General features: G+C 43.9%; 3 protein-coding genes across 5 annotated transcripts in view; 2 read left to right on the forward strand and 1 right to left on the reverse strand.

The window, feature by feature from the left end:
* PDIA4 (protein disulfide isomerase family A member 4) overlaps nucleotides 1-10,292 on the reverse strand; it is a gene marked incomplete at its 5' end in the record, with an annotated part of 14,341 nt that extends 4,049 nt beyond the window's left edge. The window contains 6 exons of the mRNA XM_048321145.1: nucleotides 298-456; nucleotides 1,108-1,313; nucleotides 1,839-1,977; nucleotides 2,638-2,843; nucleotides 4,609-4,777; nucleotides 10,049-10,292. Of these exons, the coding sequence (XP_048177102.1) occupies nucleotides 298-456; nucleotides 1,108-1,313; nucleotides 1,839-1,977; nucleotides 2,638-2,843; nucleotides 4,609-4,777; nucleotides 10,049-10,292 (1,123 nt within the window). The remainder of the gene's footprint in view (nucleotides 1-297; nucleotides 457-1,107; nucleotides 1,314-1,838; nucleotides 1,978-2,637; nucleotides 2,844-4,608; nucleotides 4,778-10,048) is intronic.
* Nucleotides 10,293-25,634: 15,342 nt separating this feature from the next.
* LOC125323178 (serine/threonine-protein kinase PAK 3-like) lies at nucleotides 25,635-39,152 on the forward strand. Its single transcript, XM_048297912.1, has 14 exons — nucleotides 25,635-25,923; nucleotides 26,535-26,572; nucleotides 27,005-27,124; nucleotides 27,720-27,870; nucleotides 28,180-28,243; nucleotides 28,934-28,982; nucleotides 29,967-30,079; nucleotides 30,663-30,780; nucleotides 31,401-31,500; nucleotides 31,927-32,123; nucleotides 33,361-33,498; nucleotides 35,047-36,556; nucleotides 37,227-37,319; nucleotides 37,559-39,152. Exons 1-12 carry the CDS (start codon nucleotides 25,650-25,652, stop codon nucleotides 35,185-35,187), a joined length of 1,503 nt encoding a protein of 500 aa, XP_048153869.1. The 5' UTR covers nucleotides 25,635-25,649; the 3' UTR covers nucleotides 35,188-36,556; nucleotides 37,227-37,319; nucleotides 37,559-39,152.
* A 1,080-nt stretch (nucleotides 39,153-40,232) lies between these two features.
* LOC125323185 (cartilage associated protein) lies at nucleotides 40,233-60,728 on the forward strand. Of its 3 annotated transcripts, XM_048297933.1 has the most exons (8): nucleotides 40,236-40,524; nucleotides 40,717-40,794; nucleotides 44,283-44,432; nucleotides 45,052-45,223; nucleotides 47,648-47,776; nucleotides 48,685-48,830; nucleotides 50,863-50,946; nucleotides 60,024-60,728. In XM_048297933.1, the coding sequence occupies exons 1-8, from the start codon at nucleotides 40,354-40,356 to the stop codon at nucleotides 60,081-60,083; spliced, it is 990 nt and encodes a 329-aa protein (XP_048153890.1). In that variant the 5' UTR covers nucleotides 40,236-40,353; the 3' UTR covers nucleotides 60,084-60,728. The 3 variants fall into 3 exon arrangements, with proteins under 3 accessions (XP_048153881.1, XP_048153890.1, XP_048153896.1); XM_048297924.1 differs by having other exon boundaries at nucleotides 40,233-40,794; XM_048297939.1 differs by lacking the exon at nucleotides 40,717-40,794 and having other exon boundaries at nucleotides 40,237-40,524.
* Nucleotides 60,729-60,948: the final 220 nt, after the last annotated feature.

Here is a 60,948-nt window from a genome sequence, read left to right on the forward strand (position 1 = left end):
GGGAATTTACTTTAATTTTGTTTTGTTGTTTTTCTCTTTACTTTTAATTCTGTTAGTAATAAAGCTCTTTCATTGTACTGCAACTGTTTAAGGTTTGTGCCTGCTTTGCTTTTCTCCTAATTCTTATCTCACAGAAGGAAAATAAGTAAATAATGAATATTTTGAATCAAAACCACTGCATTTAATTGGTGTTTCCGCCCGGTTTCAAACTCAACCCCCTACACTCTCCATGCCCAAAGTCCTAGGCAGAATCCCAACAGAACATATATTTAATTAATATTTTAAAACTTTCTTTACCTGCTTCCTGATAGAGCTGATAGGTTTTGTCATTCTCTCCACTAAAGACACCAATGATGATGACATCATCCCCATCCCTCAGGAATTCTTGTACCTGCTTGGTAGCCTGAATCTGTTTGGATGGAGGACCAGCCTGTTCAATCATGTAGTCGACAATACCTGTGAGACAAACCCGCCCCCAAAAAGTTGCTTAGAACATTTATTGAACTGAAAGGTTCAGGCATTCCATCTCAACATTGCTTAATACCACATTTCCCACGGACACCTCTCCCCTTGTGCAGCCCTCCTACAATAACTTAAAGAATAAATCAGCAAGACCTCAGTCCAAGTTTTTAAAGCTGCAGTTCTGAATATTCCCATTCAGGTTGGTTTCAGAAGAGGTGACCAAGCACACAATCCATGGATATTAGTTGATCTCGCAAGCAACCCTCCTTTCTGAAATTCCAGACCCTTCACTGTCTCCTGAACCTGCTATGAGCCAAAGTGCTACTTGAATAGTCTTAAATCCTTCCTCTTATTAAAACTTAATAATGAGTATTTTTCTAGCCCTCATGGTGCATTCCAGTACAACCAAATCTGACCATTTACTCATACTGCCACTGCTTCACCATGTGTATTTATTTTATATTGAAAGGAGCTGATAGTACCATCATAAGATGTTATAAAGATTAGAGACAAATTTAAACTGCTGGCCTCCGTAGGTATGAGAGCACAATTTTTCAAGTTTCCCAACTGCCATGACATTAACAGGTCTGCAAAATATTTGTGGTCAAGCCCCCAGAAAATACAAAAAGGCATAAGTTGCAGTACCATATTTTTCCCGTGGACCACTGTAGTCATAAGGTTTGCCCTTGCGGAAGATTTTGAGAGTTGGGTAGCCAGTAACATCAAACTTCTTTGCAAGCTCAGTTTCAGCTGTGGCGTCGACTTTAGCCAGGGGGATGGGAGGCGTGCGCTTGCTGAGCTCCTGGGCAGCCTTCTCATATTCTGGAGCAAGCCTCTTGCAGTGCCCACACCTAGGGAGGGAGAGCAGAGCGCATTTTTGACAAGCCATTCAGCCTGCCAGGTACCTTGTACCTCTGAAGTGGAAGAGTTTAATCTTCCAGAATGCAGAAAGTAGAAATGGGATCACTGAACCTACAGAGGACACTTCAGCCTAGGAAAATGTCTCTCTCCAACCTGAAGCTGGCCTCTGTGCCTGGCCTCACACTACTATAGGGACCTTCATTTTTAGAGGCCATTTTTAAACTAAGGACCAGTTCTCTTTGGTTTTCAGTATCTCAGTGTGTTGCCAAATTAATAAATATTGTGAACCTCCAGTGAGGATTTGGATACCACCCCTTGCTGAGACATAGACCTGGTCTAGTCTGCAAGTGATTTGCAACATGATCCTAGATGCAGATTGTAACAGAGGTACACCAGAGCTACACACACCTGCACAAGGCAAAAGTGTGTAAAGAGGCAAAACAACAGAATACAGGTTCACCAAGTGTGTTCACGTCATCTGTGCTAGACAAATACACGACTGCCTTCTTGCTTACCATGGAGCATAGAACTCTACCAGGATTATGTCAGCACCATTCACAACTTCGTCAAAATTATCCTGGGTCAATACCAGAGTAGCTTCAGGTGGAGGGGTCCAGTTGGGGTCAGAAACCTCCTTGACTTTGGCCACAATTGCTGAAATACAGTTCGATAACCCAATTAGCAAGTATGCATTTTATCATACCAGTAGCATGTCAAATGCAAGAGATGGTATCAAGAGTTTGAAATCAGAGTGGCAGGCATGATCTTGGACCAATGCTTACATATCAAGCTTACATGAGAACAGTTTCTTAATCAAGCTCCTTTATGCTTTATTTCCTTGTTGGAACTGCCAAGAAGGTCTTCTCTTCACCCTGTAGAGCATCTTATGCACAGCACAGATCTGTACTTTGCAGCACTGAATTCCATCTCAAAACAGACAGAAAAGGTAGTTTTTCCCCCTCTGACTGGAGTTGGGCATATTAATTAAGCAAAATACAAGTGGGTTTCTATACAGTCAATATATAGACCAAATATTTATTGGCTGATCCTTCAGCACACATGAGACTGCCTCCTCTTCTAGTCAAGTGATATTTCTAGAAACCTTCTGTCAGTAACAGCACTACCCACTACCTGCAAAATTGTCCTCTAGCATGCAGCCTGTTGAGAAAATGGAAGATTTCAGCATTCATAGTGTTACTCTGCTTAAGATAAACTAACTTGAGATCAGAGTCCTTCAAAATAGCCACATATTAAGAAACAAGATCATATGTTACTTTGCTTTCTTACAGAGAACTGCAAAGGACTGGTGCTTACCATCTTCCGTCCGAGACCCATCATAGTCAACAGCTTGGCCTTTTTTCAGGATTTTGATGGTTGGGTAGCCACTGACATCAAAACGACTTGACAGAGAAGTGGCTGCAGTAGCATCTATTTTGGCTACAGGAATAGGAGGGTCATTTTCCTTCAGAGTTTTGGCTATCTTTTCATACTCAGGAGCAAACTGCTTGCAGTGCCCACACCTGTCGGAGGAAGACACAAGCAGGTACGTAAATGCACGACAGACACACAGAGGTATTCTGCTGCTCTGCATTTCCAGGATGCCTTCTGCCTGATGTTCACATCATCAACACAGCAATGTTTGCCTTGCTACATGTTCAGATCATAGAGAGATAGAGAGCAACTGCAGCTAATGTACTGTTTGTTCATATCAAAACATATTCAACATGGAATGTATTGCCATATGCTTTATAAAACCATTATAAAAAAATTCAACAACTGCTTTTACAACAAAATTTTAAACCTTGTATTATGCTCTTCCTTCCTTCCTTCCTCAGCAAATACGGTCTCAATTCAACTTCAGCTTCTCCCTAATCAAGGTTCATCCTCTCTCCCTAGCACCCTAAATTGAACTAAAGAGAAAATGAACCAGTAGTTAAGTTGGCCTATATGAAATCTCCCACCCACCATGGTAACACAGCAACTGCTCCCTCTCTGGCCACACCAGAACTCTCTGGGAAGAACAGAGGCTCCTACTGCAAAAGCAGGCATGACAGAGGATACCAGCATAAGAAATGCTAAATATAGCCTGACATGCTAAAGATGAAACAAGAAAAATGTGTGAAAACAGAAATAAGCATGTGGCAGATAGCCTGTGCTCCTTAGCCTCTCAGCTGGCAGGAGGGGGAGTAGAAAAATAGGAGAGGTGTTTAGTCTATGATGACACACATCCTTCTGCTCAGATAAATTAAACTTCTTGTTTAGTTTTCATGCAGGCAAACTACAGCTGCAGAATTAGTGCCTACAGCCAAGCAGGGACGGGATTCTCTGTGACAAGAACGGCACAAGTTAAAACGCAACTCCAGCTCAAGCAAGATCATATTCCCCCTCTATTCAAAGACTGGAGAAGGACCAATGACTAAGTCATTTTTTTATCACTAAGCCACAAAGGAAAAGAGGTTCTGGCTGCAACACTAACTCAGCAACTACTGAAAATGTCTTCTACTCTTGTTTTCCTCCAGCAGAGAATGTGTTTTCTCTTGCATTCTTACAACAAAAACCACCCTTAATATTTTTGTCATAAGAATGCAAGAGAAGACACATTCTGGCCTAAATCCTTTGTCTTGGTTATATGCAGGTAAGTCCATTGTAGCTCTCTGGAGCAAACTAGTGGTGCTGTGTACCTAGGGGTGCCAGCAGAACTGCCATCATTAGTTAGATGTATGAGGCACTGCTTAAATTGATAATACAAACAAGCTATGTCCCTAATCACACCACACCCTTCTGGCAAGGACAGAAATGAGAATTTGGAAAGGAAAACCTTCTAGCAGTTCCCCTGCTAGGGAAACCTTCATTACTCCATCTAGATGAGCAAGTGCTCACATTCTCAGTGGTCCAACACTGGCACAGGATGATAGCAGGCTGCAAGACCACAGTGCATGACTTTTCTGGGCCTCACTGGGATCATTTCTGTTCCCTGTCAGGCATAAAACAGGGATAGAATCAGTCTTGTGCTTCCCTTGGCATGGGATCCTTGAGCATGACCCACATCTGTGGAACAGGAGCAGGCTGTTGGTTACTGCATGGTACAGGGGCAGGGAAAAAAGGTTCCTCCACACCACCAGAACCATCTCTTTCCCTGGACTATAGCAGAGTGCAGGGCATCTCCTGCAGGCAAGTTACTGCTATGTCATCTTTAAAATGGCAACCCAAGTTCATGTTTTAGGAGCATTGATGGCAGAGAAGCCCTCTGATACTGCACCCAAGGAGGTGCTGCTGTGAACCCACCATGGTGCATAGAACTCCAGCAGCACAGTGTCCTTGTCTGCAGTAAAGGTGTCAAAGTTTGCATCATTCAAGACTAATACACCATTTTCTTCTTTAACTACAGAATCGTTGTCATCTTCATCATCTTCTTCATCGTCATCATCATCATCAACTTCTTTTGTAACAGATTCTGGAAAAGTAAGAATATGATACAGATTAGATTGTGTCAAATTTAACATTAAAGGGACAGTACCAGATTAAAGACGGCTCAGATATCTCCTGTGGCTAAGAAAAGTACCCACACAATGTAGTTTCTGCTCCACATACAGTGACAGCTATCTCCGTTTGCAAAGAGCTTGGACTCAGATATTTGACCATTTCAATTTTGTCCACACTCCACCAGCTAACACTGTTAATATTTCAGTAAAGTATCAACAGGTATTTCACATTTCAGGGTGAACTAACAAAACAGACACAAGAAAATTAAAACTCACAGAGCTATGCAACAGTTGCCACTAAGGTTTGCTGGACATCTTGTTGAAATGCGGGCAGTGAGACATGTTTTGCCAGGCAAAAAGGGCACACAGATGACACCTGACTTCAAACAGAACCCCTTCATCATTAAGCAGAACAGCTGTCCTTTAAGTGTAGCCAACTTGAGGTTGGGAAAATCAGTGTCTTATACCAAAAAAGCAGGTGTTATCTGTCCCCAATGCTTCCCTTGTACCCCTACTCACAAGACCTGTAACACCACAATAACTATTTGCTGCTTGTCTGAAGGTCTAACAGACACACTTGCGACAAACACAAATGTTCCAATTTCGCTACTATCAAGGTGGTTTAGAGGCAGCGCTTCAAAATCGTGCTTCTTTGCTGACTGCTCCATCCACCTCTGCCACTCATTTTCACTTACAGTGATGTTTCAGGTCTGCTGTTCATCGAGGAGTCTTTCCGCTCACAGGAGCGTCGATCACGCTGCTCTGGATCAGCACCAGGCTGCAGCGAATGTAAAATCAAGTAACTGACTGCAGGAGTCCCATGAAAACCCACTCCTATGCACCTGGCAGATGCCAGGTACTCTTTAAAAAAAAAAAAAAAGAGTGAAAACTTCTTTCAAAGAACTTTTGGGGAAGCCTTTGATTTAAGGCCACTGGTCCAGAACAGGCCTTTCAAGGAGAAAGCAGACTTGTTAAATTACCGAAGCAAAATTAGCACGTGAAAGCTGAAGCCAGGACATTTCTACTGGTTCATTCTTCGTTGGCTTGGAATTTGAGATGGTTTCTTCAATACCTGACCTTTCATATGTTCCTTTAAACTTTTTTTTTAAAAAAACCCTGCTATCTTTCAAGGAAACCAGACCTTTCTGAAGGATTTTAAAGGAATTCCAGTAACAGAACAAGTAATGAAAATATCTCATCCCAAATGAAAACCGTAAAACAATGAAGGTAAGTCCCTTTCGACCAGTGGGATTCCCAGGAGTAGGATGGAAAAAAAAATTTAAAAGGAAAAAATAATTAAGGTTTCTTGTTCAAAATTATTTTCTATTTAACTGGCTTTTGACTGAGCTGAGAGGAGTTACTGCAACAGTGTTCTGAAAATACTCTGATTTCATCAGGAACTTGAAAGTTAAGAATGATAAATATGTGCTATACAGGTATGAAAAAGAGAACAAAACAAATCCCACTTTTCTCAGACCAACAGCAGAGCACTCTCACAATGGATAAAATTATGCCATTAAATTGCAATAACTATTTTTTTTAGAAAAAAGTATACAAAAACAAGCCTATATGCTCTCAGGAAAACAGTATGCGCTCTTGAAGAAAATATGTTTATTTTAATGAGAGGTCAACTCGTGGTACCACGAAGCTTCTGACGAGGGGAGAGATCACAGGAGATCATTTATCACACAACAGTAGTCAGCTGGATCAGGTTTCTTTAACAAGTACTAGTGTTTCACTTGATCTTTGAAGCAGCTAAAAGCACTATTTGCAAGCAGACAATGCCTCCTGTGTTGCAGCACTTGCTCACCCTTGAGTGAATCTATGCCATCCCATACCTGCAGGACTGCCCTGGTGGAACAGCTGGGTTTCTGGGGGCTTCAGAAGGCAAAACTTCTGCCTCACATGGGTGCCCGGCAGTTCTGAGGGCTGTGTTTCACCGCAGGGTACTCCTGGTTGGCCTGTGCCTGAATTCCCGGGCATTGCATTCCTGGCAAATTGCTTCAGATACGATTTTTCCTGACACAAAGGAATGTGAGCAAAACTAGCTGGCCAGTTCTGCTCATGCACCTCAAACTATCCACCAGCTTCTGACTCTTGTCCCAGCTCACTCTGCTCGCTACCCACCCCCGAGAGAGACAAAGACCACAGCAGCTACTGTGGCACCTGTTTTTTAGAAAAGCAAGAGCAAGGTATCACCTGCAAAAACATCCTGCAGGGGTGGAAAATGTAACTACTAGATCCACCATCCCTCACTGAAATAATTTTGTATCTTTCCCTGCGAGTGGCTGTGCAGCCTGCCAACGTCAAACTTCCCTGACAGTGACACATTGTCAGGGGCATTATACACACCCACTTCCTCCTCCCTGGAGATGGAGGCAGGACAATAGCACTGTAACAGCGGGACTCCACCTTTTCCCGAGGGGCTTAAGGAGGGTGTGCATTAAAAAAAAAGTTAACCACACCTAGATATCGGTCCTCAAGAGTGCAGACTTACCTTCTGTAGCCTCCAGCTTCACCAACACCTAGGGCTATCATAGCTACCTCTGACACCCCTTTACTGCTGAGAATGAAAGACCTGTTTCAAGGACCCAACCAAGCACGGGAGGAACAAGCAGGACGCTTTTTTCATTAAGACCAAGAAACTTTCCTCTGCATTAAAGATTTACAATTTAAAGAGAACAGAATGAGTCTGACCGTGACACCTGAAGTGGCAGGAGTATCTAATAAATACTTGCGTAGGTCAGATCATGAAAATAAAACAGCTGCCCCCAAACTGAAGTGTCTTTGTTTCTTAAAGTGACTGGCAAAGCCGGTGGACAAACCAACAGCTGTGACAGCTGTGGCTAAAACCTGCCCTCTGGTAAAATATGGGTCATCCCCTTTTAATGAAAAGAATTATTTTCACAAATTTCAAGAGATTACTACACAAGTCAAAAAACATGATCAAAAAGGTACTTATTTTAAGACTTGAAGTACATGATGCTGGCTGGCAGGTCTTCTTCAGGATGACAGCTACTCTGAAATTAGTTCTTAGAGAAACTCCAATGAATACTCAGTATTTATCAGAAATATGGCCTAGTAACATTTTCTTAAACAAAGCAGATCCTGTACAAAATAGCTGCATCCAGACATCAGTGACTTGGGGATTCTGCCTGAAAGTTTCGTTTTGAGGACCACACTGTTCCCTAATTGGATGAGCTCAGTTTTCAGAAACCCAGAACTCAGGACTCATCATCTGTTGCTAGGGCATTCAAAAGACTTTCAACAATATCAGCCCCACTCAGTCTTTTCTGTGGTGGATCCTCTACATGATCTCTCCTTTCCTGTCATCAGGATGCTAAGGGTATAGCAGTCACGATCCAGGCTAACCTCACTTTGAGCATATTCACATCCCTGCCCTAGTAAAACCTCACTTCCCAAATCATGCAGTGCAACAAGCTGGGTTTGATCAGAACTTTTCATCTCCCCAACAATCAATGTGCATAAGATTACTTCCTTGTTGCAAAGTAAATTTACTCCACTTCACACAGGTCTGCATTCCAAGGGCAAAAATGGAAATCCCCAACCATGTGCACTTTTAAGGCAAAGGCTTTGTAAAGCCTAGTTCCTGATCTATATATAAATTCAAGATACACAATAGAACCTGGAAAACGATTCAAGCTGCGCAAAGGATTAGTGTTCAGCTTCCACACAGCAGGAGATACTTCCATCACTGTGTACCTTTGATCCCGAGAATTCCTACGATGAGAAGAACAGCAAGCACGGGAAATACTGATGAGAGCCTGCCCACAAGACGCTGAGCCACTGCTGCCAGCCACAGGTAACACTGTAACATCACAGGTGTTACTTCATCCTTTGAAGGTAGCAGAGGAAATCAGCACTAGGCTTTGCCACATGTTACACAAAAACCATAATCGTGTTCTAGCTAAAAGCAGAGAAAGAGGCATAGTAATTGTATTCCAGTTTGCAACAGAAAAAAAGGTAAGAGCTCCTAAAGGAGGAAAAGGAAGATTCTTTATCTCCATCTCCTTACTGCAGATGCCATATCCTTTAAAATAAATCTCTTCATCCTTATCCTACAGATCATACAGTTAGTTACACAAATAGGATAACTGATTTAAATGCACTTCTGCAAGTTTTAGTGCCTGTTCAGCGAGCAAGAAGTTGCAGGACATGAGTTCAGAAAGAACTTCTTCAGAAGGAAGAAGTTCTTCCATAATCCAGTCTCTCTAAAAGCCCTCTAATACTTAGAATACAGCAGTGTTCATGTAGGAAATATGAAAGATGCATAATTTACCAAAATCCACATGAAAGAAACTTAAAACCAAAAAAAGAAACACCTTCAAATGTCTGCCTCCTACATACAGGCACTAAACTCAATAAGCTTGAGCAGCTTTGTTTCAGCTAATTTTGGAAAGGAGGAGACACGCATCAGTGAAATTCAAAGACAGTGGGAAGAAACACCAAGAACATGGTAACATTGGACCTTCCTTCTGTGAAAAAAAAGTAAAAAATCAGTTTGAAACACGAAGAATGCACAGATTCCCTGAACAAAGGAGTAAGTAAAAGAATGCTCAGTCACAGAATCATAGAATGCTAAGGGCTGGACGGGAGCTTAGAGATCTTATAGTCCCAACACCCCAGCCATGGGCAGGGACACCTCCCACTAGACCACTGCTTAAGGTCTTGAACACTGCCAGGATTGGGGTATGCACAACCTCTGTGGACAACCTGTTTCAGTGTCTCGCCACCCTCACAGTAAAGAATTTCTTCCTCATATCGAACCTAAATTTCTCCTCTTTCAATCTGTACCCATTACTCCTCGTCTTATCACCACCGTCCCTGATGAAGAGACCCCCTCCGGATAACGAATCGCAATCTGTCCGACATGAGTCGGAATAACGAAGTCGCAAATTTCCTGGCGATCTAAAAGCCGGGGATTGCCAACACGGCTAATTGTTAGCTTGCTGTTAACTTCGCGCTTGGGAGAGGCGAGGCAGAGGCGCCCCACGGCGCAGGACAGACGAGCAGCGCCGGGACAAGCGGCTCGCGCAGACCTCAGCGCCTTCACGGGGCAGGCTCATCGCCCTGCGCAGAGGCCTGCGAGGAGCATCCCAGCCCCAGCAGGGCCCCGCCAGCCCGGGCTCCCCGCAGCGCACAGAGCCGGGGCCGCGCCGCCGCCTCCCGCGGGGTGACCCAGCATACGCCGCCGGCCCGGCCCGGCCCCTGCCCGCGCTCACCTCCGTCGCCATCCTCCTCCTCCTCCTCGTGTGCCGCCGCGCCCCGCGCCAGGAGGGCGATCTGAGCCAGCCCCAGCAGCAGCACCAGCACCCACAGCCCGCGCATCCTCACCGCGCGGCTTCTCCCAGCCCGGCCCGGCCCGTCCGCTCCCTGCGCTGCGCTCTGGCCGCCGCCCCGCCCCCCGAGGCACGCCGCGCCCGCTGATTGGCTGCCACCCCAACACGTGCTTGGCGCGGCCGCCAATCAACAATCGTCACGAGGGCCTCCGGCGCGGGGTGCGTGGGTTTCGCGGAACCCGCGGCGCCCCCGGGGACCCCCGGCGGCAGCGGCCGCGGCGCCGCGGCGTGACACGGGCGCTACCAGCCGGAGCGGCGGGGAAAAGCGGCAGCACCGCCGCGCACAGAACGGCCCGGCTGCTCTGAGGTGCCGCCCCGTCATTGGCCGCCGCGCCGCCGCCAACCGCGGGCTGCCACGCGTGGAGCGCGCGGCCGCTCCAGGGCCGGGGGCGGGGGCGGGAGGCGGGAGGGACGCGGCGGCCCCGCCCCGAGCGCGTGAAGCCACATCGCCCTTTGGGATTGGCGGGCCGGCGTTGGTGGGCGGGGCCGGCGGCTCGCGGCAGCCTGTGAGGGCGCGCCGCGTGCGGCGGGGCGGGGCTTTCCCGCGTGGGGGCGGGGGGGCGGGGGCGCCGTGAGAGCAGTGCTGGGGCTTCTTAGATTCTTACATTGTGAGAGTGGGATTTAGGTAAATTGCCGCGGACGGGAAGGGTGGCATGGAGCCGGTGCGCCTGGGGGCTCCCACAGGGGCCAGGGAGGGTGCGGCGCAGCGAGCCCCTCGGTAGCGCCGTGATTGCACGGGAAGGTGTCACGGCGCAATTTCTGTCGATGGTTATCCAGATGCTTTATCTTGTGAACGTCTAAGATGCAGCTGGATGGTGCCAAAACCTCGGCTTTTGGTGCTAGAATTGCCAGTCTGGCGCCACACTTGGGCAAATTGCAGCTGCTCGTAGGCTCATGGAACAATTATTTTAGTTTTTACAAAACTTTTGACTCTAGAATAGGTAAGTTGTAAGTATAAAGCACTGCCGAGTTCAGTGTGCGGCAGTTACACTGCAAAAGAGTAGCAGTAGTTTATGATAAATGTCTTCAAGGTTTTGAAAGGCAAGCTTAAAATATAAACGCCACAATTTTAGAGGTTTAAGACATTGCATTGTTCTGAAAGGCTATTGTTCCATCAGTTGCCGTTTGACATTTGCAAGTGGTCTGTAGGTTGAACAAAAACCACATTAAAGGCCTGCTATGTTCTGCGTTCTTAAGTTATAGCCTGGAAGTCAGTGCCTTTCCTCAACTCAGCTGCCGGACAAGTTATCTTGAAAATACAGCAGCTGATACAGGAGCAGTTTTTTAACTTACTTGGCATACCACTAGAATGGAGTGAGACCTGATCTGAACAAAGTTAAAGCTGTCTGGATCCTGCCAAAATTGTGATCCTGATCCTGCCTGGTTTTGGTATAGATATAAATATTAGTTTGGTTAACACTGATATTCAGTAATTTGATGATAGCACATAATCAGATTGGGCACTCCATGTTCTCAGTGGGAAAAATTAAGAGTATGGAAGGCTTTTATTTAGAGTCTTGTTCACTTTTTAACACAACCCTTGATTTGAATATCATCTTGGTGTGCGAAATATTTACTGTCTTTGTCCTCCAAGTTTATAAGAGAGATAGTGGCTATTGTAATCCATATTTTTCAGATTTATTGGAGATTTTCTAACTGACAGTGGTCTGTCAAGGTAGAGGAGTACTGTCAGGCCTCATACTTCGTGGCATTGTCCAGGCCATTGCAAAAATGGTTAAAATAGCTTGCAGAAAAAGTGAGCATGTAAAATGGGGAAGTGGTATCAGTATTGCTTTTGTCTGTTGGAGTGTGAAATACTGGATTAAATGCTTTTTCTTTCCTGATGAGTTTTATGGTTATTGTGGTTTCTGTCTAAATAGGTTAACCAATTGAAAAAGGAGATCAGAAAATTTGCTAGGCAATCAAAGGTGCCAAGTACCAACATCCTGCCAGACAGTGGAAAGAAAGTGCAAATAGTACAAATATAGGGAAGGTGGGTTTATTATTACTTATTTGGACTGCAGAGAAAAGCCTGGAAGGAAGAACCCCTGTGATCCCTGCTCAGCCAAGGACAGCCTGACAGAGATTTGCTGAATTGTCAGTTCATTGTGTGGGGAGTTACAACATCGGTAGCCCAGATGGATCTTAGGCACGTCTCACTAGACAAACAGGGCCTTGGCAAAAGACCATGGTCTGGTCTGTCCTCAAACCTGCAGGGCTGTGCCTGTCTTCCTAGATTAGGGTTGCACAGGATGGCACAGCGAGTATGGAGTCGCAAATGGCGCACCAAGCAGACGCGTGATTCATCACAGACCAGCTGGGGTGCAAGCTCCATGCAATTGTGAAATACACTGCGCACTTGGAAGAGCGTGCCAGCTGTGCAGCTCTTCCAAAGGATTCCTTCCTGCATTCTGAAGGCCTGCTTACCTGTGGGACTGACCATATGAAGCTGAAAATCCTCTAGGCTAAGCACTACTGGTAAGAGCACTGCTGCCTTTTGCCAAGTGCTCATTCCTTATGTAAATTAATAACAGGAACACTCTGCTCTTTGCCAGCAGAGTCTCTAGGCAGAAGATAGGTGGAACACAGCCTAGTATAGGGTCATCTATGGGTTAGATGCATGGAAAAGTGAATGGCACAGATCTCTTGCAGCTTGTCTGATTGTTAGAAATTGGCCATACAAATCCCTCATCCCAAGACACACTGGAGGGCCTGGAAAGCATGAGGCCTCGCAGATACCTGATAGCATCTGTTGTGCTGCAGAAAAATACAGGTATTAGTGCACTCTGGTTATTTGAAAGTGGGTTGCATTTTGTGCACACTGTGTTTTCATAACCTCATAAGGTGTTAACATCATTATTGGCAGACCTGCATCCTCAGGAACAAGCAAACTATTGTAGTTCTTAAATATCCTTTTTCTCAGGAACATTCAGTAAGTGTATTTCCTGTTGGTTTAAGTTGCCAATGGCTACCTTAAAGCCTTCACAGGTTGTACCTGTGTTCTCCAACATCATCAAGTAGTGGACTGTAGAAATCTCTCTTTGTAGCACACTGTACTTTTCTGCTTCAAAAGGTGGCCTAGACACTAGTAATACTGTACATCATTCTGTACATTCTGTGGGGTACAGCTGTTGGTCTTAGAAGATGCATATTCAGCACTAAATATCAAAAAAGAAAAAGCCAATGTTTGTTCACAAAAAGCCTGAAAATTTTAAGGCATGTCAGACTAAGCTACATGGGTCTAACTTCTGCTATTAAAACATATTACAATCTCAAAAGTAAATTTGGACCTACTTGGCCTTTCACAGTTTGTGAGTCGACACAGGCAGGCAGCTGGGACAATGACGAACTCGCAGCACGAACTCAAAGTGTAAATTGAGGTAAAAATGTAAGGTTTGAAATGGCACAGTGTCACAGGTGTTTTAAATGATTTTTCTGGTAGTTTTCTTATGAACTTCAGTTATCTTGTTTGCATAATAGCTAAATTTTACATGATGTGTGTTGCCTTGCACATAATCTTCATGTAAATCACTTCAGTGAACCTCAAAACAATGCGTAAAATATCCATCCTGATTTGCATTTCACCCAAATCTAAAAACAATTTAGAGCAAGAGAGACACTTGTAGAACTCATTGTTTTTTGCTCAGTGGGTGATTCCTGTATTATGATGCTTATTTTAAAATACCATTCAATAATGTTCAGTCATCATTGTATGAAGACCATAGAAAGTTCCATATGAAAATGTTCCACTTCAATGCTACTAAATTCTTGCAAGTTAATGAAATCTGGTAAGTCACAGTAATATAAATACTATTGATTCCTGTATTACTCTCTTGTTTTGCTGCAATGATTTTGAGTGTCTATCTGGATGGCTTTTTTTTTTTTGCCTTTTCTTTTTTTTTCAGGGGCCTGCTTCTTAGTTCTTGGTTCTCTGGTGCCCCTTGTTCTGTCGCTATCAGCCTTGGTAAAAATTCTCTCTCCATCTTTCTTACAAGACTCCTTCATATGTTAAAAGGCTGCAATAAGTGTCCCTGGAGACTTCTCCAGGCTGAAAAATTCCAACTGTCTCAGCCTTTCTTCAGAGGAGAGATGTTTTAGTCCTCTCATCATTCCTGTTGCCCTACTCTGGAGTTGCTGCAACAGGTCCATGTCTTTCTTGTGCTTCAAGAAAGGAGCAGGATTCCAGAGCTGGACACAATATTTTAGGAGAAGCCTCATCAGAGCAAAGTAAAGGGATCCCTCTGGATAGCATTTCGTCCTTCTGGCATATCAAGTGTATTCGGACTCTCCCTGCTGGGAGGATTTGGGCAGCATTTGTGATAGTAAGTTAACCAGTGCCCAGGCAAAGGAATATGATTACTTACTCTCAATAAACTGAGATGCTGGCTGGCACAATGCTGGCCTGTGCTAAGCAGAGCACTTTCAAGGACTTTGGAACATTCTTCTGGAGCTGGCACGTTCTTGGAAGCTGTTTGCGTGCAGCCAGCCTGCTTGGAGAATGAGAGAATTTATTAGCATAGGTAAGCATGTCCACATTGGTTGGCCTGAGTGCCTAGGAGTATCCCAGACATGCCTCATTTACTGGTATAGGTGTGGCAGTTCAGTGATTTGTAAGTTGGTGCCAAGAATAGCAGAGAACATGTAGGAAAGTATGTACTCACTGAGGTAAGTGGCCTAAATTCTGACCCTTACAGTATTTTCCTTAGAGTTCTACATTGTAAGAACCCATGGGTAATGAGATTGCTTCAGGTGTCTGTGAAGTTACATCTGAAATTTGGATGACCACCAATCCAATACAGCTCTGTAAGTGGAGTTCATATCTAAACTGTAGTTTAGATCTATTTTTTTTTTCCTTCAGATGAAATATATACTTATAGAACACTTTAATGAAGTTTATTGGTAAATGAACATGGAATAAGCTTCAGAACTTTCAGCAAAGTCACATTCTAGTGCTTTCTGTGTGCAAACCAAGTCTTACTGGTGTCAGCCCTATGGAGTGCAGATAGCTTGCATGTAACAGAACCTTGATAGTGACTACTAAAGTACCTTACATTTTCAAAAATCATTTTTCACTTTTTTGTTCAGATGACAGAATGTCCTGCCTCCTGTAAAGGACAATTAAGCAGGGTGAAGTTCAGTGCATTGCTGGCTCAAATTGCTGGCTTTTAGAGGCAAGTATTGAAGGATGCATCTTAAGCAAGCAGAAGAGGAGGAACTGTGTTTTTCTCAGTGAAGGTGCTGGTGAGAGACGTGTGGAGGAGCAGTTGTGCTAATGGTGCTGTGCAGTCACTGGAAACACTGGTTTCATTTTGGGGTTGTTTTGAGGGGTTAGTGGAAACAGATGGAAATACAGATTTCCCAGCATTGTCTGTTTACACTTCAGTGCCTGAGTGGATTTGTCTCTGGTCTTAATTTATGTTTACTCTGATCCTTTGGCCTGTGAAGAGATCTACTGATCCTACAGGAAAAAAAGAAGGGGATATAACATGGAATGAGCATCCCCTTGAAATGAGGGTCCCATCTCCATCAGAGCAGGTGTGGTGTCATATGCACAGTTGGTCACAAGGTGTCAGTGTCAAAGAGCAAGTTGGAGTGAAAGGCCTGGGAAGTTGATCTCCCAGTTCCCTATTCTGCGAATTCGGCGGGAAACAGTTGCTGCGTTGGCCCCTGGCATTGGAAACTGTTGTAGGATTGTTGGAGCTTGATGCCATCGTGCAGGTCAGAAGTCTTTTCAGCCCTTTGCAGGGTGGCTTTCGTTTGGTTTGTGCAAAAGACCCAGCAGAAAGCTGAGAACTTCCTAAGGCAAGGTGAGAGCAGGAAGCAGATAGGATTAGGAGCAGGAACAGATTCTGGCCTGAGGGGGAGACTGTTGCCCTTTGGACATCTATCCTGTGTGGTACAGTACTCCACTAGGCAAAGGTAAATATCTCACATACAGCTTTCAGCTGACATGCAAAAGCACAGGCCTTCCAGGTTGTCACATGTAAAGAGCCCATTTTTTTTAATCCAGGAGGATGATTCAAGGGGTTTAAGACTGGCCTGGCTTGCTATGATCTGTTCCAGATTACATCTGTGAAAAACTTCCTAACAAAAACTGCTGTGTATAGCTGGCACAAGATGGCACAGCTTTTCCATCTCAGGCTGTGCTGCATGGGAATTAAGGGCAGGGGAGCCTGTGGGGCCACGGGAAACCCACATTTATAATTCTTTCATTAAAATGTCATTATTTTGGCCCATCCTCCCTGGGATTTCCAGGAACTTCACGAAGCAGCTGTTTTCCAGAACAAAAAACATGTCAGGATAACTCATGGTTGCTACTGAAACATTGTTTTCCAAAACTGTAGTTAGGACATGGTCTCCTTGAGATTCTGTTAGATGCTCAGTAGTTCCTTTATGAAAAACCTTTCAAAAGGGTTACAAAGGAAGATTAGAAGTCCTAATTCTCTCTCTTCCAACTCTGACTAAAGCTGAGTAACAGAACATGCACTACTATAGATCAAAATTTCCTTCTATTTATAGCAAATCAGAACTAGACTCCTTGAACTGTGAGATATATTTATTTTCTAATTATCGTTGTGTTATTTTCCAAGATGCTCTTGCTTTCTTATGCTGTAAAGGCTCAACCTAGTGCATTTTTCTCCTAAGCACAGACTTGCATTTGCAGTTTGTTGTAGATTATATGTTTAAAAGCCATGTCATTCCTGTGTTGCTTCTAGCTTTTTTTTAGGAGTAAAAACACCAAGAGATGCCTCTTCTTGGTCTTCTGCTTTCAAACAAAATCAAGGCATAAGTTATCCTGAAATCTTAAACTCTTAAAAAATTACATTGGCTAGCTGACATCCACTTTTCTCATATATGTACAGTTTGCCAAACTAGTATCACATTATTGCCATGAGAATTCCCTCCCTGCTATCCAGAGCTGCTGTTCCAGCCCATATGGGCATACCCAAGCTCACTGCTTTGGGTACCAGCAGTGACAAAGCTGTTGAGAAACTGCCAGTGTGAAAGCCTTGGAAAGGTTTCTGCAATTTGTTCTGATTCAGATTCACCACCATGCAGCTTAAAGCTACTGGAATACAGGCAAGTCTGAGTTTTTCCCTGCAAACCTGCAGAACTGTACGCTACGTTTGTGACTGTAGCTCCAGTGGCTTCCATTTCCCTTTTCAGAGCCTCTTGCAGAGCAGTGCGGTGAGAGCGACCCTCTGTAATTCTACAGACTTCAGCCACACTTCGCCTGTATGTGAACACAGGCGGCGAAGCCATTTTTGTGCTTATTTCCATAAGAAAGCATATTGCTCTCTCACCTCATTCCGTGGGTGGCAGCTGCTTCTGATTTGTGGTCAATATTCTCAGGTGGATTGTGGGTGAGCAAGGAAAGCATCTAAAATCAGTCACGTGCAGGCTTGGAAGTGTTAGGCGTTTACACTTAGAAAAGCAAAAAAGAGTTCTGCAGCACATCCTCTCCTTTCTTTTGGTCTTCTAACTCTCTGACTATGGTTAAAACCAGTTCTTTGTTCAAAATCCTGCCTGCTTCCTGTTAGGGAGCCCCAGCCTCACCTCACCTGGCATCTCTGGGAGAAGCCCATTGTTTTGTTGGATGAGCCAGGAATGGAGCAGAGTCAATCATCTGTGCTAGTATTGTCATTACACTACCTGCTGTTACATTGGCCTCATGATTGTAAGGTGGCTGTTAGCTGGTGATTCATCAAAACGGAGTATTTGTCATGTGCCTGCTTAAAGTCTGAGGTGGTCCAGATTGGGAACAAATTTTATGTTATTCTTTGGCTGTTTGAGCAGGGTCTGTGTAGGAGGGGTCAGTAGATGCCTGGAGGGACTGTGTGGAAATCCCATATTTTGAGCCTGCTGCTGATGCCATAAGGAAATAAAAACCACACATAGATAGAATCATACAGATAAAAATGCAAATACAGTGCCTGTGTCTAATTTGTCTTCGTGTTGGGCCATCAAATTCCATTGTATTTCTTAAAATTTTGTGCCTGTATTTCAATCCTACAATGCTCTACATCACTAATACTTTTACTCCTTCAATTTTACATATCCTCTTTTTTCAAATGAATATTTATGTAGAACTTTCCCACACAAGGAAACTGATGAAAATGGGGAGACAAGGTTGTTCTACAAGGAAGGCTAATACTTTTCATTTCCAGTCCTTTCTTCTCGTGCTTATGGAAGGTCCTTCCTGTTTAAGTGACATCCCTGGAGAGTGAGGCATTTTCAATCTAACTTGCTACTTTGTGCTGAAACTGACTTTCCTGCGCGGAAAATCAAGAAGACAGGTAGAGCCACGGAGACAACATCAAAGAATTGGAACAATTGCAGAGGGAAATTCCCATTCACAGCTTGTTAAGTCAGCTTTGCAGTACTTCTGGATGTCTTTGTAAGGGAGCAAGAGGAGAGCAAAGCAGTGAGCACTGAGGAACAGAACTGCTTGGGAAAGGAGAGGATTTTTTCCAGACACAAAGGAGAAGTGGGACATGGGGCTGCAGTTTGCTAACAGGCTTCGCCAGCTGGGTCCTGGCCCGGCCGGGGCGCGCCCTGGGGCGGGCGGGCGCCGGGACCCCACCGGGACCCCCTCGCTGTCCTCCGCTGTCCGCGGTGCTGAAGCTCCGCGGGAAGGTGGAGGACGGGGAGCATCCGGAAAACCGAAAAGATTTTAGTGTTTTGCGTGCAGGGGAATGATGAAGAATTCCCTGCGTTGGCTTATAGTGAGGTGGTGGCCGCGGTAGGTCTGTGCAGGGTGGTGGTAAAACTTTGGTAGTCGGAAAGTCTCGTTGGCAGTGCTTGTAGCTGGGATATCGGTTCAACAAAGAGAAGCCTGGACGAGGAACCAGGGCAGAAGTCCAGCTTCGACGATGCAAAGAGCTTGGACTGAAGTGTATCCAAGGCTCCACCTGTGTCCTGGAAGCGAGTTCAAGTAATGGCGGTGTTGGGAGTCTCGCATATTACAACCTTTTATTTCCTGCAGCAATGAAACGGTCACATTCGCTGTCCACCCACCTTCCCACACGCCCACACACACCACCCCAGAAAATAAACAGAAAAAGAAGTATATTTTTCTTGTTTGAGAATAGTGCTTTTTTAAAGTAAAAAGCAAGCTTTTTATGCCCGGTTTCAAACCTGTCACGTGGAGTCATTGCAGCAGAAGGTTTACTTGGAATCAGTAAGGAAATTAATGAGGCTGTTAGCTGGGTTTTGTAGGATCAACAGGAATGAGCTCTGTGTGTGCTTTGCAAGGTGGAAAACGTGAGAGTATGAATGCTTTGTGTTTAGAAACCTCAGCTCTTCAGGTCACTTTTAATGTGTATCCTTAACCATGTGTAGTCACTGGAAAGCAGGAGCATACACAGTTTATGGCCATGTTTAAGACAGTGATCCTCCCTGCCAGCTAAGCCATAGAGTGGACGGCTGGGAGTAGCCTGCTGCTGGGCTGAGCATTAATGTGCTCACCAGCCCAATGCAGGTATGAGGTACTGCCCACTGTCTCTGGGAGTGGGTCAATCCTTGATATTACCAGGTGTCCATCTTCTGACCCTCTGCATTTCTGTGAGGAATTTACATCTTTTGTTGTTGTTGTTACTCTGGAATATTTACATGACTGTTTCTGACTCCACAGGTTCTTTCTTTGGGTTTTGTTGGGGCTTTTTCATTTGCTTATCTTGCTCATTTTAGTTTGCTCCATTGACAGGAAATTTTTCTGAATAAAGCCAAGCCAAGGGCCCAGCCAAACCTCAGGTCACATTCAGCTGAACCTCAAAAGAGATGGCTATGATCTCCAGTTTCCCTCTTTGAGGGTTTGATCTCTTTTAATCATTGGTGACATTGTTTGGTTGATAATTAGGTTGATAATCAAGCTGAGTCTTCACTTACCTCTCTGTCTAGTGGGCTGCAGCAGGGTTTGGAGGCTTAATGGCAGCTCTCAAATCAAAATCTGGTATCACAGTATATCCAAACACCAGCCTATTTAATACCCTGACTAACTGGACCTCTAGTATCACCACAGCCCAGCTTCTTCTTGATAATTTTTAGCCTCTTTAGCATTTTGTTATCATCTGGTTTGGGGTGGAGATGGAGATACAATACAGAGCTGGATATAGGACACAGAGTTCAATGAACCTTTGGTCTAACCCGGTAGGGCTGTATTTTTGTTTTTAATATTCAAGTCAGGTTGTCAGCTGATTTAGAGCACCTGAGACAGTTCTGAAAAGATAAGAATTCAAGATCCTAATTTTGTTCAGTGACAGGTTTTACAAAAGCACACAGGTGCCTGAAGTCTAAATTCATTTCTGCTCCTGTAAAATTTAATTGTGTTAGGAACTGAGGCAACAACAAGGTCTGTTACAGGTGCCTATTCTTTCACAATTTCCTCTAGCCTGTATGTTGGAGAGTAGCAGACTGGATGGGTATTTCGTGTAATTTGATGCAGTCTTTGATAAAAACAGACTTTCTGAAAACATGTAAAGTCTTCTACACATGGAAAAGTAAAGGGACAATATTAAAATAACTGCTCGTCTAGGTGTTGACAGAGTGAATGTTACCATGGATACCCCAGTCTGTTTACAGTAATAGTAACAAAAATAAATATTTTCAATTCACACCCTGCTTTTCAACTCAAAGGATCCCCAGGTGGTTTACAAATGTGTCATAGGTTAGCAAGCATAGTCCCGGAAGGGACGTCCTTGCTAAGGGGTGCTTACAGTTTCCTCTGGGAACTGATAGAACCTATCAGCTGGCCAGTTTGAATATGGACAATTCTCTAAGCCACTTAAAGTTGTGATCACCTCTGTGATCCACACTTAAGAATAGGCAAACTCCCCCTCCAAGCTCTCTCTCGTTTCCGGCGCTGGGACAGGTGGCTGCGGGCCCCGTGTGGGGGCCAGCGGGCCCGGCCAGGCCCTGCTTGGGCCAGGCCGGGCCAGGCCACGGCCATCCTGGAGCCGATGGACCTGTTCCAGCCGTGGAACCCCCCCCACTGCCTTGCCGTGGGCAGCCGGAGCGGCTCGGCTCTCCCCCCTCTCCACTGCGATAAGAAAAATTCAACATTCCAGCTGCAAAGCTGCAAGGCCGAGGTGAGATTAACCCTTTTACTGCTGTGAAGAGCTGAAAACCTGAGGGAAGAGAGAGAGGAGATGCTTAAAGCTGAAATTCTGTTGTGAAGCTATGATATATCAGAGTATCCTGTTGTAATTTCATGAAGATATGGGGGGTGGAGTGTTCAACTTGTGAGCAAAGCACCTGCGCTGAGATAGGCAGATGCTGACGCAGCTGTAATTTCATGAGAAGTTTGGACAGGGAGAGATAAACCAGATGAGGACTTTTGCTCCAAACGGGAAAGGAGAAAACCTCAGTCCGTAGAGATGAACCAGATGAGGACTTTGGCTCCAAATGGGAAAGGAGAAAACCTCAGTCCCTAGAGATGCTCCCAGAGATAGTCCTAATGATGAAGATGATGAAGACCCTTTGCTCCCAGGGAAGGAGAAGGGCCTCTGTTTTTGTTTCTGAACGGCTCAACCTTAAAATTGTACCCCAAAAACCTTCAAGAGTGGACCCTCGAAAGCAGTTGCGGGAAAAGCTGCAAGTCGGGGGAAAGGACTCACACGCAGGCAGAGAGACTCCTCTTCCTAAATGGACTGAACAATATTTGGAAGTGGGTGGCTGTCTCGTTGTGATAATGTTTTCATAGCATGAGCAAGAAGAGACTTCTCTTTCTAAATGGACTGAACAAGGTTATTATGGAAGTGGTAAACAGACTGAACATCTTAAGGGTTGTCTTTTTACATTGTCAGTGGGAGAAGGGAGGAAGGTGGGGGGAGGAGGAGAGTTCTGAAGGTGGTATAATTTTTTTTTCTTCTTTTAGGTCTGTTAATAAACTTCTTTATATTCTTTCAAGTTTGGTGCCTGTTTTGCATTTCTCCTAATTCTTATCTCACAGCAGATAAACAGTAATGAGTATTTTGGACCAAACCACTACACTAAATTGGTGTTTCCGCCCGGTTACAAACCGAACCCGCGACAAAATGACATGCAGGGATTACTCTACATGGCACTGAACTGCAGTCACAGGAACTGTCCAATAACCTTTATTGGTGCTGCCTGGCAGTGTTATGATCCGGTTTAAACCCAGAAAAGCAAAGCAAGCTAAGTCTCTGTGCATAAACCAGAAAGAATTTAGAAGTTTCAAAATATTCCCAGAAACGAGATTAAAACCAAATGAGGCTAGATGTTGATGCCAAAAAATGGATGTATTTTATTTAATAGTAAAAGAGGCAAAGAGAAAGGAAGAGAAAATAAAGAAAGAAAGAAATGAAAAAAAGAAGTGTGTATGGGGGATGGGGGGACAGGGAGAGGTGACAGGGGTTAGGTGGAAGCATATCACCCATCCGAGGGTCCCAACAAGGTCTCGTTGCTCCCCTCCATCTGGTCTGCTGGTGGTGAGGGTCTCCTGTCGCCATCGTGGCCACGCCGCCACTCGCCACCACACCACACACCAGAGAGTGCAGAATCCCGTGGATTAATGTACGCTGTGGGCCAGGTGGGAATGGCCACGTGCCTCCTCTTGCAGGGGCTGGCTTGACACACTGTCCCTTGCAACACTGAGGCTCTGTTGCCTCATCTCTGGTGCAGGGTCTGGGGACCCCTTTGGGGGGCCCCTGTGATGGGCCATGTCACCCCTTCTGCTGTGGATGAGCTTCCCCCCCTGGGTGAGGGTCCCTCAGCTGGGCTCCTCTGCACAGGGGAGGATGGGCGGTCACTGCGCCTCTCACCAGAGGCGTTTCCAGCACGCACCCAAAGCCTCTCCTCCCTCCCCCCTTTGGTGCAGGGGGTCTGTGCCAGCCTGGCAGCTGATTGCCCTGGGGCTGTGGTCTCCACCTTGGAGGTGTTAAGCCTGTGCTTTGTGAATGTCCCCAGCCCTGAGCTGTTACTTTATCTTATCTTCATCAGCGAGCAGTGTCAGGCCTCAGTCAGGGCCTCATTCAGGGTGCCATAGTCTTCTCTGCAGCTTTTGTAATACAGTTTTAAAAGTCCTTCAAGAAAATGTTTGTCATAAATTGTAATATTTCAGTCTCTGACAGGCAGTCCTGAGTGAACCTGTATGGATTGTTTGGGAAAGCAGAATGTAAATGGCAGAACTGAAATATAGTCAAGACCAAAGTGTTGGAAGTGTTGTAGCTAATAGATGTTATTATTTCACGTGTCAGTCTTGAAAGGCTGAGAATCCTGGAAGACCAGGTCCTCTTTCCTGTGAAAAACAAACAAATAAAAAAGACAACAAAACTCTCCCCCCAGCAAAACAAAACAAATCAAAACAAAACAATGAAGAAAACATTTAAAAACAAAATGTCTGAAGTTTAACAAAGACAAGTGCTAGATTCCACTTCTGGTACAGGACAACCCTGGATGTATGGACAAATTGGGGAATGAGACGCTGGAGAGAAGCACTGTGGAAAAGGACCTGGGGGTCTTGGTTGATGGCAAGTTAAACGTGAATTAGCAGTGCCCTGGCATCCAGGAGGGCCAGCCGTGTCCTGGAGTGCATCAGGCACAGCATCACCAGCCAGGCAAGGGAGGGGATTGTCCCACTGTGCTCTGCACTGGGGCAGCCTCACCTCGAGTGCTGGGGGCAGTTTGGGGCATCACAACATAAAACAGATATGAAGTTATTAGAGAGCGTTTACCATTACATAAAATAGGGGATGAGAGGTATCACTAAGCATAGGCTGTCTGAGATCCTCCAAGTCCTTTACAAATGATTCTTAAGGGAGTTTGGAAGTGGTTCTTCACTACATAAAATAATGATTCTAATAAGAGCTACTATGCTGACTTTCTTTGAGCACAAGGCAATCCAGGGAGAGCCCAGCGCAGGAATCCTTAGTGCACTAATTCCTGATCCTTGTTTTTACAAAACTGAGCTCACTTCCCATTCAAACAGACATTTTCCACTCTCATTTCACAGCTGTAGAGTAAGACATATGACTTGAAATCACAGCAGCCTTCAAAATAGTACAGTTATTCCAAAGAGCACAGTAATTCCCAATAGTACAATTAATCAAGATCTGTAGATTCAAAAATGCTGCTAGCAAGGATTTTCTTGCTATTTTCTAAGTCCATGAGAGACTTTTCTCTCTCACAGAAGAGGTAGCAGGGAATGTAAACAACTAAGCCACCTACAACCTTGAAAAGTCTTGTTTATGGTATAGTAGAAAAATATTTTGATAATGGACGTTTAGGATTTTAGCCAATCACCCCAAGGGGTGGCTGATCCTTTGTCCAATTAGACTATGAAGAAAAAAGTCTATAAAAGAGTTTGTAAAATAATTAAATAAATCAATCTTGCTGCACAATTCCTGCCTGCTGGATCTTCTCTCCTCCTCCTCCCTATGGCTGCGGGACACGGTGATATACCCTAGGGCCCAGGCCTTCGGTAATAAAGATCATCAGCTGTGAAATATCCACTCAAAGGGCTTCAACAGCACCAGCATTCTGGGCCCTGCTCTTTTACTCTACTGAATTTTCAGGATAAAGGGCAAGTGACTCCATAGCTTTTATCCCTGTATTCCATAGGAAGATTTGAAAGAATCCTCACTATTTGAACTCCAAGGCTTTTTAAGTAGTAATCATCAAAGGGGGGATTCTCTTTCCCTTTACCTGCTGTTCCTGCTTTCTGCAGGGCCATTGCTTGCCATGGAAACAGCTGTGGCTCTCCAGCCATTCTGGGCACGAAGCAGCTGACCAAAATGTTTGCAACTCATCTTGCAAGGTAACGTGGAATCTTGGTAAAGATCTGTGAGGCTGCAGATTTTGACTATCCTAAACCCACTTTCTTTGGGCTTGACATCTACAGGGCATTCCAGGGGCAGTGGGCCAGGCTGCTACAGAGCTCCAACAGAACAAAACTGGAGCAGAATCCAGCTATCGTGGATGTTCTCAAATGTTAAGGTTCCAAAGAACCAGCTAGCAATCAGAAACGTGGGGGGTTTTTGTCAGGAGGTACATCTTGCTGCAAAAAAAGGAGGTCGGGCTCTGTACTCAGAGCAAAGTTCAACATTGAAGTGGGCAAGAAGTAACCTGAAACCATTCCACCTTGTGGAATACTCCTGAAATTAATTCCGTTTCTCCTTTTGTCCCCTAAATGTCACTGAAAAGGTGACTTTCCTTTGTTGCTTGTTTTTAGAACTAGCAGAGATGGGAGAAACATTCGCGTTCTTAGTTGGAAGCATTAGTGACCAAATGTTTACTTTTGTTTCTTCACGTCCTTTTTCTTCTCAGTGTTCAGATTGGCGTACAGGGCATACTCGTTTGGTGTGTTGTACTTTTGGATCCTTTCAGAAATAGGTTATGGACTGTGAGGACATTTTTTTCATTAGCTTTCTAAAAGATTCTGTTGCCACGCATAGATTTGCAAGCATGGAATGGCTGCTACTGTGATGTCAGCAGGAAGTTGCCAGGCCATGCTGCTGTCAACGGAATGTGGTTGCATGGAAAGCCTGACTGTCCAGAGCACCTCTCTGACATTCTTGATGGAAAAGGGGTACCCCTGATCCAAGGGTTCTCAGCTGACAGGCTGCCCCTTTGCACTGGGGGTGCCATTTTTTGCTTTTTCAGTGCACAGTCTGCAAAATTGCTGCACAGTGAGGCTAAAATGTTCAAGCAAATCTCTGCTGCAGTTCGCCATTTTTTTCCATTGGCCTATTCTTTCTATACTTGCCCAGACAAAGTCTGGTTGGTGACTCACCTAGCCAGTAAGCAGAGGGTTTTTTCTAGGTGCATCCAATTTGGCTTTTGTATCAATGAGTTTTTATGCTATCCCTTAGTAACTGAGCTGATTTTGAAACAAAATGCTGTTGAGATACCAGGACTTTGGTAAAGCTCATGTCAACATCTCCAGCCAAAAAGGGGATGTCTGTAGCTCTCCATGGGGCGTGAGCAGCTTTTGCAATTGAATCTGCAGGGGTTCTTTTCCTGCATGAGTTGGCCTGTGGCAGTAGGGTCTGTAATTTCCTCAGTTTGATGGCTCAACAAAGATGAGTTCCAAATGCAGATTGGCAGAACTTCTGAGAAGTCTGTCTAAAGACCCTGCAGTTATCTCCAGAACTGAGGGAAAGCAACTTATTTTCTAAATTCTGTGATTAAAAGATTTGATGGTCTGACTTTACAATGACTGTAGAAAAAGAATAGCCTAATATACTGTGCTGTTTTCTTGCTTGCTATGTAAAAGAATTGTCGCTACTGGAGGGATAGCGACGATACTGGAAGAAAAATGCTCTTTATTTGGGTTGGCTCATTCTGTGGGGTTCCACACAACAGGGAGTTTTCTGACAATATCTGTTTTATTTTTCCCTGCCCATTACAGGTGAAGTCACACATGGATACAGAAAAGCCCATGCTTCGGTAAGTCACAAAGTAACCTCTGATGTTCCAAGCATTTCAGGATTTTGGAGCAAGCCATGAACTTTGCCTGCTGCAATAGGTGCCAGCCTTGTAGCCTGAAAGAAAGTCCATGTCAGTGTCTTTGCATCAGCAAAAGAGGGGTCCCTGGCTGTTTTGTAATTTTCTCTTGAAGAGCTTTTAAGCAGATGAAAGTCTGGTTTTGCAGACAGAAGGTTGCTTGCTGTTTGTTTTTAGCCATGGCGGAATATACAGTTCACAACAATATGCAGTGCTGTCTAATTAGCCCATTCTAATTTAGTTTTAGCAACTTAGAATCTCATTTCGATCCAAGTTTATGATTTCTCCTTAGTGCAGCTAGAGAGATTGATGCATATAAATAAGATTGTAAATCATTTGTAACTCCCTGTCACTCACACTTCTCTCTGTCCACAGAGAACAACACCAGAATCAGAAGCTGCTTGGGCTCCCTCTGTTTCTAAAGAACATGAGGAGGAGGAGGAAGACAACCAAGCTCCACCTGTTTTTGGACCAGAACCTGAACTTCCAGAATCAGTAAGGGCCAGCTTTTGTCAGCATTGTCTTTGATGTAATTCAGAGCTTCCTGTTTCTGATCAGGCAGCACTGGTCATTCATGGCTGAAAATTTGGAAGGCTGGTGTCTTACCGAGACAAAGTGCTTCCCGTACCGCCAGCCACTGTCACCTGGAAAATCAGCTCTTAATTTTCAAGTTTAGTCATAATTTTCCTGTCCTTCTGACAAGGGCCATGACTTTATCTTAGCATTGGATAAGAGGTAGTGTTGTGTCTTTAAATGCTACCTGTGTAAGAGCGAGCTACTTTGTATCAGTGCGGGCTGCCTGTCATCAGCCCAGCCAATCATCCAAAGGTGCAGGTCCCAGCCTTGCAGGATACCTATGGAAACTGTCCTGTGGAGGTAGATAAATGAACAGCTTAGACTATGCCCATAATTTTTACATGACCAAAGCTTGGTGAGAAGAATCCGGCATAGCCCTGCCATATGTCAAGAGAAGGCTGGCCTCTGTACGGCTGGAACATGGTTCCTAATGGCCACTTCCTAAAGCTTGAAATACTGATGAGAAATATCTCTGCTAGCCATGTTTCTGACACAAACTGATTTCTTATCACAGATCTACACATCCTCTGGAATAGTAGCTGACACCTCACCGGTATCTTCTGTGAGAGACATTCCCACACCTGAGAACTCCAGCACCAGCAGTTTGTCTAGCAGTACCTACCAGGAGCAAAAGAGGATAGAGGAGGAGAGTCTAGAGAAACTGAGTAGGTCTTCTGCAGTTTTCGTCTGATAGAGCAGTGTTAATATTCATAGACAATGAACACTTGCCTTGGTATCTGTTCTTTCCCTCTATCTGTCTCCTCTGAATGTTTCTCCCTTTTCCTGGTTTCCTGTCAAGGTAACTCTTCAGAGGACTGTAGAAAACCAGTCATTGTGCAGGCCATCTATGCTACGGAGCTGCGTTGTTACCAAAGTGACTTCAGCTCACAGCCCCAAAAAGTGGGGCTGCATTTCTGATCTGCTGGATGGTGTTATCTCCATTTTGAAGTGATCTTTCATTTTGTTCTTTTCAGGGAGCATTGTGACTGTGGGAGACCCCGTCACAAAATACATTGGATTGGAAAAGATTGCCAAAGGGTAAGTCCGACCACAGCTCCTTCTCCAGAACCACAGGCTAGGTATTTTGCTGGTGTAAGATCAAGTGTGAAGTCAGGCAAGCTCCAAACATGTTCAGACACTGGGTTTAGATCCTTCTGTCTCTCAGTACTGATTGGTATTTATAACTGTGATCAGAAGGTATCATCAAAGAACTTCATACAGTCAGTGTCTTGCCTTCAGCAAGGAGCAGGACCTGGAGGATCTCCTGTCCCTCCAGTGCCTGGCACCTCTTTACCTATTTTCTTAGGAGAAATAATTTTTTCTCAAAGTAATGGGGCCCTAGGTAGGTTCAAATAAGAGATCTGAGAACAGAGCAATAAGAGTTCTGAGGGCTCAGCAAGGCAACATGGAAAAAGAGTGAAAAATGTTACTTTCCAGTTTTTGCAGACATGTTCCATGCCCCACCCCTGCCCCCGCTTGGGTTTTGAACTAAAGTAAATCCAGTGTGTATATCTGAGATTTATACCAGCCCTTCATGTTGCACCGAAGTTTTCTTTTGGACACCCTCCATGGCAGAGGGCTGGTGGGCTGCTGTGCTCTTGGCTGAAGAGTAGGTGATGCCAGGTGTTTCATAAACACTCCAGGCAGCAGAGACCTGTCTGGGCAGGCTTTCACCTGTAGGAAGGAACTAAATGGCTTTTCCTTTCTTTGCTGCTGGTTTGTTTCCAGAGGTTTCGGAACGGTCTATACAGCAACTGATACTGCCACAGGAGGAGAGGTAAGTGTCAATAATCCCAGATTTTGCAGCTCTTGAGTAGTTTCCCCTCTGATGTGAGCTGTGGCTGGAGCGTTGGGTCTCCAGGAGATCTTTCCTGTAAAGGCTGTTCCTCCAAAGCGCAGACTAGCATCAGCCTGCCCAATCCATTTGGGACAGCTCTTTGGGGCTACATCTTAAGGTTTCTGAAAGCTCATTTCTGGCTGACAGTGAATACATCTGATTCTTCCTGGTAGCTTCTTATCCCGATGCAGTGCTACGCTTTGCAACTGTGCTTAGAGGTCTACAAGGGACCCAGGGCATATCCATAAAATGCCATGGAGTGGATTGTTTATTTTTAAACCCAGGAAAGAACTGCAAATTTAAACTGTTCAAGAATGTTCTTTAGAGTTGCAAAATCAAAATTCACAAGCTAGGAAGTGGTAGGATTGTGGTTTTGGGGGATAACTTTAATGATCCTTTTAGGATGGCATTTTACCCGTGATGTCTGTCTGTGTTTGCTTTGTTATGCCTTCAAGAGCAACAGTTGCATTTGAAAGAATTATCAAACGCCATAGAATTCCTAAAGGATTCCCAGATATTTTGTGATATTTTCACAGGAACAAAACTGCTTTGTGCTTGCAAACCATGTGTGAATGGTAATAGTGGTGATAAACTAAGGCCACCAAAGAATTTAGGTGCAGAGAGTGTTGTTAGAGCTTTGGGGTTGATAGCTTAAGAGAACATTTTTACCAAGCTGACAAGGCAAAATGTCTATGGCCATGTGTCCTAACTAGCACCTGAGCTAGCAGAGACATGGACTGTCATAACATTAGTGGCTAAGCTCTGATGGGTAATCACAAGGCAGTTTGGCATAGCTGGGCTCCATTACTCCAGAAACACTCACTCCATGTTCATTCTGATCTCATTCCAGAAACGCTCACTCCATGTTCATTCTGACCTCGTGCAACAGGCTTCTCAGGTTAATGGTTTTCAATGTCATTTTAGGTGGCCATAAAGCAAGTCAGTCTCAGAAAACAGCCCCAAAAGGAACTAATTGTCAATGAACTTCTAGTTGTAAGGAACAATAAGCACCCCAATATTGTTAACTATTTAGACAGGTAAGTAGTTCTGGTATTGTCACATGAATATTCGTTCATGTACTGCAAGACAAAGGTTAATAAAACCCCTTTGGTCACTGCTGGAGAGCTGAGCTTTTTGTTTTATTTATCTATTTGTATACAAAATATGGGAGGAGAGTGCATTTTGTTTACATTAATCTTTTCTGGCATGCATTGTTGGAAGCCTGTTTTGAAACACCTGGGTCAGCCCTATCTGACTAAAACAACAGCCTCTAAGTTCATTACCTCCATGTGGTTTTGTTGGTTCAGCTTGGTTCAGGTTTTTCTTTTCTTAAGTTGAACCTATTTTCTGTGTTTTATGATAAGTGCTGATAACTCATCATAGAAGTTATTTCCCTGCATTTTTCACTTTCTTGCTCTAAGACATCTCAGTTTTCATGGATGGGCCTTTCTCATTTTCACTGCACAGATTCCAAGTACTGTTTCACCTAGAAAGAATGCCTCTTCCTGTTATTCTCTGTTCATTTACAAGTGCCCTGGAAAGAGGAATAAACTGTAGTGTTTTTCCTAAGGTAATTTAGCTATACACATTCATCTCCATGACACGGTTTCCTTCTTTCAGCTACCTTGTTGGGGATAAACTCTGGATAATTATGGAATACATGGATGGAGGACCTCTAAGCAGTGTCATTAAAGAAGTCCATATGGCTGAAGGAGAGATGGCAGCCATCTGCCGAGAGGTAAGGGATGCCACTGGTTCTTCTGATTGTTTGGGCAGGCTGGTACTTCTAGATAGGTGGTAAGAATAGGAGCGATTTCATGTTCAGAGCTTTGTTTCTGTGTTGCTTTGATGATATGGAGAAGCAGGAATATCTTAGGTGGAGGGCCTACCAGTACAACTGTTGTGGTAGTCTCTTTTTTTTTAAATTTTATTTACTTTTCTCAGCTTCTCCTCTTTGAGCATTTGCCTGGAGCCTGTCTGTATGGCACTCCTTGCCTGAAAAGCAAACATGCTGGTAGCAGACTTTTAAACTAACAGCAAACAATTTTTTGTCACCTGGATGGAGAGAGCCCATGCCCTGCAGCAGCAGTCATTCTGTGTGTTTGCAGGGGACAGGATGTAACAACAATTGCCATTTCTCTTTCAAGAGGTAGTGTGCCTTCACCTAAAAAGATACTGCTCTGCTACTGATGAAGCAGCACATGTGCGTGGTGTTGTCAAAAATATGTCTTTACAACACCATGTTCTGCCACTACTCACCTTTCAGCTAGAGCAGAAGTCCTTTTGAGCCATTTCATTTCTTGGGTGATGAAATTGGGTCATTAATTTTTACCTTCCTGTTTGTTTTTTATCTATCAGTGCCTGCAAGCACTAAATTCCCTTCATTCCAACCTTGTGATTCATAGAGATATAAAAAGTGAAAACATTCTTCTTGGAATGGATGGATCTGTCAAACTAGGTAGGTATTCTTGGTCAGGCACAGCATTCCTGGGATGTGGGGTGTGGAGCTGCTTAAGACTGACCACCAGCTCCCCAAGAGCAGTGCCTGTGGAAGTGCACGGACCACTGCTGCAAGCTAAGAGTACAGCTGCAATGTGCAGAGAGGTCTTGAGAGAAACAAGGTGTCAAGAGTGGCTTTGGTTTTGTGTGACCCTTCCCGAGGGGAGGAAGTGAGATCTAAAGCTTCAAGTGAATAAAAGCCACTGAGTGAAATGTGGAGGTTTCTGTAAGTGACCAATTCTATATTTCCTCAGTTACCACCCTGAGGAAACAGAGCACAGCTGCTTGTCCAGCTAGATTCAACACCACATTCTCAGAGTGGGAAATGCTTTGGTTTAGTTTCTTAATTCAAGCTGGCTTTAACAACACTGGGTTTCCTCCTCAGCTGATTTTGGCCTTTGTGCTCAGATGACTTCTGAGCAGAGCCGGCGGAGTTCGATAGTTGGGACGGCTCACTGGATGGCACCAGAATATGTGAATAAGGATGCATATGGGACCAAAGTTGATATTTGGTCCCTTGGCATTGTGGCGATAGAAATGCTGCAAGGAGAACCTCCTTACTCTAAGGAAATTCCTCTCAAGGTAAGGTGCAAATACTAGCAGATGCCACTGTCTCTCTAATCTGTCTCATGTTTTGTCTCCTATGAGACAAAATCCCATTCACCTCAGCTTGGACTAGTTCAACCAAGGCCCATCTACCAAAAGCTGTCCTTGGAACACATCAGCATCTGGTGTAGCTTTGGCTACATCAACTGGAGAACCTCAGAAGAGGAGTGGCATGTTCCAGTTAAAAAATGGCCCATTTTGGCCTTCAGCGATGCTTCAAATTTCTCATGCCCTTTTTGAACTCTTTGAGCTGTGTCTCAGAAGGACAAGAAATTTTCAGTGGCAAGTTTCTCCAGCTGGGGAATTTGAAAGAAAAGCATTTCAACCGCGCATGCAGGTGCAGAAGCCTTGTCAGTCTTGCACCAGTGCCAACTACTTACCTGAGCCTTTCAGGAAGTGCCTCTGGTTCTAGGAAAGCCTTAATTATTCATTACCAAATCCTTTTCTAAAAGTATGTTTTAGCACAGTGATTAGCTTCATTAATGCATTTATTTGGGTATCAAAATTAGCAGAGAGTTACCATAGAGATGAAATTATTCCTTTTTCTGATTAGATGATTAAAAGTTTTTCTTTGACCATGGAAGTGAAGCTGATTGGGAATTTGGAGTCTGATGAAAGACAGAGTTGCAAGTGGCTCCTGTCTGCCTGAGTAGACATTTTCATCATAAAATATTTGTGCACGTAACTAAATGTGTCTGATTGGGTTCCTTCCATGTGTTTCTGTTCCTTTAAGCAAGGTATAAGTGGATGCATTTCCTTTTTGACATCCTGGTTACCATTTTTATCAGGAAGAGAGCAAAAAATTTGACAACCTTTTTTTTTAATGGAAGCTGTACTTTAGAGACCAGTGAGTACTGCAGAGATGAATTGTATGTAACAATGCTTGGAAATAATGCAGTTAGAGCAAATTCACTCTTTAAAAGAGCCTGCAAAGCCTGTAAAGTCAATCCTCAGAGTAGTAAAATGTGCTTTTGGCTCATGTAGTTCCTACTAACTTGGTCAGCCCATGAAATTAGCTGTCAAGGCAAGATCATTTGCATGTCAGAATAGCTGTGGCTGCTATTTTGTGGGGTCTTTTTGCTGGCGCAGAAAAATCATCTCTAACCCTCTGCCAGGGAAGAAAGTGCCACTGAAGGCTGGAGCTTAAAAAATATGGTCTATGTGAACAGTTATGAAAGAAACAGGTGGAGTCTTGTGCTTCCTTTTCCTCTAGGCCCTGGATCTCATAGCTAACAGAGGGATACCGAAGCTGGAGAATGCTGAGCAACTGTCTGTTGTGTTCCAGGACTTTCTGAACTGCTGCTTGCAGACCGATGAGGATACTCGATGGTCTGCTGAGCAACTTCTGCAGGTACAATGTGAAGCAGCTGCAAGTGAAACAGCTGTCCAATGGATTGGTTTTCTTGTCAGCTAAACTCAAAGGCGTCAGAGGACCTTCCCCTCACATTAATGTCCAGTCTGGATGCTTTTCAAGTGAAAACTGAGTAGAATCATAGAAAAGTTTGGGTTGGAAGAGACTTTTAAAGGTCACATAGTCCAACTTCCCCATTATGAGCAGGGACATCTGGAAGCAGATCAGGTTGCTCCGAGCGTGACCTGACCTTGAATGTTTCCAGAGATGGGGCACCTAGGACCTCTCTGGATAACCTGCTGCAGTGTTTCTCCACTCTCTTCATAAACTGTTTCTTCTTTAGACTTAATCTGAATGGACCCTCTTTTGATTTGAAAGCATTTCCTTTTTTTAACAGACTCTATTAAAAAATGCATCTCCATCTTTCTTAGAACCCCCTTGGAGCATTGAAAGACCTCAATAAGGTCTCCCTGGGGCCTTCTCCAGGCTGACCAATCCCAAGTCTTGCAGCCTTTCCTCATAGGAGAAGTGTTCTGTCCTCTGATCATTTCTGTGGCCCTGTTTTGTATTTTGGTAGCATGTTCAGTTTTCCCTGGTGGCAAAAGAACTGCAGTAGGATAACCCCAGGTGTGGAGGCCTGAAATGGTGCTGGTGGTGAAGGAACCCAATGAAACCATCCCAGCCAAGTGATCCAAGATCTGGCTGTGGGAAGGAGGGAGTTGTTGGGCGGCTCCCTGTGAGCAGAGGGGCCTTAGCTTGTCCCTCCTACCTTACTCTCAGAGGTTTCTGACACCAAGCCACACTTTTAGAGGTTTCTGCCACCAAAACAGGGACAGCTGAGTGGGACTTGTCACAGCCCTTTTTGCTGCCTGGCACAGTTGAGCAGATGAGAACTGCTACAGGGTTGCTGCCAGGTTTTGTGGCAGATTGGGAGCTGCAGAATATGCCACTTGGCTGTCCCTGCTGTGAAGGCGCCAGCATACACAGGAGGTGCAGGGGATGCAAAGGTAGACACTGTTCTCCCTGCAAGCCAGAGCTGAGTCCATCAGTGCTCCACTACTTGTTTCCCTGGTCTTGTCTTGGTGCTGAAAACCTCAGTGGTCTTCAGATCAACACATGGGCCCAGATCCTACTGGGATAAACATTTCTTAGCTGTCTTTGAGTTTCTTGAAGAACAGCTTATGCTCCTCATCTTTTTTGACAACTAAAATAACCCATGTCTACAAGAAAGAGGACCCCTAAGTCAGTATTTTGTGTTTCTTGAAAGAGGAAAATTCCTGGACTTCAAGCAGCATTCCCAGAGTCTTGGCAGGGCAAATATTGCATCAAGCTGGAGACACCTTGATAAATTGATTAATAGAATTATGGGCTAAGTATTCCAGGTACTGGACATGGGATAGGAATGTACTGGACATGAAGATGGAGGTGCAGATAGTTTCCTCAGACCTATTTCTACGTCTTTCTAGTATCTCAAGGAATAGTGCTGGAGCCTGTGAGGAAATTAGTTTGGAAAGTCATGGTTCATTTGTTTTCTTTTCCTTTGGGCAGCATCCATTTTTACTCTCAGCCAAGCCTCTCTCCAGCCTCACCCCTCTGATCATTGCAGCCAGACAGTTGAGGGAGGACAGGAGACATGACAGCGATGGAATTTCTTTATCCAGCGCCAGCAATGGGTGGCACTCAGAATAAAAACTGTTCAAAACATCAATTGGAAGATACCCTTCCTTCTCATGCTGTGATTAAGACATACATTCACTTTTAATTGTCACTCATTTCTTAAAGATGGAAAGTCCTATTTATGGGGGGGGGGGGTTTGTATGGTTTGGGATTGGAGAAGGGTCTCTTTCATTCCTAAACTCCAGACAACACTGCCTATGGAACATAGCGCACTGGATGGTTTTTGCCCAGTCATGGTACTCCTAGATGGGGAAGAAAGCACGTTTGCATTTCTAACCAGACACACATGAAGAGTGGGGCACACAAAATATCATGTGGAGATATGGGCTTTCAGCTGTAGCGCTGGAGGGTTTCAGCTCTCAACCACTGGATTTGTACAACTGATCTCTTTGCCTGGATGAGAATCTTACTCAAATGAAAAAGCAACAAGATCAGTCAGTGCACTCTGAAAGGGCCCATCTGACGCAAAGCTGTCAATGGAAACATGAGGTGAGAGCAGGCCCAGCCACAGCTGGTGCGGAGCCCCAGCAGAGCCCTGGCAGAGCACAGAGCAGCCTCAGCATTCGCAGCCTGGAAGAAGGAGCTTGTAGCAGCAAGCAGCAGCAGACCAGCCCTGGATGCTTGCCTCTTCCTGGGACCAGACTATTCATGCCATATCAGAGCCAAACTGGCAGTGGGGTGCTCCTGAGGGGAATGGTGGCCATGTCACGAACTGCGCAGCCTGGTGGGATTGGCCACCTTGAATCTGTGCAGGCGTAAAGAAGTGCTGAAGAGAGCGGAATGCTGATGTCACTGCTGAGGAGGCTGCTCTCCTGGGAGTCTGGCAGCTAAATATTAATTAACCATCCCTGATTTCCTGGAAAGCACAACAGGCCTGGTTTTTCAGATGGCTGCTGAGATGAGCAGCTCTGGTTTCCTGAACAGGGGATCCCCAGGGGAAGCTGAGAGAGCTGGCAGGAGTGTGCAGCTGGCACAACAGTGGCTGATGGAACCTGGATGTTTCAGGAGCAATGGTGGCCGAGTGTCCATCTCCCCGGCCCCATAAGAAGCTCCTGGGGACCGCCAGCATCCAGGGAAGGAAAACAGGCTGTGGCACATCAGATCATGCAGAAGAGCATGCAGGAAGGGCACTGAAGCTCTGCCAGCTTGTCCACGGAGCAGTAGTACCCGATGGGGAGAAAGCCATGGCCTCTCTAAGCTCTGCGCCCACCACGACTGATGCAGCTGTCCAGAGAGAGCTCCAGTGGGATCCTGCTGCCACCCGGGTGTCAGCTGCAGGCTGTGCCCCGCTCTCAGGTCAGTCCGAGATGGCAGCAGTGAGCACAGCTGTGGGAGGTGAGCCCAGGGACTCCTCTGCTTGCTGCCAGAGCTGTGGGAGGAGGTGAGTAGTTATACACTATATTATCTATACACTTATCTATTTATCTGACCACTTAGTGCAGTATAAATTAGAGGGTTTTTCTTCCAAGCTCTGTGTCCACAGCCCATCCTTTTGGCCAAATCCAAATTCTTTCTCAACTGTTCAGTGTTTGGAAAGTTGGCATGGGCTGATTCATGTTTGTGCTTGATGGGGTAATTGCCTGGGCTGTTGAGAGATTTCAACCTTGTTGTTTTCCTTTAGTTCTTCTCCTTTCTGAAAAGAAGGGAAAATTAATAAAGACTCTTTGATTTCCAGGTTGTTGGCAGCCAAAAGAGGAGCTGCCATCCACCAAGGAAAGAAAACAGGGAGATAGGTCAAAGAATGCCCCTCATTTCTCTGCAGGATGTTTGAGACATATGACATATGTTTGTTCCTCTTTCTGCTAGAAACTTGCTGCTTTTGACTTAAAACAGATTTAAACTTCCAAAGCCACCTGAGGGATGCTGAGGGCAGTTGGAGGATCACCCCTCACAGCTCAAACATCTTATCAAAACCTCAATTTTCAGAAGGAAACTTTGGCATACCCACAGTGGGCAACAATGCATAAAGATCAAAATAACACTGCTGGGTTTAACAGCATTTATGGAATTAAAGAAATTAAGAATGAAGGTTTGTTTTCTCTAACTTCCAGGGTGTTTGACACGACAAGAGGAAGGAGCATCGCCTGTGGGGGGAGGAAGGATGTCTCCCCAAGATTAAAGCTTAATCTGTGGTTTTACTAGGGGTAAGAAAAAGTTTGATAGAGAAACTCATGAGATTGCTTTTCTACTTGGTTTATTAACAAGGGTTATTGATTAGTAAATGTAAGAGTTTAGGGGGTTATGTTTGGTCTTTTTGCCTTTATTAAATCATGAAATTAAAAAATGTCACACCCAAACTCGACAGAAATTCAGAAAAGTAGAACTGACCAATTGAGTTAGAAATAAAGGAATTAAAATGCCTGGGTTGTTTTCTTACTTCCAGGATGACTGCCACAATGAGAGGAAGGAACACTTCTGTGAGAAGCCATCACCTGCAGGACAAGGAAGAGTCTTTTGCCAAGACCTAAAGAAGAATTTTGGGGCTAACAGGGCTTAGAGATGGAATAGGGAAATTAATGAGCTTTACTACCTGTTTTTGTCATAAATTTATAGTCATGTGCCACATTCCAGATGTCACCTGCCCCAAGTAACAATGAACAAAGCCCTGGGGAGTTAAAAGCTGGACACCTGGAATCCAGAATTTATAGCCCTCCAAGGACATGTTGAAGTAACCAGAAGATAAAGAAGACACTAACAAAGATGATTCAACATGTACTGGAGACTCTCTGTCTGGGAAAAAAGATAATAAAAAGGCTAAGAGATGTGGACTAATTAGCATGAGAAGTGAGTAATCAATAACCAATAGAAGATAGAATAATAACTGATGCAAAAAATTATGTCATTTAGAACCAATGGACAGTAATTTCTTTGCTAAAAATGTATAAATAAGTGAAAAGTTTTGAAAGTCGTGTGCATCTAGGTGGAGCACCTCAGCCTGGAATAAACTAATGCCTACTCCCTAGTACTACGAAAACAGAGTTAGAGAGTTTCATTTATCCAGATGTTTTTGGCAACATACTGGCAAGCCTCTGGCAATCTGCAGCAAAACTCCAGAAAGTGTCAGTGAGTAAGAGCAGGAGAGACTGTGGGAACAGGACAAGAGGCATTCAGCAGGAATTATGGCAAACTGAGCAACATGCACATGCACACACAAACCAGACTGGCAGACTCCTCCTCCTGGGTGTTGCTCCCACGGAGTGTAAGCTCCTAACCGCATCTTTTTTTACCTAAGAAGGTTTAAAAATGGAATTCAGAGTGCTTAAAGCAATCTGCCAGGAAAACCAGGAAAATCATTCCTATTCCGTGCAAAGTTAAAATGTGGGGTCCAGGCTGGCAGAGCTGACACAAAAGGCTGTCAACAAGCCAAGCCAACTTTCAAAGCCTGGCTGGGGAAACTTTGGTGCTTGGCCCTCCTGTGGAGAAGAACAACACACCAATGCCCTGTGATGTTTTATTTTGGTTTGGTCTTCGCTTTTGATGTTTGTCTTTTCACAGGAAGGAAGATCTGGGGTTCCAGGTTTTTCAGCCATGCAACCTTGAAGTGTGAAATAATAACAACTACTCAGATACAACATTTCCAACACTTGCGCCTGCAGTTAATTTTGGCCTCAGAAGGGCAGGCTCAGCTCGGTAATGTACGAGAGCCCCTGCTACAAAGGCAGCCACTGCGATGAAGAACTCTCAAGCAGTTCACCAGCCTTCATCCTATGGCTGCCTCTATGGCTGAGAAATGTAGACAAACAGACCAAGTATGAAGTGTTTCTAAGGAATAATTTTCTTCATGACTGGTCATTTAGGTCACACACGTACCTAAGTACTGATACTCAGCCTAAGAAAGCAAAGGGATAGAGAACTGTTCTTACTAGATCCGGAAAGCACAGGTTTTAATGTCATCTAAAGGGAAGGTAAATACTGGAACTGTCAGGGGCTTGGGGTTTTTTATTACTTTGTGGGGTGTGGTTTTTTGTTTTGTTATTAATTACCTGTGCCTTCTTTTCTCAGTTTAAAAATAAAGAGAATAGACAGAGATCTGGGCCTTTGCTATGTGTCTAGTTTTGAAACCATACTAGCATTTGTGAATGGCTCCACAGAAGTTTTTTTCCAAGCTGGAGGGTTCTCCAGCCCCAAGATCACCACTGATCAGTGCATGACTCCAGCAAGAGCAGTGGAGAGAGAGCAGCTGGTCAAACTCTGATAGTGAAATCTGGGAGGTTGCATATTGTCATCATGCAAGTAATCTCTATGTGTCAGACTGAAAGAACAATTCTAAAGAATTGCTCGATTAGATTAGAAACTTTCAAATTCTTTGGATCTACAGCCACAGCTTTTCCCACTTACTAATGATTATTAATTAATTAATGTAGCTGGACATCAGAAAATGTCCCAAAGCACTGCACAGAACCAGTGGAGGAGACACTGTTGCCATTCTATAGCTCTATAGATAACACTCGAAGTATACTTAGCTGGCAAGTATTCAAAAAAATGCAAAACCACGTTCCTTATAGATCTTCAACATTATTTTTCCGCAGGAAACCAAACATCAAACAGCAACAAGAGGCAGAAATAGTACTTACAATTCTGCAACGCCTTCTAACACCATATTTAAAATTCCAGTTTCAAGGGAAGTAATGTCCAGAATTCTAGGAATATTCCAACAATGCATTTATTGCTCTTCATCACAATATGAATGTGTGAACCTATGCCACAGGTTTTGTAGATAAACACACACACACACAAATTGAAGGGTACAAGAGATTGATCTAGAATAGACATTTTCCAAACAAAACCCCTAAACTGTGGATGGCAAAAAAGCAATTCTCGTGGACACTGGAAAAACACATAAAGAAAAATAAAATAATAATAAAAAAGACACCAGAAACACATTAACAAAAAGTTTCCTTGCAGACGCGACTGCTGCTGGGACCAGCTGCGGCTGCAGGCGCGCAGCAGCACCGAGGGCAGCCGGAGGATCTGCGCTCCGCCCGCCCCGCCCCGCCGCGGCCGCGCTCCCTCCCCGGGGCCGCCTCTCCCTCCGCCCGGGCCCCGGCCCCGGGACCGCCTCTGTCCTGCCTTCGCCCCGGCCCACCCGCTTTTCCCTTCCTCCGCCCGGCCCCGGAGCCGCCTCGGCCGGCGGCAGCGACGTGGTGCCGTGCGGGCCGCGGTGGCGGAGGCGCAGCCATGTGGGTGGCGGCGCTGGCGGCGCTGCTGGCGGCGGCGGGGGCGCAGTACGAGCGCTACAGCTTCCGCAGCTTCCCGCGGGACGAGCTGATGCCGCTGGAGTCGGCCTATCGCTACGGGCTGGACCAGTACAGCACCGAGAACTGGCCCGAGAGCGTCAGCTACCTGGAGGTGAGCATGCGGCTGTACCGCCTACTGCGCGACAGCGAGGCGTTCTGCCACCGCAACTGCAGCGCCGCCGGGCAGCCGCCCCCCGCGTCCCCCGCGGGCGCGGCGCTGGAGGAGCTGCGCCTCCTGTCCGGGGTGCTGCGGCGGGCGCAGTGCCTGCGGCGCTGCAAGCAGGGGCTGCCCGCCTTCCGACAGGCGCAGCCCGGCCGCGACCTGCTCGAGGAGTTCCAGCGCCGCGAGCCCTACAAGTACCTGCAGTTCGCCTACTTCAAGGTGAGCCCCCGCCCCCCCTCTTTCTTGGTGCCTCCTCCTTTCTCCTCCCATCTCTCTGCCCTGCCTCCGCTCCCCCCTCCTCCCCCCCCCCGCCTCCGTCACAGTGTCTCCTCCTCAAAGTCTCGCCTGGTGCGGTGCCATGCTCCAGACACGCCAAGCGGGCCGGTCAGTGTCGTGGTGGAGGGGGACAGCATGGTGTGTCCCTGCACGTGGCATGTCCCAGGACAGTCTCGACAGACGCAAGTGCCTCCTGCACCCAATGCTAGAAAAACCTCCTGTCATGCCAGCCTCTCGCCGGCCCCTCGGAGCAGGTTACTCTGGGCCACAACCTCATTCCCCATCACCTCCTCCACACCAGTTGCCATCCGCCTCACCTCCATTTCTTCCCTGCCCTGTGGTCAGTCCTTGCCCCCCTAGGCTGCCAACCCTAGACTTTGTAATCTTCTCCTTGACAAGCCTTTCAGTCGTTTCCTCCCATCCTGTAATCCACAGTGGGATTAGTGTGTGCCTTGCCTTTCCCCCTGCTTACCCACGTACCATCCATCTCGCTTTTCACCTGTTTTTTACGACTCATCCAGCATGTCCCCTAGGTCAGCCCTTCCAGTTCCTCCTAGACATCCAGCCACTGGACCTTGCCTCTGTGTCCTGTAGCTGTGTCATTTCTGCCCCTCTCATCTTTCCATCTCTCTTACTTTCTAAACTTTTCTGGAACCTTTTTCAGACTCTTCATATCACAGCTCTGCTATTGCAAATGATCTTTGCGTGTCCATCCACCTTCTTCACTTGCTCGTTTCTGGTCCAGCTCTTTCAAGTGCAGCAGCTCCCAGCCTGTGACTTACAGATAGCCTCATGCCTGCAAAACTCCAGTTTCGTTACAGCTGCAAGAAGGAATGAAGCAGAAATTGGCTGCTGAAGTGGGACACTGTAATGCTAGGCCTGGAATGGTATTTACCTTTTGCTCTTGGGTCAGCCAAGACTGGGGACATACTCCTCTCTTAGGAGATTTCACCCTGTTTTTCTAGCTTCTTGTCATCCTTCGATCCAGGATCTAAATTTGTTTTCTCTCTTCTCATCTTCATCTTCTGTTCTCTACATCAAGATCCATTCCTTCTGCCATCCCCTCAGATACTGCAATTATTTGCATTTCAAATAAACAGGGCATCTTTGTGGGGCAGAAACAATCTGAGCTCTTTGGTTAGATTGTTTTTTCCTTTAGGGACTCACTCCCAATGTATCCCACTATATGTTATATAGGGTTGTATGCTTGTGCATTGTTTCGAGATTGCCTCCTGAAAACACACATTTTCTTAACTGTTGCTGTGTCCTATTTTTAGGAGTGCTGTTTTCTCAGCAGTTTTTCCAAACAGATGCAGGGAAATGCATTCTCATAAAACCAGAACAGTGCCCACATGCACAGTATCACACTGGTGTCTGATGCCTTCCCTAAGACCATACGAAAGAACTTAACTTGATACGTTAAAGCCTCTGCCTTTTCTTTTGACTGAGAGGGCAGGAATTCCTCGAATTCTCAAAGCCATATATGGATAAAAATGACATCACCACAACTGTTTCCTCTTCTTATCTTAATTTAGCTATTAATTCCTCCCTTCTGGTACATACAAAGTTTGCAATATATGGGTAACACCAAAAATAATTTCTTCTTACCATATCAAATACATTCAAGTAACTGCCAGGTAGGAGTGTGAGAGGGAAGTTGGAGGAACCCCTCCCTCTCCCTTTAAACTCTTTGTTCAATCACATTTGCAGTAAGTTTGACCAGTGTAGTTTGCTGGTTTTGTGCTTAGTGTCTGTTGTTTATAGTGTGTTTCATACTGGATTTGTAGTCCAGCCCTGAGCCCTTATCTCTTGCTTGGGGAGTTCTGAATGGGCCTTCTAGAGCTACAAACTGCTGCATCCGAAGGACTTTTGCCTGGCTGGTGGTTTCTGCGAAAGGAATGTCCCTTCCCCCACCCCTCCACCCCCTCAAGAGCGTTTATAGTATAGGAAGAAGTGGGAGAGAAATGCTTTATGTAATTTTTTAGACTGACCATGTGCGTATTCAGGTGGGCTCCACAGAGAAATTTGCCACGTTGTAAGATTCTGGGAGCAGCTGTTCCTGCGCTGCTGCTTGCTCCTCTGGAGGGAGCTTTCTCAGAGCCACTGAGTTCACTTAGGAGTGTGTTTCCACAAAACCTTCCTTTATTTTTTTCCAAGAGGTGAAAATTGAAACCAAGAGTAAATCATGGACCTAAGTAAAAATGAGACTTGTCAGCCTGCCAAAGAAGCAGGTTACGGCTACAGCACAAAAGAAACCAGGCATTTGACGAAAGTGCAGCTGAGATTTCCCTTTGCATTTAGCATGGCCTGGGCTGACTGGAAGCACGTAGTTTTGGGAAAGCCAGGAAGGGCAGCTGGCAGAGTTCCGGTGCTGGGACACTCCTAGCGTCACAGCAGCAGGGCATAGGTTGAAGTCTTGCTTCGGTGCATCCATCTCTGAGGTTCCTTTCCGAAATGAAAGGACACCTTTTATGGCTGCAAACAGAAGGGTGAGTGTGCACACGTGCCCGTGATTCTTGCTCGTGGTTTCAAACATGCACTGCCAGAAGCTGTTTCAAACGTGGCATGGAACTCTCTATCACCTATACATCAATACAGTGAACAGGCTGATGTGGATATTGGCCTAGAAAAAAGGTTTTAACATTTCATAATACCCCAGACTTTTGCTTTCTCTCTCACTCTTCATAAATATGTGCATACATACTATATAATTTATGAAAATACGTGTGTGTATATATATACAAAATATTAAAAAAACATAAATTGTATGTACACAGAAGTACATACCTGTCTGGTACACTCAGTTGTAAATGAGAAATGTACTCCTCACAATGTATATCTAACAGGGATTAAATTTAGTTTAAAAATGGGCAGAGAAAATTGCTTTAGGACACAATTTTTGACCAAGTCTCTGGAGTCTGATCTAACTTTGTAATACCACCGGGAAGATACATTATTGTGATAATGTCCTCTGTGTTGCTAGGCAAGTAACTGACATAAACACAAATAAAGAGTGATGACTCTTGACCAGTATCCATAGATTAGCATCGGTACCTGTTGAGATCAATCCCTTCTAGGAGCTCTGGTATAGACTTTTGCCTTGTCAGCTCTGTGAAAGGGGAGGGGGAAGTGAAAAAACCTAATCTTTTTTGACTTACAACAATCATCTATGCTATCTGCAAAAATAACGGGCTTCTAAAGTTAAAAAAAATTGTTCACAGCGATGCAGCTAGGAGTAAAACTGAGAAGAATTATATCAGTTTTACTGTACTGTTGTATCTACTGAGACTGTGCTTTCAGTAGAAGTAAATTTGCGAATACAGAGAATGCAGGAATATTCATTGAGAAAACTGGGAACCTTTGAACTGTTTTGGTTTTTGTCTTCTCCAGTTAATCTTTTTTAACACCTTCTTTTCCCTATCCCTGTTTAGGCTAATAATCTTCCAAAAGCTATTGCAGCAGCTCACACATTTCTTCTGAAGCATCCAGATGATGAAATGATGCAAAGAAATATGGCCTACTATAAGAGCATACCTGATGCTGAGGAGCATATTAAAGACTTGGAGACAAAGCCATATGAGGTATGCTTTTTATTCAGAAGAGTCTGCTCTTTTGGAACTGTTCTATTACTCCTCTTACTGGGTGAGGTTCAGGGATCTCACTTGCTTATGTGTTCTCAGTTCTTAATCTCCCTATTTCTGTCATCTCAGTCATCTTTGTTCTGCCTTCTTGATGCATTCAGTAACTCTCACCTCTCCTGCACTTCATTGTTCCATAAATGAATCACAGCAAATCACAGACAGTGGCGTACCTGAAAGCTGCTACATGCAGATCACTACTGGAGCTAAGCAGGTGCATAGTTATCCAAATTCATGAGTGCTGTAGTGGGACAGCTTAAGATATCTCAGACATTTGGCATTAAGATCCCATTGAAAATCTCTGTCACAACCTGTGCTTTAGACTCACACCGTTACATCTCTCCAGCAGGCTTTTCTTTTGATTGGAAATGGAATTACGTACTCTGCTCTCTAGGAAATACCTGGTGAAATCCATTCGTCTCCTGTATTCGTTGTCCTCACATCACCTGGAGAGCAGCTCATACAGTTGTCCAGAAATGTGGAGACATCATTTACTGTATTTGAGTTTACACAACACTTCTCAGGGTCAGTTACTGCTGATTCATCCCTGCCAATTTCTCAGAATCTCTTTGTCAGGGCTGTGAGAGCGTACAATGGCGACAATTGGCGGACATCCATCTCAGACATGGAACTGGCTCTTCCTGATTTCTTCAAAGCCTATGATGACTGCATAGCAGCCTGTGAAGGCTCCCGAGAGATCACAGATTTTAAAGACTTCTATCTTTCTATTGCAGGTAAGTGGTTAGGAAACATGAAGGAAAGATGTCCCCAAAGTACATTTCAGTTTATCCGTGGGATTGGTTACCCAAGTCCTGTTCCTCAGTTTGGGCCAGTAGGAGTTTATTAGATTCACTGAAAACTGCTTGAATTCTGGTTTACTTTTTTTCTCTCTTCAGTAACATAAATGAGGTCTATCAGGAAATCAGAACAGAGATCTTGCATTAACATGGAATTTCTGTGTCAGAGTAACATAGATGTGTAAATAACAACAACTGCTCCGTGTCTGGGTAGCAGTGGTCATCCAGCCAGGTCTCTTGACCATCATTTCAGTATCAGCTTGGCCACCTTTGGGGCTCAGTGGTTAGCCTGCCTTTGAAATCATCTTTGTGGTTTGCATAGGTCTGGTGATCTGTATCTCCTTTCTCATAAATATGACAGGGTTCTGTTGGCTATTTTTAATCTTTCCTACATTCGAGTTTTACTAGTAGGTAACACCTGTATTTTTTGCGTGTAGCCAAAAAAAAAAAATCCATTGCTTTGCAAACGAAAAGGGACATCAACTTTTTTGGTTGTTGTCAAAATGGCAAATACACATTTCCTATGCTCTTTGGCAGTGAAAGAAACAAGTGATTTCTCCAGTGCTCTGACAGCTCAGTGTTGTTGACAATATTTGTGTGGAGAACACCTGCATATTTCCTCAATAAACTTAGAAATTCTCTTGCATTTTTCATGTTTTTAAGTTGCCCTAAGAAAAAACATTCCAACTTTTTGTCCTAAAGCCATAATATATCTTGGTGAGGAGAAACTTTGGTGAACTATGTTTATACAAGCGCAGCTCCAGTTTCTCACAGTGTGCAGCTGGTATCCACCAGTACAGCTGACATGGAATAACTATTGCAGGCTATTCCTTGGCTTGCTCTTGGGCAAAACAGGCAGGTGCCTAGGACAGCAAATAAGGAGTGAAGGGCAAATCACAGGTGGTAAAGCAAGAAACACAGAGTTTTTTCCCCAATGGGTCAGAACCCTGACATCAGAACAATCCCCAAGCCACTGTAAAGAGTAGTGTCCATGCTCAGCTGTGATTGACACTTACTGTCACCCTTCCTCTTCCTCCTTGTAAGGGAAGGACAATTCCCAGCAGTAAGGAAAGGTAGGAATTACTGCGTAACATCACCATGGCCATGTGCGTGCATTTCAAGTATTTGCTCTTGAGATAAGAACATTTAAATTTATTTGCACTGCCTGGGCTGAATTGTGCTTGTGTTCCAGGGAGAGATATTCCACCTCCAAGGGTCTGCAGAAAGCAGATGTAGCAGTAAGTGTTAACCAGAAGTATTTGGGTCTTGCATTAGGTATGTATTTATCACTGTGCAGTGAGTTATGTCAGGAAGCCAGCTGTCCTCATTGCATGGGATCACTTCACTGAGGGGCTCACATCTCTGGCTTTAAGTGCTGGCTGGAATTGAACACTACTGTGTCTGGAGATTCCACTGCTCTTGTAAAAGATGGGTCTGGTAATTTCATTTGGCCAGTTATTTTTAGTTAGCTTCAGCAGTTATTTTTAGTTAACCTCAGTGTTCTTCATGTCAGGAGTTGTCAGGAATGAAAAGTGTTCTTTTGGCTTGGTCAGAAATTTGCTGCACAAGGTTAGCTCACTTCTTTCACCTGCCAAATGTGGCTAACAGGGAAACTAAGACTTTAAAATATTTCTTTTCCATGCTGTTGATGAATGTGATACATATGGAAAATTCTTGAAACTTTTTTGTTGGAAGGTTTTCTTGAAACGTATTTTCTTGAAGGTAAAAATCACAGGTCGTCCTATATTGCATGACAGCAAGCTTTTTTAGACTGGGTAAGCTTGTGAACTTACCTGTTCCTGGCGGGAAGCTGTTCTGTGGTGAGCAGCATATTCTCCTCTTTCTTTTCTCTTAGAACGTCCAAACTCTGGGCCCAAAATGCAGCCATCTGTGGTTTATTTTGCAGTCACCTGCTGTACCTGTCTGTGACACAGTTGTACTCAGCAGCATGGGGACCTTATTTGTGCAATAATGCAATGAAATTGCAAAGGCCTGCAAAATTTAAAAAAGGAAAGAAAGCACTGTTAAGTTTACAGCTGGGAAATAAGGCAGTACTCTGCAATACTCTATAAAACCCACCACCACTTGTTGCCTCTAGGTGTCAGTGAAACCTAAGTGCTCAGTTCTCTGGAATTCCAGCTTTGATGTAATGCAGATTTTTACGGTAGGGCCTAGTACCAACACTTGAAGGATACTTCAGATGGAGTTGTAGATTCTCAGTACTTCCAAGCAGCAAGGTCCAGATGCACAGGACCCAGGAGGGCATTATAAGGCTGAATTTTAATGGGTGGCCGATGGGAGGGATTATAACAATTCACTCTGTGCTATCCATGTGCTCTGTTGTTGTTTTCTTCCTTCCAGATCATTATGTCGAAGTCCTTGCATGCAAAGTGCAGTGTGAGAGCAATCTGACACCCATTATAGGAGGCTTTGTTGTTGAAAAATTTGTGGCCACCATGTACCATTACTTGCAGTTTGCATATTATAAATGTAAGTAGTGATTTATTGTGCTTAAATAACATTGATGTTGGATGATGTGGGATCTTTCCCCTCTAATTTTATGCTTACAATGTAAGTAATGGCCTAGAGAATCTGCATTTTAAGCTGTTCTGGGACAGAGAATCCGAGTTTCCTGGTGTCTTTTGCTCGCTGTTATCACTGTAGTTAACAGACATGGGACAGAATTTCTTCCACAGACAAACCTACAGAGTATTTAATACTATTTGCTTTTTCCTAGTGGATTCTTATAATCCTGTTAGAATGAGGCTAAATGGGTTTTGAAGAAAGAGGGGACCACTTAACAGAAATTGTAGTGTTTGGTGCTCAATGATGACTTAGTTGATAGGTGGATTATTCAGTGAAAGTTGTGGTTTCTTGAGGAGCTACTTGCACTGTAAAGAACACATGTAGCCCTTACAGCTGTTCCTGCAGGCTCCAATATCAAAGGGAAGACTCATCAGCCATGTAGCATCAATCCATTAATGACTTTTGTTTGTGTTATTTGACTACACCTTGACTCTTCCCTCTTTATCAATCATAGTACAAAGAAGTGGGGAGGGGTTTAATATCTTTTTGTTTGGTTTTTTAAATAAATGCCCCAGTGCATATCACCAAGCTGTGGGATGATACTGGGATACCTGGGAGGAGCATTTGGTTAGGATTTTCACAGAAAACCATCAGGGGTTGATGACGAGTTGATTTTTGAATCATGGCCTTACGTGTTTCAGAACACAAAACCAGCATATCCTTTCTGGGGAGCAATTTTTTTTTCTCTGTGCAGCTGCTGAGGAGGTAGAGTATGGGCTGTGTTTCCATTTGAATCTTCCAGAGTTTAGGTAATAGTAGAAATTTGTTCATTTACCTTACCTGGATTTTTTTGGTGTGTGTTTGTTAATTAGTGAATGACATGAAGAATGCAGCTTCTTGTGCTGCTAGTTACCTTCTGTTTGACGAGAAAGATGAAGTAATGAAACAGAACATGGTCTATTACCAGTACCACAAAGACAAATGGGGACTTAAAGAGGAGGATTTTCAGCCCAGATCGGTAGGTGAATTACCTAAAATGCCTTCTAGACACATTCAAATACTTCTCTGAAACTTAGTGGGTCAGAGGTTGGGAAAATGTGGGATATCTGCTGGTTCTAGAGTTTAACATGTACTGTTTTATTAAAATCATATAGAAAGTTGTACACAGAGGTGTAGTGTGTCATGTAAACAGTGAATGTCATTAGAGCTTTTCCCTTTCTGTTGAAATATACTACGATAGGATATAATATATGAAGAGAAGTAAGCTCATGCTGGTATTTCTCTGTCACTTAGGCATATTTATGTCTTCATGTACCTCTGTAAATAAAGCAGCTGGCCCCTGAAGTCTCTGATGATGAAACCTCTGAGTGACATTCAGGCTTTTGTGAATCATTATTTGCCAACACATAGCTGCCCACTCGCTTGTTATTTCAGGTTCTGTGGGTATTGGAATGTGTCTGAATACGGTAACTCCAGCTAAACTGACTTTCCACTTACTCCATTTAGAACATAGTTGGGTGGATGAGGACGGAAAAAGGCTCAGGACTGTATTGCATCTAATTATCTAAATTAAAATGGTTGCTGCAAAGAAGCACTAGTCCATCCAGCAACAATTATCATCTGGCTTTGGAAAACTATTTTAAAAATGGGTTTCCATGCTGTTCTTAAATTTCCATGTCCAAGGAAGTTCTACAGCCTGGACTGTGACATCAAATTGGATTTTCCAGCGTTTCTTGTTACCAGGATTTAAGTCATGCAGCTGAATTCTGACACCTCAGTGACTGCTTAGGCATCAGTCATATGGGCTGTACAACTAGTTAGTCATTAGCAATACATGTTCCACAAATTAAATTTAGTGCCTTCTAGTCATGCCTCTTAGAGCACACACTTTATTGGCACAGTGGGAACCCAGGCCTGCCTTGCAGGGCCAACTGAGACAGAAGGCAGCAAAAATGCTTTTGGTTCTTTCAGGCAGCAGCAGCAGCAGCAGCAAGTCTGAGCTCGCAGAGGAAGGGGACTGCTCCTTTGTCACTGCTTTTGGGAACAGAACCGTGCTTTATAACCATATTGGAGACAATGTTTGGTGGTGGTGGGAGTGAGGGGTGGCAACAGTATGAAACTGCAAACCGCAGACAGATTTGGCATACATGTGCAGAGAGGGCAGAACAAGGGCCCTACACATGCACTCTGAATGTTTCATTGATAACTTCTGTAGCTGGGAACTACAGATAATTTGATTTTTAAATACAAAATATTAAATGCACACAGCTGTATTTTCTTGTGCTTTGATCTGTGTAGCTATAAACAGAAGTTGCTTGCTATCCTGGTCACTTGCCACAAAAACCATAATGCCTCTGGTTTGTTTTCAAAACGTGGTAATGGGGTGACAGCAACATTTGGCCCTGGCATTAATCTTTAGATGTTCTTGTGAAAGAGGGAGTCTCCTGTTTTCTTCTCCCAAAGGAGTTAAACGGAATCATCAAAGTAGATTACAGTTGGTATTCACAAATATGAGAGTATGTGACTGAGCTACCCTGTGCTGTTCAGGCACACAGCCAGGAAGTGAGGAGGGACAGGTGAGTGACCTTGCAGAGCTTCCCTAGGCCAGGCTCGGGCTGGGCTGGTGAGTCATTATCATGCAAAACAGCTTAGTGTGTCTCTTTCCCAGAACTGCCTGTGCCATATGCCAGCGTGCAGGGAGACAGAGGCTCTCTCCTGTCCAAAGCCCACTGGAATGCAGGCACAGGCTGCTGCTCAGCCCTGGCAGTCTCATTCCTTATTCTCAGACTCGCCAGTGCTTTGAAACATGAGAAAGAGGAGAGTGCTTTGTTCTTGCAGTGAGGGAGCCTGTGCTTAGGAAGATCCACAGAAGAGTTTGGAATAAGCTGTTTGCTGTTTTGCTGTTTCCTTTCTCAAACAGTATGTACCCTGCCTGGGATCTACCTTTCCTAGGTCTGGGGCTGGCTTCACTGGGATAGTTTCAGGTGGCATGTGATGACACTCCCCATCTTGCTACCTTAAAGTAACAGAAATGTTGGGGTTTTTTCTAGGAGGCGGTTCGATACCACAACATTACCACAGTCCAGCTGGAAATGTATGCATTTGCAAAGGAACATCTGATGGATGATGATGAGGTGAGTTTTCTAGAAATGAAATCATGGTCAAAAAAGCAGCAATCACGTTTAAAGTGAAGATGATGCATAGCTGTAATTCCAGGATTTCACTAATATGGAAAAATCTTCTTGTAACCATGACCCATTTTTAATAAATTTTTGTTTGGTAAATGGAATATAAGAACAAACCCAAAGAACATCATGTACCATTTAGAAAAACATGGACAGAATTAACACAAAGTTAAACATATAATGCACTGAGCCCAGAGAAAATAAAGAAAACCCAGTTTTCCAGTTGTAACACCAGGGGGCAGAGAAATGGTGTATATATATTTAAACCAAATGTTTTTCTGGGTTTGGTGTTTGGGGAGGTTGGGGGGGAAGGTGAAATTTTTTTTTCTGAAATGTTGTTTTAATTAGATTTAAAGATCCTTGTGATTTTGTCCAGAATGAACCACCTAAATTGTAATTTTTTGTCCAAAGGAAGTCTTGTTATCTGTTATTTTCTTCTGCTCAGTGGCATTTTGGTCACCCAGTCATGCCTTTTAAGTGTTTGGAATTTGTGGTCAAATAACATATAATGACTACTATTTACACTGGAAAATATGTAAAAGGATTTTTTTATTTTGGTGCAGGAAAAGCAGTTAAATTGTTGAAAAGGCATTTCTTTTTCTTCCACAGCTGAAAAAGTATAATTCATGGGAGTTTTTGGATTGCCTTTTGCTTTGTTTTTGGGACCTTTCATTGAGAGGTTTAAAAAAATCTTCAAATGATGAAATGTTGCTGGCATTGACAAAGAAAGAGCTGTACTCAGTTATTCCATGGGGTGAGGGTATCTGTAATGAGCACTGCCAAGGTCTTTTCTAGTTGGAAAAGACAAAGATGGTTTATGTTAAAAAATGAAATCACCTTTGCAATTTTTATGTTATCCAACACATAGGGAGAGAGACTATTTTATAGCAGAGAAGTAATGTCTGTGCTGCCTTCAATATTCTTGTGATCTGAAAACAACTCTATGTAAAATTCCATTGGAAGGTTACCAGACTTCAGGAAGACTTTCCATTGTGATAAAATCCCCTGAAGGACAGTTTAATAAACTTGCTTTAAGGTTAAGCTTAGAGGAGGACAAGTCCGTATGGATTTTCATCAAGGTGTGAAATACTTGAGCACTTTTTATATTCTCTTGTTGGTTTGTGCTTTGTCTGTAATGTTTTCTTATGTTAGGCATCAACCTAACTTGTACTTTTTTCCTTCTTTCCTATCTGCTGCTTCAAAGCACAGGGATGAGTAATTAAGGAGGGGGTGAAGAAGTCCATTTTGAGGACTTTCCCCATATGTTGTTAGAAGAAGGGGTTATAGAAACAATCTTCATCCTCCAGCACCGTGTGTAGAGTAAACAAGCATTCATTTGCTGGCATTCATTCCTGCAGCCCCTTTCACCAGGGCAATTACAAATGACCTTGTAATCTGCAGGAGGGAGGGGCAGTGAAAACCTCAGTTAAACTTTTGGGCTGACAAGGAAGTCACATTACACTTGATTATATGTTTAGATTAAACAACCAAAATTACTGGGCCTCCTCATGGCACAGATATGCCCACCTCACACTCTCTTTGTATTAGGAAAGCTACCATTCTCCTTCCCAGGGGAAAAGCTGAAGGGCTTCTGTGCTAGAGCCCAAAAAGCTGGGAGGGATGGAGGCTGTCCATGCCTCTGGCTTGGCTCTGGCTTTTGGTAGTGAACTCATAAATCCCTGGCTACCAGAACTTGTCTTTGGCTGCAGGAGACTTCCAGGGAGTGCAGACAGAGCAGGAATAGCACAAAGGTAAAACCACTACCTTGCAGTTTCTGCTCTATGGGCAGGACCTGGTAGTGTAAGTTGGAATTTTTTTATTTTGTTTAATATTTCTCCTGGCACAGATAGAAAAGTTTGTTCCATAGGAATGCTGAAAACTGATGAAAACTCCAGATAAGGCATTATAGTAAAAACTTTATTAAAAAGTGTTAAGGATGGAGGCAAGCTCTCTTGTAAGTGCACTCTGCTTATTTAAACCACGTGCTTCTTGGGCCAAAGGCCACACCTTCTGTGGGTTTCTGTGGTCCATGTTTGCAGTCTGTGAAGTTGCTTGTGGGCCACTAAGATAGCCCACAAGATAATCTGGAGAAAAAAACCCCTCTTTTTCCCTTGACAGAAGCAAAAGGATTGATGTGGCAAGAGGATCCCTTCCTATGTGGGTGTCATTATTCTCAAGTGGAGAATCTCATTTTAATCAGACTTCTCACTGCTCCCACATCCCAGATCATCCATGTGTCTTTCTAAATCCCGTTAGCAAAGTGAGTGAAAAGCTGTGGCTTCTTCAGGAGTACATAGCAGTAATTGGAGAGGCTGGGACAGGCAGTAATGATTTTTTCGTATGTTACTACAAGAAATACTGTCCTGCCTGTGTTACTTTATTAATGTTTTTCCACACGGAAATGAAAAACTCTTGATTCAAGCATTTAACACAGTAGAGGTGACAGAGAATATTAGCGCCAACTAGCTACAAATTTCTTTTAAGAAAAAGTAATTATTCTTAAATATCCTTGTGGTTTTCCACAGGGAAGTTAAAAGAACATTACAGTGTTGTCATCTTAGTTGGCCGTGGATAGGCAAGCTTCTTAATTTCTGTTCAGATGTGTAATGCATCAAGGCTATCATGGATACAGCTCCTGGTATTGCAGAGATTTAAGTAGCAAACTGAAATGCTGTTAAGAGCCAGACACTCAGCTAGTGTAGATGTAACTTCAGCACCACACTAATTGTATGAGACGTGGTTTTGGCCCATAAAATCAGTGCTCTTACGGAATGTTTTTTGGGGGGGATAGCTACTTAGCTGTTCTGAATTACATAAGGACCACAAGTATTTGGCGGGGATGGGCCTACAATGTGATTTTTCTTTCAGTACTTAATCAGTAGGTGAAAAACTGTTGGCAGCTCTGACCCACTGTTTTGACATCTCTTTCTTTTTATTTGTATATAGTGTGTGTTCATTTGTGTAGTGGCTGAAATTAAAACGCTCCATATTTCATCACATCCATGTGATGCAAAGAAGAATAAGTACTGAACTAATGTGACTGGTGGAAAGAGGACATGTGGAATAGCATCAAAACACAAGGGCCCAGTGGAGTACTGATAGCAAATAGTAATCTGAATTCACCTTATTTTTCTGTGTGGGAATTGCTAACAATGTATTTTGAGCTTTATTAACTCACTGCTTGCATATGTTCAAATGATTTACACAAGGGTGCTTGTAACAGCAAGTTGCAAGTGCAGACCTGTAAGCCCTGTCCTGCCTGTGACCTCAGACCAGCACAGCGCCAGTAGCACTGCTACCCTCAGAAGAGCTGGTGGCAGCTGTTTCAGAAACAGTTGCCAGCCAATGGGCAGTGTTACGGTCCCTGTTCAACATATGCTTTTTTAAAGGAAAAAGAAAAAGAGATTTTTTTTTTCCATCATAATTTCCTAGTGGAGATTCTTCCCATATGGCTGTGTCTTTCTGCTTTCTCCTCTTGCTTCTGCACCACTAGATGTGTGTCTTGGTCAAGGGTGTTCCTTCTTCCATTAAAGCCACTTTGCATGGGAAGCTGCCAGCATGGTTGTGCTTAAATGGCAGGGTGGCCCCAAGGTGAAGGTACTAGCATTAGGAGGAACTTCTACTGCCCAGATTTTCTTAAGCTTCTGCATGCAGCATAAAGCAGGCAAGAGAGCATAAGTAGAGCTCAGAAACAAAGCCACTGGAAGGCTTCTGCTTTCAGTGCAGTTGGAGCAATGTTCAAGTTCCTCTGAAATTGGGTTGATTCATGTTTTATAGGCATTATAAATATGTTAAAAGGAAAGCACGTTTACTGGTTTACTGTAAAATACTACTGTAATAACTGCAGTGTACTGTAATCTCCTGTAATATATGGGAAAAGAACAGTTAAAGGTTCAGAATATATTGTTAAAATGAAGTGGAAAAATATTTGAGAAAGTAGCTAATGTTCATGTGACGAACAACTAAGCTCTTTTAATAGTGAAAAAAAAAGCCCTAAAAACATGTGCAACTGGGTCACACTGTGGACTGTCTGAAAAATAAATAAGTTAAGGGCCAAATAATTTTTCTGCACAAAGAATTGAGGGATTTTCTTATTTTTTCCACAGCTAGAATGTGAGGAATGTCCAGCCCAGACTGTACAGCTCATGGAGGTTCTGGCAGGGCTTTGAGGTGGTTACAGTGAACTCTGAGGCTTTAACTGAAGGTTAGATCAAGAAACTTTCTCTTGGTTGAAGGCTGAATAAACCTTTCAGGCTGAGCCACTCATTGGCACATGCCTTACTGTTATCCTGAAATAATGTTTTCCCCCTCCAAAACATTGCTGGCCAGTGGGCTGTGTGGTGTGTATGTGCAGGCTCTGTCAGGTCTATGGAGCACATGTTCTCCACAGTCATTCCTATCAAACCTTTGTCTTCACTCTTGCAAGGTGATTATTTGTTCTTGAACAAAATCTGCTGGTTTTCATAACTTAATCCTTGTGAGTACTCCCATTACTTACTCAGGCAGTTACAGGATAACTACTCATTAATTATGGGGCAGCCTTGACCTCTCCTCACAGAGGGCACCTGTGCAACCCTTCCCACTACCACAACCTGGTCATCTACACCCAGTTCATAAGGGAATCAAATCTGTTGCTCTCACTGTTGAACAAGAGTCCAGTTGAGGTTTTTGAACTTTAGCAAAATTTGAATTTTTGCTCTGAAGGACAACTGGGGGACATTTTGTGAGATACATATTTTCCTTCTAGGTCATAGATTATACAGAAACAAAGATCCAGCCAATTCCTCGTGTTCTGTGTGTTGTCTCTTAAGGTGGTTTGTTGGATGAGTTAGAATAAAAGCGGTTTCCTATTCATTCACTGGTAATCACACATAAAAACATGTCCAGAATTAATAGTTCTTTGTAGATCTTAATTCATTCTAGAACACTATCTTTTTTTATATTCTCTGTTGCTTCCCTGAAGAACAGCCTATCCCACTATACCTATTTGAAAGGCCATCAGCAGATCTGATTGGAAAGTATGGGTTATTACAAGAAAGCTAATTGTTTCCCATAACTTTTCCAGTCCACACTGAGAAAGGACAGAAGAGATTGCAGGTGGAGGCCAGGATCCATGAATGATTAATGTTTGCATTTGTGGAAGGCAATCATTGCAAGCAGTGGCAAAGTGTCTGGGTCTGTCAGTGAGCAGTGCAACTGCTGCCTGCTGCTGGTTTTAAATGATGCTGTCAAAAGAAAAGTTGGTGCTGGAGCATTGGCCTGAAGCGTGCCATAACTGAGCCAGGTACTGGTCGCTCTTCCTCTTTGCTGTTTTATTTTAATAGCTGGCTAGGAGTTTCCAAAGTACAGATATTTCTTTTAAAAAGTTGTGTTTTGTGAGTGTGAATGTGACATTTAATATTGCCTAAGGAAGGGCCTGGCCCAATGTATATTGTGGTCTTGGACACTCAGTACGCTGAGGTACTAAGTGAGGAGTTTTGCATTCTTCTCCTTTTTAGCTCTTTTTTTTTCCGATGCTCTAGCTTCACTTGTAATAGTGCCCCAATCTCACTAGCCTGGGTTAGTTTATTCAGAATTGACCAAGAACTCTGTTTTAAAATTATTTTTAATTATAATCCACCTACTCGCATACCCTCTGTAAAACCTTCTTGAATTAGTTACTGTGGCACAAAACTTGTTCTTTCTGTCTGTGGCTCTGTTCAGTTGTTAATCTATGCCGAAAGTGCTCACTTTGCATATCTAACAGATAATTAGAGGTTCCAGTTGGTCAGACCAGCTTCTCTGATTCCTCCTACCACTCACACCAGTCTGGGAACATTCCCCTTTTTCTGTTCAATATCACGCCTCCCATATTTCAGGCTGTACCTGTTCCATCTATTCCCATACGTCCTTGGTCTGTCAGTCCCACTTTCCACTGACCATCCCTGGACTGGGAGAGGGAAGAGCACGGTAGCACAAGGGAGGGAGGTTGTGGGGTGCCACAGATCTGCTGAACCTGTAACTAGCAAACCTGGAAGACACGACTGTGGACTGAGGGCCAGGCATGGAAGGGCTGCTTCCCTGCAGCTGACCAAGCAGCCCATGTGTGTGTGCTTTCCACTTGTTGGCTGCCAGACTATCGCTCATGTGCTGGCCTGGAAGCCAGCCCTTCTCTTCCCGAGCTCAGTCAGACTTCACATCCTGATCTCCTACCTAGCAGCCAGACAGCTGCATCACGCTTTGGGCCATGCATTGCTCACCATGATTCGCATCAGCACTGGGCTTGAGCGGTGTATTTGTGTTGCCTGTGTTGGAGCTGGTGGCTGTTGTGCCCTTGGGTAGCTGGCAGTGGAAAGAATTACAGGTTTGCAGCCGACTTTGCATGGAAAATTGGATGCTCTTTCTGTAACGGTAGGGAGGAGCCAAAGAGCGCTCCAGGTAACAGGAGGCGCTCTGTCTTACTGATACAATTACTGAGGCAGTAAATTGTATCAAAGACTCATTTCAGACTCCAGATTTACAGGCACAGGTCGGTAACAAAGCTACTAAATATCAGCAGACAGAAGGCTTTTTCCCTGGAATGAACACCTGTGGAATATGTACTGACTTCAGCAATGCTAAATACCCAGTGCGGTGTCAAGTGGGTGCTAATGGGACAAGGACAGTGATTGGCCTGGTCACAGCTGCCAGTGTGACACTGTGATCGCCTCCTCCGAGGCAGCATTATCACCTTTTCATTGGGCTGCCAGCCACTCTAGTGACAACTTGCAAATGTTTTACATTTTGAATGTGAAGGCACAGGCAAAAATATTTTAGCTGGGGTTTTGTTTGTCTTTAATCTGGAGGTTTTGCCTTTTCCAAAATAACCAACACCCAGGCAATTCAGTTATTAATTATTACAACAATTATTCAGTTGTATTGCAGCATATTTTACGTAGGTATATTGTTTCAGCAACTGTTTTTTATATTTTTGCCATATTTCAACCTCTCTTACTCCTCGGTACATCTAATTAGACCACAACAGCTTCTGCAATGCTTTCCTTTAGAGCTTAGTTTCAGGCACTAGAGATTTCAGATTTCAGGTTTGTTTGGGGTTTTTTTCTTAAGATTGTTGTATTTAACTATCCTTTTCCATTTCTTAGATGTTTCTGGGTTTGAAAACATACCAGAAATAAAAAACTGGAATTTTGTCTGTATGTTGAGCGTCTTCTGAAAAATTCTATCTTACTGATGAGTGTGACAATAATATGAATTTGGATACTTAAATCTTTTGAACAAATTCAAAGCACAACAAATCGCCATCCTTCAGGACTTGCTAAAAGCACTTCATAGTTGCAAAAACTCAGTGTTCTTTTGAGATGGAACTGTGAATCAGGGAACAAGAACAGCAGTTATTTCAGCCAGCTTTCCTCCTGCTTTTATTTTTGCTTGCTTAGTTTCATTATTTCTCTCCTGGCTAGTCATACTTCCTAAAAGTATGATGTTAATACTTTTTACTCACAATATCCATAATACCATTATTGTATTCAAAATAGACAAAATTTCTCTATTTCCTCTTATTATTTTCATTGACAGAGGTTTTAATCCCTTTCCTCACCAGAACAGAAAACTGTAAAATTTTCAGTCTCAAAGTGTAAGCGTCTGGAAGATGCTGTCTTTCTATGGCATAGGACATAGAACTACATTAGGAGTAGTTTAAAGGAAGTTGGATTGTCATGTTGTGCTGATGCCCTGTGTGTCTCGGTTTGAGACAAATTAGGAGGAAAAGTCTGAAATGAACGTGTCCTCTAATAGAAGGCAGGTTTCAGCAGCCCCTCCCCCACCCCAGTTCGGAAAAAAATTTCTTGGGGGAAAGTGAAAAAAAAAAGCTGTTTATTTAACAAGCAGGGTGCATGCAGGCACAAAATGAATAATATTAGATAATAAACCTGCTCGTTGTGGAGAAAAACCTGGTAGATTCAGAGTCCTTTCTGTAGGTGTGGCTCTGCTCTCTCCGAAACTGGGGTGCGGCGTGGGCCCCTCTGGGCCACGGTGTGGGGCCTCCCAGTGATGGTGTTCCGGACCGGAGCAAACTGAGCAGTTCCAGGAGAAAAAGAAGAAGCTACAGTCCTGGGAAAAAGTTCTTGCCTCACCTAACAGGGTAGCTAAAAGCAAAGAATTTTAACTCTCCGTCTCTCTCCTGAGCAAAGGAGCCAAGAGCTGGGGAAAAGCAGGAAGGTGCTCCCTCGGCTCCACAGCGGTGAGAACGCAGGGGAGTGTGTGCATCCTTGAGCACAAACCGCGCTGAAGAACTCGCTCGGCTTCCCCCCTTTCTCTCAGACCCAGCTTAAAGGCGCAGAAAGGCACAGGATTCATGTCTGGGCAATAAGCAGGCAAGAGGGGATACAACATCATGAAGTCACCCCAAGACACCTGTGTTAGCGGAGCAGAGCTTGTAAATGTATTATTTTCTGATCTGAATCTAAACCCAACGTATTTGTTTCCAGTATGGAAAACATTCTAGTATCTCTGGTTCTTCACATTTTTGCTGCATTGAAGCATGGCATGTGAAGATCTGTGGTTGAAAATGGAGAAGGTGTCTGTTGAAGGGTGTGACAGGGGACGTAAACAGAGCAGACATACAAAGTCAAAATTATGGTTCTACAAAATGCTTTGGTTTTGAATTTTGAAGCTTTCTAAAATGTTTTAATGTTTTATGGTATTCTAACAACTTCCTAATTTAACAGGTGCTTTAAACATTTATTCCTCTCTGAGTTTGAGGATTTCATTGTCTATTTAAGTACCTGTAAAAGTACGAGAGGATTTACTGTGATGTGTATAACATTTTCTTCTTTTAAGGTCTGTGTCACTGCAAGTGCTTGTGCTACCCCTGTATGGGCCATTTACCTGTATTTTATAGGTTTGTTGCACTAGTGTCTACATGGAGGGTGTTAAAAATATTTGGACGCCTATTAGTACAGTTTAATTTTTGATTAAAATAGCAGAAATTTCCCACCACTTTTGCAGTACAGGGTTAATTTATTTCTGTTGAATTTAATCATTTCCAGGGTGAAGTTGTGGAATTCCTTGATGAGCTGTTAGAAGTGGAGGAAAAGAAGGAATCCTGATGAGTGGAACCACCACAAAGTATTTTACAGAAGTGAAGACTCACCATTGCTCCTTACTATTATTTTTGATCACCTGTAGTTCCAGTTAGATATACCTCAAAGGTGCTTTTTTAAGCTGTACCTTTTGTCCCAAGATCCACTCCTGAAAGGTCACTTCCGTGCTGCACTGACTCTTCTGTGAGCATGGCTTTTCACTGTGCAGAACTGCTGCATATGAGTTTCCCCCTTGAGCTTTTTTTCTGCTACACAAACACAACAAAACAGACTATTTCTGTTTTCTGGGATAACACTAAGTTTCCTCGTTTCAGTGCTGTTCTGCTAAGTTGTAGCAGTACAGCTAAATTCTCAAGAACTTTTGTCAGATTATGAACTGTGGAAGACATAACAGTTCCTCTTTCTGAGCTATGAATTGTATTATTTATATATGTCTTTTTATGTGATGGTGAATAAAGTGATAACAAATCCCAGTGCACCTGAAAGATATTAAGGTACATTTAAATAGCTGAAATAATGTGATTAACAAAGAACAACTAATCATCTTGTAAACATTGCTTAAAGAATTCTGAAAGCAGTGTTGATCTTTCCCAAAAACTAAATTAAATTCTACTGCGGGAAACTGAGAATAAAAACAATTTTTTCTTCCTACCAGTTCTTACTCTTTCTGTTGAAACATCCTGTGGTCCTTGTTGAGGTGGGGCCAGTCTTGTATGAAATACTGATGATGGATGGATTTAGTATTCTCTTCTGTAAAAAAACAGTTTGCATGTTTGTAGTGGTTTTGATTCAAAATATTCATTATTTACTTATTTTCCTTCTGTGAGATAAGAATTAGGAGAAAAGCAAAGCAGGCCACAAACCTTAAACA

This window comes from Corvus hawaiiensis, chromosome 1, assembly GCF_020740725.1.
Source record: "Corvus hawaiiensis isolate bCorHaw1 chromosome 1, bCorHaw1.pri.cur, whole genome shotgun sequence".
Taxonomy (NCBI): domain Eukaryota; kingdom Metazoa; phylum Chordata; class Aves; order Passeriformes; family Corvidae; genus Corvus; species Corvus hawaiiensis.

Bases quoted from the DNA above. Each gene is read 5' to 3' on its own strand.
- LOC125323178 (XM_048297912.1), top strand. From the start codon at position 25,650: ATGTGGTTGCATGGAAAGCCTGACTGTCCAGAGCACCTCTCTGACATT. The intron at 27,871-28,179 runs GTAGGTCTTCTG...TGTTCTTTTCAG, and splicing joins GGAGAGTCTAGAGAAACTGA to GGAGCATTGTGACTGTGGGA. The intron at 32,124-33,360 runs GTAAGGTGCAAA...CTTTTCCTCTAG, and splicing joins CTAAGGAAATTCCTCTCAAG to GCCCTGGATCTCATAGCTAA.
- LOC125323185 (XM_048297924.1), top strand. From the start codon at position 40,354: ATGTGGGTGGCGGCGCTGGCGGCGCTGCTGGCGGCGGCGGGGGCGCAG. The intron at 45,224-47,647 runs GTAAGTGGTTAG...TCTTCCTTCCAG, and splicing joins CTTCTATCTTTCTATTGCAG to ATCATTATGTCGAAGTCCTT. The intron at 48,831-50,862 runs GTAGGTGAATTA...GGTTTTTTCTAG, and splicing joins AGGATTTTCAGCCCAGATCG to GAGGCGGTTCGATACCACAA.